This window comes from Copadichromis virginalis, linkage group LG12 (assembly GCF_057382275.1).
Source record: "Copadichromis virginalis isolate Kocher_CV1m ecotype Utaka linkage group LG12, C_Virginalis_male_GT1.1, whole genome shotgun sequence".
Taxonomy (NCBI): domain Eukaryota; kingdom Metazoa; phylum Chordata; class Actinopteri; order Cichliformes; family Cichlidae; genus Copadichromis; species Copadichromis virginalis.
The window spans coordinates 29,601,397-29,660,238 of NC_140629.1; the positions used below are offsets into that span (position 1 = coordinate 29,601,397).

The following is a 58,842-nucleotide window of genomic DNA, read 5'->3' on the forward strand; positions in this document are numbered from 1 at the left end:
GACTTTAAAGGAGGTGTGAACATTAATGACCTAATTAAAACAGGTCCAGCTGTAGTTCCATTTATGACGTACTGCTCTGATTTGGTGACGTCTCATACTTTGTTACGCCAAAATAAACCATAGTTATTAATTATGTGACCCTTAATATCTACAGGGGCGTCACTCTTTAGGTAGGGTTAAAGGTGTTGAGACATTTTTATAGATTTCCATTTGTTTGTCAAATAAAATATGCAATTACAGTAATATAATTTGCGTTGACTATACCGCTGAAACTCCTTACGAGGTCGCAGACTGATTTTTCCAAAATACTGAATGACCATCCAGAGTAGATGGTAAAAAAACAGAGTAATGATGTCACAAAAGAGCCCAGGGTTAGAGATAACTGACGTGCGAAAACTGTAAATCTAAAACCTCATCTCCCTCGTTTAAATTATTGGCTGACTTGCAAAGGGACTTTACCAGGTGGTTGGTAAAATAAGCAGTGTGTTGTTGGCACTCCAGCTGATGTGTCGTGACTATGTAACCTAGCTCTAAGAGCTGGCAGTGATCAAAGTCAGACTTTTAAGCAGCTTCCACGGAGATAGAGGGTAGTTTTGGGGGGGTTGGCCCCTGCTGTAGTAAATTTCTGGCATGCACACGACTCGTGACCTTGTTTTCTGTGTCATATCATGTTCATGCAACCAGCACTTCTCCCATCACATCAGTCTCTCCTTGCACACTCTTGGCCCTGCAGTGAAGATGCATCTGTGTCCTCGTGATTGGTGTACCTTGTTTTTCTCCTCTGGAATTTTTATTGTCACCATTTCTGAATGCAGGAGGAGGACACACCCGTTGGTCACCTTATTAAGAGCCTGTTGTTTATCAAGCAGCTGAGTGAAACCTGCCTTATCGCTTAATGTGAAGATGAACATGGGATGTCTTTGTGCCTCATGGCAGCTTCCTCCAGTTTTTTATTATTGTACTCCTGTCTTATTGTAGGATTTAGTACACATGCACCTCTCGCACAGCTGTGAAAGAAGCAGCCAGTTACAGTAAAAAACAAAATAAAAACATTGTTTCTGGTTTGAATTACATTCACATGGCTCTTAAAAAGGTGACCATAAGGTGCGTAACACAAAGACATCAATCCCTTTCAGTTATTTTGAAGGGGTCATTACCTGGAGACTATACTTCTGTGTATTAAGTGTTCTATCTTTTTAAATGTTTTTTTTTATATACATAGTTTTTATGTTTTTGCAAGCAAATATTTGTAAGAAACGAATCATAACTTTGAATCTTAAATCATGCTGGAAAGCGCACCATTTTCTTGTACTTTTTATTTAAAAAGTAAATACATTTTAACCCTATTTCAAATCTGTGGTTTGGTGGAATCCTGTTTATCTTTTCATATTGTATTTTTTTACTCTAACGTTGTTTTCTGTCCATGTTAACACATTACCAATATAAATCCAAGAACAAGCTGAGAAACTTTAAATAGATGTAAAAACACAAATGTATATTTAATGGAGTAAAGTTTGCTAAACATTCTGGAATATAAATTGTGTAAACTAATTGTAGCAACAAAATGTTTTATTCTTTGTCCCTAAAACTATTTAATAAGATGTTACTGAATGAATTTAGTCTTCTGTCTTTTTTTTTTTTTTTTTTTTTTTTTAAATTGTCACCATTCCTCCTTTTCGCTCACACAGCAGCAACTAAATACATTTAAGCATGTAGACATCGTCAAGACCACCTGCTGAAGTTCAAACTAAGCACCAGAGCGTGATTTTAAGTGACTTTTGATTTGATGTTACATGGTTGTTGATACCCAATAGGCTGATCTAATTATTTCTCAAACTGCTGGATTTTCCCGCACAGTCATCTCTAGGGTTTACAGAGACTGGAATACAAACCAGGCAGCGCTAAAAGTGCTGCAGAGTCTCTCTCCCCCCCCCCCCCAAAAAAAACAAAACAACAACAACAACAGAGGGCACCGCCTGTCAAAATCTAGTTTTAAGTAATCTGATCCTGGACACAATGCACATGGTCACTGACAGACCCTTGTCTCATTTGTCAGTAATGTAGCTACAGAGTATCTCTAGACTGAGATGTCCCATGGGCTACAAAGCTTTCAGTCTTTAACGTCGAAAAGCATAAAATATCAAAATGTACTGAGATTTGAAACATTTTCTTTAAATTGTGTTTCCCACAAAGATGACTGAAACTAAAATGAAAATATTTAATTCATTTTATTGAAGAGGTAACATGTTTGAATATTTGAGTAGCTCTAACCAGAGCTTTGGTCAGCACTATTTTATTTTAACTTTTTTTTTTTTTTTTTTTTTTTAAAAGGTCTTTTCAGTGTAAAGAGTTGAATTGTTTTAAACAACTAGAATCAGTTTTTCCTGTGTCGGTCACAGTTTAATTTGCAGAAGGTGGGAAAGTCGGTTAAGAAAGACTGCAATTATGAATTGAAACAACAAAGGAAAATTACCTTCAATTTTCATTGCTGTAAATTCAAAGGAACAATTTCCAGATTAAATGAGGACAAAAAAAAAACAAACAACTCGAGTTCCAATTCATGAATCGTGACAAGTAATGGGAACAATGGCTTTAGCCAAAATGTACCAATTTTGTAACCAAAAGGAAACAATACTTAACTGACATGTTTTTTGTAGTTTTATCAGTTGCATTAAAACTAAAATCGGGCTGAAACCAGCCATATGGTGTAGAGTGTGTGGAGAGAGGCCAAAGACTGAGTGAACCAGCTATTAAAGATTGGCCACATCCACAGTAAAACACACAGAACAGTCAAGTAAAGGAAGCAACAACGAAAGCAAAACAATATACAAGTCAATAGATGCAAATATGTGAGTGCAGGCAGCTTCCTATAGTTCAGCAGGTGGTTATGTCTATGTTTTATATGTGTACAAAAACAGGACTGTCTTTTATTGAAGAATGGTTGTAATTAGTTTATTCAGTGTTTTAAAGTTTCAGTAATAAGATTTTAAAAATTGCTCATTTTTATCACCAGAGTGAAGGCATGAAGAAAGATTTTTCCCTTTGGCTGTTTTCTCTGACAAAGAGAATCAGTGAAAACATGAAACAGGAAGTATTTCCTCTTAGGTTTGTATGATGATTGGAGTTCTGATTAAATGTTTCAGTGGACCACAAGATTTTCAGATCCTCAAGATGGCTAGAAGTTGAAATGGGTTATGTCCATGTTGTGATGATCGAGGACGCCAGAGGTTACACCAAGTCTACAACAGTACTTTTTTAAGGAAAAAGGGAAAAGAAAACAAAATGTTTAGTCTTCTTATAAAAGGGAGCTAATGTATGGAAGTTTGTTTCTGACACCAAAATTATTTATTTAAAAAATAAATTTGAAGGTATTTTTTTCAAAATGTAAGTTTCTCATTTAAACTTGTAAGTTGAAATTTTGAGATGCATAACTCGAAATTTTGACTTGGACAGTAATAAATAATGAAAAATTTTTTTTAAAGTTTATTGTATTTTGGCAGATCTGATCTTCCATAAGAGCCATAAACTAGCATGAAGTTGCACATGCGTGGACAGAGTTTGACGTGGGACATTGTACTTTTGTGTCGTGCTTCCATTAAATTGGGGTTTCTGTTGAATAATGTCCTTGCCTTCTGCTCTGCTATTGTTGTCCACTTCTCATTCATCTCCTCACGCAGCGCGAACAAAGACACGTCAGCCTCGCCCTCTGATTGGCTCCCTGCCGGGGCCCCGCGACGCTGCTGTGCCGCGAGCTCCGCCACAACAGATGGACCTCTCGCGCTCTCCTCCTACCAGCTTCTGGATGCACTGCTGCACGCGCCCCGCTGATTGTGTCCAACGGCAGGAGAACGAGCGACTTGTCCCAGGAGTTTTAACGGCTAACGCTCAGTTCAGGAGAAACGACTGGAAGACGAAAGAAAAGGACCAAGGAGACCTATGTTAGGTGAGCCGTGAGAAGACTTCCAAAAGTCGGCACGAAGCAGACAGAGGGGTCGGTGTGGCTGAGTAGGCTGATCATGATGATGTGTCTGAGCGGTAGATGTGGCGATACGGGCTGGCTGCAGATGGATTCTTTGGTTGCCTGTATAAAAATGAAGTTTTAGTGTTTCGACAGCATCAAATGCAGGACGATTTGCAGATTTATTTATTTATTAAAAGCGCAGGGGACAGACAGACTAAAAACCTCGAATATGAGGCATTTGTGAGGAAACATCAGGGCACCAAACATGATGCCCTAGCCTAAATCTTGAACAGCAAATGATAGGACTACCCCACTGAGTCTACCAGAGTGTGCATAAAGATGTGTCCTTAAAACGCGTTACATAACAAGAAAATAGGGCCGGATAGACGGAGGCAGTGCCAAAAAAAAAGTGAATATTAATGTGCACTCACTTGCCAGTATATTGTAAACTGCAGTTTAATATATACCAGCAATAAATCCATCCACCATGGTCGTTTCTGGTGTTTTTAAAGTGTTTTGTTGACGTTTGATTTCAACTTTTGGGTGATTAGGTAGGTAAGCGGTAAGCGTAAACCACAATGTAAACATTAAAATTAAATGTTTTCACAAATACTGGACAATATTTAGTTTTGGTAGCTAGTACCAGTCAACTTAAGGTTTCCCTTACTGATTTGTGTTGAGTTATTCTCTAAAATTTTGACCATTACAAATATCAAAATAGTCTTTTCAAGTTCCCATAGCCCTTTCTGACATCTCAAATGCTTTGACTGCCAGTTCATCTGGACGCTTTTTTTTTTTTTTTGACACCATCTTAGGAAAGTTTTAGCCTGGTGTTTACGGCCCTTGCAATAGTCAATGTTTATGTGATCAGTGACAATCAATGACAACACAGCCCCAGTCTTCACCCGAACAATAACTAGATAAATACCCACACACATACACAATAGGCCATTGTTTGACATTTAAAGTTATTTTCTCAGAAATTTGAGATAATAAGTCAAATTTTAAAATAGTAATCCAAAATTATGACATGTGGGCGGTTAAAAAAACAAACTTCTATAACAGATTAGGCTGAAACAGAAAACTAATTTGTTTTCCTTTTAACATCCCATCTTTCCTGCCGCAGTCTCCCTCTGTGCTCCTGCTTTGATATATAATTAAAATCTAGTGCCGCACACACATTTGTTCAGGAATCAGGAGGTGCAGTGATAATTGTGGTGTCACTTTTGAAGACACTTGGAACAACAATGGCAAACCTTAACTTTCTGAACCTCAAGGGGAGCAATTAAATGGACTATTAGTGACAGAGAACAAGAGAAGTGAAGGGGCATCCATGCAGGAACGTGGTGATCAGAGTCCATAGAAAATCAGTAAGAAAACCATAAACCTAAAAAAAAAATTCAGGTAAAACTCTAACATTTCTGCCTTCCCTCTTTGCAATTTTTTCCATAGCCCTCCTCTCTGCCAAAGCAGATCACTTGGGTTGCTGGTTTGGGCCCACAAGTTATATTTTTGATACCCCTGCACTGCATAATATACATTAAATTGAGGCTGTCGAAGCTCTGATATATCCGATGATATTGATGTGCAGAGCTGGTGAGACTGATGTTTAAAGTGGACGTAAAACCAATTTGGTTTAAGTTTTGAACAAAGTGTCAGTGTGTGTTTCAGCTCTGAAAATGTAATTTCATTGTCTCTACTTTTGAAGTTACAAAAGACCAGAGTGCTGGAAAATTACACCAAATTAAAGAGCACCAAATTTATACCGAGCTCTATGTACTTTGAAGAACTGTAACTAGGAAAATATTTGTAGCATGGTTAAACTTTGCATGGCGTCATTATTTCACAAAAAAGTGGGTGTGCTTTGATTGACGGAGATGGGAATTTCTTCCAGATTTAATTGACTTTATGTGAAACAAACCAGCAGCTGATAATCTTTAGCTCTACCATCTGCCGAAAAGGAAGAAAAGCTCCGTCTTTATCTGGAATCTGGGAGCCATATTCGGATTCGAGTCATGCTTCACTGTGTTGTTTTTTTTGTTTTGTTTTTTTGACAAGCCCAGTAAGCCTAACAAGGAGCAGGAGAGACGAACAGACACACACACATACACATACACACACTATTTTTGGCTCAGTGTTGTGAACTAGTTTCGGGAGCTCAGATGTTTTTGGTGTTGCTATGACAATAATGACAATAGCAAGGCAGAGCAGTGGTAACGTGGAGGCTGAAGGCAGGGGAAGAGGACAGGAGCTATTCATCGAGCATTTCAGCCAAAGACATTGACGGAGGAGGTTCAGAGGGAGCAGGGCAAGAGGGCAGAAAACAAGCCGGGGGGAGGATGGAGGAAGTTGTGATCCTGGTTTGTAATAGTGTGTTAGATAGCCTCTAGTCTTTCACAAGGAAACATGAAGCAGCAAACTGTGAACAGAAAGCAGCGGAGAGCAGAGTTACTGTGGTACAAAAATGATGAGACATAAATATATATAGAAAGAGGGGGTAGATGGAGGCTGCGGGTTGACTGAGGTTGTAATGAGGCACGGGGGGATTTCAGACGGTCGATTAGCTCTACATTTGGACACAGAAGAGCACTCCGATCTGAAACAGGACTAGGTCAGCCGTGGGTCAGTCTGGCTAGATTTATATGCTGCTGGTTCTGCTATTGCGGCCACACCATCCTGCAGAGCATTTCAGTGCAGAATTATTAGGCAAGTTGTATTTTTGAGGAATAATTTTATTATTGAACAACAACAATGTTCTCAATGAACCCAAAAAACTCATTAATATCAAAGCTGAATGTTTTTGGAAGTAGTTTTTAGTTTTAGCTATTTTAGGGGGATATCTGTGTGTGCAGGTGACTATTACTGTGCATAATTATTAGGCAACTTAACAAAAAACAAATATATACCCATTTCAATTATTTATTTTTACCAGTGAAACCAATATAACATCTCCACATTCACAAATATACATTTCTGACATTCAAAAACAAAACAAAAACAAATCAGCGACCAATATAGCCACCTTTCTTTGCAAGGACACTCAAAAGCCTGCCATCCATGGATTCTGTCAGTGTTTTGATCTGTTCACCATCAACATTGCGTGCAGCAGCAACCACAGCCTCCCAGACACTGTTCAGAGAGGTGTACTGTTTTCCCTCCTTGTAAATCTCACATTTGATGATGGACCACAGGTTCTCAATGGGGTTCAGATCAGGTGAACAAGGAGGCCATGTCATTAGTTTTTCTTCTTTTATACCCTTTCTTGCCAGCCACGCTGTGGAGTACTTGGACGCGTGTGATGGAGCATTGTCCTGCATGAAAATCATGTTTTTCTTGAAGGATGCAGACTTCTTCCTGTACCACTGCTTGAAGAAGGTGTCTTCCAGAAACTGGCAGTAGGACTGGGAGTTGAGCTTGACTCCATCCTCAACCCGAAAAGGCCCCACAAGCTCATCTTTGATGAGCCCAAACCAGTACTCCACCTCCACCTTGCTGGCGTCTGAGTTGGACTGGAGCTCTCTGCCCTTTACCAATCCAGCCACGGGCCCATCCATCTGGCCCATCAAGACTCACTCTCATTTCATCAGTCCATAAAACCTTAGAAAAACCAGTCTTGAGATATTTCTTGGCCCAGTCTTGACGTTTCAGCTTGTGTGTCTTGCTCAGTGGTGGTCGTCTTTCAGCCTTTCTTACCTTGGCCATGTCTCTGAGTATTGCACACCTTGTGCTTTTGGGCACTCCAGTGATGTTGCAGCTCTGAAATATGGCCAAACTGGTGGCAAGTGGCATCTTGGCAGCTGCATGCTTGACTTTTCTCAGTTCATGGGCAGTTATTTTGCGCCTTGGTTTTTCCACACGCTTCTTGTGACCCTGTTGACTATTTTGAATGAAACGCTTGATTGTTCGATGATCACGCTTCAGAAGCTTTTCAAGTTTGAGACTGCTGCATCCCTCTGCAAGATATCTCACTATTTTTGACTTTTCTGAGCCTGTCAAGTCCTTCTTTTGACCCATTTTGCCAAAGGAAAGGAAGTTGCCTAATAATTATGCACACCTGATATAGGGTGTTGATGTCATTAGACCACACCCCTTCTCATTACAGAGATGCACATCACCTAATATGCTTAATTGGTAGTAGGCTGTCGAGCCTATACAGCTTGGAGTAAGACAACATGCATGAAGAGGATGATGTGGACAAAATACTCATTTGCCTAATAATTCTGCACTCCCTGTACTAACACAAGAATCTCTTGTTATAACAGACAAAAGTGATCAATGGTTTGGAGATGTTTCAATTAAACAGGGTAACTGCATCGAAATCTGGTCTCTGAGCATGTTATGGCCTGCTATTGTAGAGCTGCCTTATTTTGATTTAAAAAAAAAAAATACGTGAGTACTCTGCAGTGGGCTGCTTATGATTATTTAGAGCTTTAGCTTTGCATTTCCATTACAGTCATATGTTTTGATACATTTATGGAGTTCTAAAACTAAAACAATATAAATTGTTCACTTTTTTTTTTTTGGATAACTTGAAATGGAGCGAAAAAGGAAAAAAAAACCTGTTAAACACTTTTAGGCCTCTTTTGAAACTTTGAATCACATTTTTTGTTTGTGCAAATGAAACACATTAAAAGTAGACTAAAGTAATAATAAAGTTTATAAAATATAACAGTCTAATAGTTTTACAATAGTAAAAGTGAATTTGAAGCCCAGCTGCAGATTAGTTTTTGCATCAGTTTAGCCATCGCTATCATAATTCAGCAAAATGAAAAGAGTAAGGTGCCAGGTAAACTAAAAATAAAATGTCTAAAGAATAAGTGTTGTTCATAGTAGAAGTGGGGTCAATTATCTAAAGCGACAGACAGTACCAAGGTGAAGAAGAGAGTGTAGCCAGGGTACAGTGGGTAGAGATGAGTGATTAGAGTGAAAGGGAGGGTTTATAAGATGGTAGTGAGATGTACTATGATTAGTTTGTAGAGAGTGACCCTGAAAAGAGTTGAAGATGCTCTCACTCCCAATGACTGACCAATGCTGTATTAATTTCTAATAATGTATTCATTATAAATGGATACTTCAGAAGGACAGCTTAGGTCGAGACAAAGTTGGAGAGGTAAGGCTGAGATGGATTGGACATGCAGAGGAGGGACAGCGAATACACTGAACAAAGGAAGGTGAATATGGAGCCTGCCAGGCAGAAGGAAAAGACCACAGAGAAAATGGATGCAGTGAAAGAGGACATGTAGAGGGGCAGGTGTGATACAGGAGGATGCTAGAGGCAAGGTGAGATGGAAGCATCTGATCCACTTTGGCAACCACTAAAGAGAGCAGCCAAAAGAAGATCATTTGTATTCATCTAGTTTTTCATTTACAACCCCTGAATTAAATAATATGTTAACTCGTATTAGATGATTGACACTGCTCTAAAATAACAGTGAAAAGAACAAAATGGGTGTCTCACCATGAATGAGCAGTGAGTATGGCTCACATTTTTAATGTTGCCCTCTCAGCAGCGTTAAAAGTGACATGTCTGAGTCAATCTTTTTCTCTGGAGCTTGAAGTCTCATGAAAGAAGGATCAATTTTGTTATCAGATTCCAGTTTAGTTGGCATAAAGTTCACGTTGATCTCAGACAATTATGCCATTGTTTTTGTGTTGTCAGCTGGCCACATGTCCGTCGCAGACCGCTGCCTTTGACCGTGATAATAAAGGCTAATGGCTTCCATTGTGTAGGTCAGTGCTTAGCTTTTGAGCTCTTGACAGGGCTAATATAGGTGATGAAATATTGATAGCCCCTGGCGTTGGGCTGAGCTGATTGGCGTTAAATATTTAATTTGCCCACATTAACTGAGGCTTTTTATTTCAGAGATTGACAGCCCCATCTTATTTTATCAGCACTGCGTGTTGAAGCTGCTTCTGTTTACACTAAACTGTGGAAGTATGTGCCTGATCCAAGAGTTTAAAGATTGATAACAGGGTGAGGCTCGTCCACGTGTGTGTAAGCGGATTATTCATTTGTGCTGCTTGAATTGAGGAAGTTTTAAGCTGTGTCAGGCCCTGTGTCGGCTTCCTGTGTGGCTGATTGAGTAAAGGAGGAAGTGATTTAACGGAAGGGGAGCACTTCCTTTTAACGTCCCCACTCTTCCCTGTCTGTTCACAGTCACGTTCAGAAGAAAAGACCCTCTTGGATCACTGACACCTGAGGATACAAACAGAATCTACCTGCCTATAACTTTGGCTGCCTCTCCTCATAGGCAGTTTCTTCTCTGGTGACTCAACAACAACTCATAGTCTTTACGACGGTAAGATCCATTGTTGTCTTATAATACATTTATATATATATATATGGCTATGTAACAGGAAGGTAGTTTAAACCGAGGCCTTTCAACTAATGTCCAAAATGGTTTTGGGTGTTTCGGCCTGTTTACAGTAAATCAAGTGTATTTAACACTACTGTGGGGAGTATGCTGTAAACAGGGGTTAACTGTAACTAATTAGCAGTAATACTACTTCAATGTTAACACAAAACAAAAAAGTCTACGGCAGGTATGGGTAAAGTACACACCTGGGGCTGGAATCAGCCTGCAGACTACCTCAGGTCACTCACAGTTGCTCTAAAAGGAATATGAAAGGAGGCTATACACACGTTTTTTTAAAATATACATGAATCATACAAATTTAGAGTTTGTTGCAAATAACAGTGGAGCAGTAATAAGCTGTGTCCAGTGAATTGCTTACCCAGTGGAAGGATTCGAACTCCACCGTCTTGTATTGTAGCTGGTAGTCCTTGTCTTCGTAGTCTCAGTTAGCTCACCCACTTGAACCATCTCTCTGCCTCCAGCTCGCCAAGGCACTCCGCAGTAGAACAAGGACTACTGTCAAGGAGTCTCTGGGGACTGCCACAAAAGTGACCTGATCATCTTACGGGTAGAAAAACAAGAGACAGCAAGGGATGCAAAACAAACAGCAGAGGAATAGCAGCTGTAGGTATAGCTGTAATTTCGTAGGTCATCACTGTTGCATAGTGTGGACTTAAATGTTACTTAAATCTAACACAGTGTAGGTGTCTTGAAGAGTGAAGAATAAATTGTGACCTGATGACAGATCTAAGTGTAAAGTCACACAGATATTGAAGCTGTATTGTCAGGTCATCATGAATGTCTAACCATTTTTTTTTTTTTTTTTTTTTTTTTTTTTGCAATCTGCCTTAAACAGGCGATCATTTAAACCAATAGGATTCATTTTCTTCAGAGGCTAAGCTGAGACCTGCAGTAAATGTTGTTTCAGTTCAGTTGTGACTTATTGAAATATGTCAGTGTAGAAAAAAATCACGCGCATTGCATGACAAAGCAGAGGTCTTTCTACATATAGAGGAAAATCCCCAGAAGAAAATGTGTTTTTAAGGTCTATGTCAGCATCATTGATGACCCTGTGCAATCATATTATGTATTTTTTGTTATTATTATTAAGGTCAAGGGTTAAAAAAAACTATCATTCTTCATTGAAAGTTGTTCCAAAATATCCTTTCTGCTTGTCTCAAAAACACAGGGTTTGGTTAGAGAACCAAGAATTCTTATTTTAATTACTTAAAAAAAGATGTTTCTTATAGCATGGGCTTGTTAAGTAACTATCATGAACTTTCATTTTGGGGAATAACTTTTGTGGGCTAGGCCAGAGGTCATCACTGATTTTAGACCTCAAAGAGTTAGGTGGGGTTACATTTACTCAACCATAAAATGTATTTTTGCTCATGAAATTGCTAAAACGGTAGCAAAATGCTCAATTTCGTGTTAAGTAAGGCGATTCATTGCTTCATCTACATGCAAACTAATCTTGGTAAGTGCCTCTGACTCCAAAGGCCTATTTTGAGGAAAAACCCTGCAACAGTTGCATCTTTAACTTTTGGTCTTCATGTTCTGAGGAAAAACAAAAAGAAAAGAAAAGCGTGCTATATGGCAGATGAAGGCACATAATGTGTTTTGCCAGTAGCATGCTCAGAGATGAATGTTTAGGCAGCTGAAATAATTTGCACCAGCAGGTGGTCCATGTGTCCTGCACCTGTCCTTCATCCGGAGGTTTCTATCCTGCCAAACTCACACAGAAACACTCTGTCACTCAGCGAAGAGGGAAGGAAAACTCTGCAGGGTGGTGGCAGAGTGCCATTTAAAACAGCTGCATGTGCAAATGTGCAGCGTTTGTTTATGTGAAAGAGCTCACAGGAAAGAGAAAATACATTGTAAGACGAAGAAGAGAATGAGGAGAGCAGCTGCTCCCCTCATTCGCATAGTATATGTTTTGATTTAGTACAGGGACACAGTGGTGGAGGTTTAACTATCTTAAGGGAAGTAGTTGCCAGGAAAGCAGATATCATCTTCTTGTTATTGTTTACGGTCTGCAGCTCTGCCTCCTCCTCTTCCTGCAGTCACTCTGTCACTTCTGTTCTGTGCTCGCTGCTGGTCATGAGGAGTCATGAGACATTAACTCTGTGTGCCTTCTTTGTGTCTCAGCTCCTCTCATGCTCACTGAGAATGGATGATACACAGTACGGGGTTCAGATCGGAGAGAACAAGTTCGTCAGCAAGTAAGTCTTCCATCCCGCACTGTTTCTCATATAAACATAAGTATGTTTATACAGATTATAAATTCACAGTAAGTGACAACAGGGAAACAAATGAGTAGCCTTTATTCATCTTTGGTATGTTTAAAAAAAAAACCCATTAATTTAAAAAAGATGATGTGAAATAGGGATGTTTGTGGTTTTAAAGGTTTCAGCCTGTTAACTGTTTGCAGTGTTCATTATCTGAAATCTAGGTCTTTATTTATGACAACAAGTATCCCTAATACCTAACAAACTGTGTGATCTTTGGCTTTTGAAGTCTGACCAATCGGTTAATAAAAATGATAAATAATGCACACTGAAAACTATTAACAATTATTTTTCTCCACAACATAAAGTTACAGTTACTCCGCCTACCTGCATATACATTCACTTGTATTGTGAGACTCCTATTTAGGGTTTCAGTATAGAGACATTGAAATATTAAGGGAACAGGACTTCACCTGGTCCTGAAACTGCTTGTCAGTTAATTGTCAAATTACATTTGACTTCTATAAGCATACAAGACACGATATCCTGCCAAGATGACTGAATAATAAACAGCAGTACACAGATCATGTTACCAGTCACTCACAGGGTTAACACAGAGACAGGAAATCACACACTTGCATCTACTGAAACCCCAAACCTCTCAACAGAAAGCCAAATCAACATTTTATTCACACAGCCAAAGATAAATGTCTTTTCCAAAGTTTTTAATGGTGGCTTTATTAAGCTGATGAGAAAACATCAATTGAAACGGAATCTCAGCCTTACCAAGAACAGACATTAAATGCTTCTCTTTAGACATGCTTCTTATCTTACTACACCAAGAAACTGCTACACCCACTTTTCTTCTTCCTTTGTCTGTACATTAAAAAAGAAATGAGAGCTAATGAAAGAAAGGACGGGATCTGAAAATTACACATTAATCTCAATTCTGTGACTTATTTTTAATCTTTTAATCCTGATCTCATCTGGTTCTTATCTGGTGGGAAAGAACTTAAATGTAGTAGTGGCTATCAAGTAATGCTAATGGAGAATAAACCTCTAGGAGAAAACTGTGAGAAGATGAAAAATCAGTGAAAACGGCAACATTGTAATTTAAGGTTTGGGTGGGTCAGAGAATTTTGTCAGATTTGAGATTGGGCAGTTTGTTAATCTCAGGGTTAAACAGGGTTGGAATTAACATTTCAATCTGCCCCTGCATAAAGTACACAATAACACTAATCCAGCAGCAGAGACTGCCCTATCTTTCCCTAAACATATATGAAGTTTTTTTTTTTAATTAGTTCTTTTTATTTTCGGTCTTACTGACATTAACATTAACAGCATAGTAAGGAATACTTTATTTTATCAGGAATGTTGTGGAGGGCCGCACCAGCATTACACAGGAGGTGATCTATTACTACATGGCTATATTACAACCTGCCCCTGCACAGTGGCATAGAATGAGACTTTGTAGAATAGTTTTCTTTTTGTTTGCTCATCTCTCAGCTGCCTTCAACTCACCACCACAGAAACTAAGTGAAATCCAAAATTACCAAAGTGGTGATTAAGTGCCAGAAATATTGTCAGTGCAGTGACCTGTATCCACTGATGTTAGCACCAACTGGTTTTCAGATATATTTGCATCACTCCATTAGTGATGATGTTATGCATTTTTGGGATGAATAAAGATCCCCAAAATTTGATCTAGTGTTGTTAAAAGTGCACGGTGCATGCAGAATTACAGCTGCAGGCACTACGAGGTGGTAAATCAGTGGGAATCTCCTTAAAACTTTGTTTCCTTCCAGTGATTTAACTACTTCTGTCTTCAGGTCAACAGTCCTGTCACATCTTAAAACTTACAACCTCTATTATGAAGGGCAGAATCTGCAGCTGCGGCACAGAGAGGTGAGTAATTGCATCTCTCGGTTTGTGTGTGTATGTACTCACATACAGTGTGAGTGCAGAGTGAGTGAGTGAATGTGTTTAATCTTATTTTATTGTTTTAAATTTCAACAGAAGAACCTGAATGTGTCGAGGCTTCATCCCCGCTTTCACTTTTGCTCTTAATATATTTAATATAATATACCCCACCCATTTCACCCTATATCCCTAAGGAGTAGCAACTGTCCAGTCTGTGTGTATTTACTGTATATGTGTGTTTGTGTGTATTCATCAGTATTCGTGTCTTCCAACAGGAAGAAGAGGAACTGATTGTTGAGGGCTTGCTGAATATCTTTTGGGGCCTCCGGCGACCAATCAGGCTACAGATGCAGGATGACCACGAGCGAATCCGGCCGCCCCCCTCCTCCACGTCTTGGCACTCGGGTTGCAATCTGGACAGTCAAGGGTAAGAGCTCCAGACAGATCCAGTTACACCCCAGTGACCGGAAATGGTGATACAGAGAGGTCAGTGAGGGCAGATATAGATTTTATCTAGTTTGTCCAATGAAAGACAAGCAGGTATTTAATGTTTAAAAGTGTGTAATTAGGGTTTGAGATTTAAATCCATGTAAATGGAGTTTAATTCCTAAATAAGATACAAATTGGCAGCTTTCCATAAGCAAAAGTGAATCTTTTAAACCACACTTCTGGTTTAATTGAGGATCGTACTCCAAGCTATTGCAAATCAGTCCATGTCAATAGGCTCTTAGTGCCATTTTCAGCGCTCCCATTTATCAAAAGAAGCTATTCTTGCTCCGAGGATAGCAGGCCTCACAGGCATAGAGCTGCCATTTGGATGTTAACATGAAAACAACAACAAAAACTCTCATAAGTAGCCAAATTGCTGTGAGATTCTTCAGAAATTTGCTTGATTATGACAGGAAACATTGTCACAACTCCTAACTAAAAGAACAGCTGCACTGGCAAAGAGGAACAGCAGTCACAAGTTGAAACTAACCAACCCAGATATGACAGCAGGTTAAAAATGGCAGCTACTACAGGAAACCTAATAATAAGACTCACCACTACAGTCAGGACAGACCAGCATGTTGATGGCATCACAAACACATATCAAAGTGAAAAAAGAAAAACTGGTGTTCTCAAGAAAATCTCACAAACTGATCGAGATCTCCCTCTAGATTCATACATGGTGTGGAGGGAGTTTTAGTTCAGCTGTGCAGACCTGGACTGCTCTTAAACTTAATGGCTTTACAAGATTCTAGTGGCTGTTAGTCCACACTAAAATCAATATCAGGATAATAGTTTTTTGAGAAACTACAGCTTATGGTCATAAATACATGATGGGAGTTATCATTTGAAGGTGCAGTTTTTATCTGAAAAAATATTTTTAGCTGTATGTTTACAGTTTTGACAGTTTGCAGTTCTTCTCCTTCACCCCATAAATGTACTCTCTCCTGTTCCCTGTTTGAAGTTCTCCCACCACCACAGATGGTCAACAGGCTCAGCAGAGCTCACCCACAGTGGAAGTGACGCCACCTGACAGCCAACCAGAGGACAACGGTGTGACTGAAGAGGAGGCAGAAGGTAAATTTTGGACTTTCGTTTTATACATTTATATTTTAAGACTTCAGTCATTTAGATTTTAAATATTTCAAGCTGTATCTACATGGTTATAAATAACCAATAAAGTAAGAGTAAAATATTAACCCAAAGGTGTAAATTAGTCTAAATTGCCCATAGGTGTGAATGCGGGAGTGAATGTAAGCGCGAATGGTTGTCTGTCTCTGTGTATTAGCTCTGCGACAGACTGGCGACCTGTCCAGGGCGTACCCCGCCTCTTGCCCTATGACAGCTGGGATATGCTCCTGCACCCCCTGTGACTCTGAAAAGGATAAGCGGATGGATGGATAGATAGATTTATCTTATTTTGAACGTGTTTGCTCACACTTCTTTCAGTATTTATAGATTTTTTTGAGCTGTTTCTCAGTTTTTTGCTACCTGTTCTTTTGGTTTTACTCATTTGAACTGTACATTACTCTGATGGCTATAATGAGGATCGAATAAGCAGCCTCAAACATCAGTCATTTACTAAGAATATTTTGTTTTTAAACTGGCTGAATCTTGGCGAAAAAAAGTTGGATCGCATTAAGATGAAATGAAATTAGCTATAAACACATTTTTAATTAAAAATAAAATTTGCACATTAAAGCGAAAGATAAAATTTGTTTACAGTTCTGTGTAAGTGATGTTTATTTCTAAAACTATGGTTTTCTTTCACTATTTTGTGATCTTAGCTTAGGGCTACACTGAATAATAATCAGTAATTTAAGGTGGTTCAACATTTGATTTGACAGAGGACAGTGAGAGCTCCGCTCAGCTCCTCAGGACAAAGAGCGATGCCGGGGTCTTAAGGAGAGGCCAGCGAAGGTCGCCAAGTGACCAGAGGAAAATCCGACGCCATCGATTCTCCATCAACGGACACTTCTACAACCATAAAGTAAAACTTTTAAAAACTTACAGAATAATCAAATAAAATTCATTAGGTTAGTTCATTTATGTGACTTTATGTGATTTGGGAACAGGTTTTAGTTACATTTTTCTTGAGAAAATGTGTTTAAAAGTGAAAAGAGTAAAAGTTTTAGCTTCAACAATTTTAACTGAACCTAAATTAATATTTAAAATATTAATATTTAAAATGTTTTTCCATTTCATCCTCAGACAGCAGTGTTTACGCCTGCTTACGGGTCGGTGACTAACGTTCGCATCAACAGCTGTATGACCACGCCGCAGGTGCTACGAGTTCTCCTTAACAAGTTCAAAATCGAAAACAGCCCAGATGATTTTGCACTCTATCTGGTCCATGCTAGTGGAGGTGAGTTAAGACTTTAGCCGCAGTCCACTAATTTTATTTTATCTGATTTTATCATCTACTTATAGACTTTTAGTTTTATTACTTTTAAAGTTGGAAGTTTTTGCATTATTGCTGGTGGTGCAATCAAATCTGAACTAAAGCTACAACACAGAGCTTCTCTATAAAGCTTCGTAGCTGAAAATGCTACTTCAAGATGAACAGGATCAACCTTTTGAATCTCTATAAAGCTTATAATTTATTTTTATTTTTTTTAGAGGCTATGATATTTGGAAACTCAACACAGAATCGGTGTTGTCATTATTCCATTTCTGTTCACTCACTGGGTTTTCTGAGCTGAAAGAAACACATTGCAGTCAGTAATCAAACAGCAATTAGCAGAAGTGTAACTGAAAAGTAATGATGCTTTCAAAATGATGATGAAGATGTTTGATGAGATTGTAGATTATGTTGCGGTAACAAATGGCAAACTACCCCACATACAACTGAGTGCTCTTGCTGTTTGTTTTTGATTAAGTTCTTGCATCAGACCCAGCTGTAAAGTCTGAATGTCAGTGCTAAATTATTCATGAACTATTGGCTATGTGGATTACAAATATGGATATGTGTCATGTAGCTCAAAGGCGGACATTGAGGACATTGTGTATAAAATGTGTTATTGTTATTAATCCATCACTCCGTGTATGTTCTGGTGTTTCAGAGCGAGTGAAACTGAAGCGGACTGACTATCCTATGTTGCTGAGAATCATGCAGGGACCGTGTGAGCAAGTCTGCAAAATATTCCTCATGGAAGAAGATCTCGGAGAAGAAGTCACATATGATGTAAATCACCATTTTCTTTTTTCATAGCTATAAATGAACATGTGTTAATTATTTTACAGTTACTTTTTCCTTGTAAAACGAATAAAGTATACGCACAAGTATTTGCACTTGTGTTTCCAATATTCAATTATCTTTTGGGATTTGGCCTTAAAATTCTCTTTGCTTCCACAAGGTGGCGCAGTATATCAAGTTTGAGATGCCTGTCCTCCAGAGTTTCATCACCAAGCTAAAGGAAGAGGAGGACAGAGAGGTGCAGAAACTCAGGAGAAGGTATAAGAAATACATTTTTAATCTGTCCTGGCATTCAGTAAACATAATCTTAACATCTTTAACTTTTATGAGCTGCAATAAATATGAAAAGTGGAGGCCTACAAGCTATTTTTAAACTATTTTTTAGCCCACCACCTGCCCCCAGTCTAATGTGGATGTGCACGTGTTTTTATTGGCTCTTTAAAAAATCCTCAGATTTGGTCTTCCTCTGCCTTCATATTTGCAGGTATAACTATATTCGGAATATAATCGAGAAGCAGCTCCAGTGTCTTCCAGAGGGGGCAAAGTGTATGTGATCTGCTTATGGTAGGGCCCCCCACACCAAACTGTCACCACAGCTGCCAAGCCGTGACCAAGAGAATGACCAAGAATCAGCTGACAAGAGCAACAAGTACATGTTTCACCAACTGTCCTCCCTCAGCACATCCCACAATCAGTCAGCCCACAGTTTGCTCTTTCGTGCACGTGTTGAGTGTGACCATCTCTGTGATACTGAGAGTCATGGCAACACACACACTTTTTTTTTCTTTGCTTTTCTTTACCATGAACAGAGCACTCGGACAAACGTCTCCTGTTTGTGTTTTTTAACCTTTTTTTAGTCTGTTAGCCTGCAAGATGAGGCTAAAATGTAACCTGTCTTCTGCCTTCGCTGCAGGAAATATTCAAAATCGTTTTAAAGCACAAATGTCATCTTATAGTGACTATATAGGTTTCTCCAAGCACAAAACACACAAAGTTGGTGGGATACTTTGAAGCTGATGTAAACATTTAGGACCTTTTTCATTTCATTGATGTGAAATCTTTTTATTGCCACTGCAGGCTGTGACTGTGATAATGCAGTTACACACAGTATTTGGCAATTTTACATGTAGGCAGCATGTAAGACTGAGAATCACAGGGAACAACCATCCTGTAAATGTGGAGTGGTCTGACGGTGACAAAAATTAACCTTACATATTTCATTAAATTTAATGCATAAAAAGCCCAAGTGAAAGAGTATGGAGAAGTGATTCCTGCATATCAAACCCCCAAAACTTCAACTGTTTATGTTTGGTGGCACCGGTCTTTGTCCTGCTTACTGAGTTTTAAATGAGATCTGGTGACATTGAAGCCAAACTCTCAGCATGAAGTTAGATCCAGAAGTTCCCCAAAATAACAGACTATTCCTTGGAATAATGCAACTTTTTGAGCTACTTGTTTTGTTCCTACACACACTCTTATGCTAAAGGTTTGCCTGACGTTAACCAGATTGCACAAAATCTTCATGTTTTGTTTTCATTTTGATTTAGTTTTTTTTTTTTTTTGTTTTTTTGACATCTACATCCAGCAGAGACAAGAAGCACAAAACGATAATCCCACAAGACTGTGAATTTTACGGAGAATGTTTTTAAACGTACGAACGAGCATTTCTAAGCAGTGCGGTTTGCCTCCACATGTACAGCACTTTGTCTCCTTCCGCCTGACAGTTCAGTATTTCTGACACGCAGTGGACGACGCCCCGAAGATTGTGTGAGAGCATGCATGTTGTGTTTTTAGTGACTAAGACTTGCCTGCTTTTGTATTGTGTCTTTTACAAAGTAAAGAAGAAATTTTAGCCTTTAAAGTGTTAACTCTTGCCACTACTTTGTGGAAGTTTTCGTACAATGTTTGTTATTTAATAAAAAATTTGTCTGGGGAAAATGAACTTGTAGTTCTCATCTGTTTTTGTTGCAGTCACTGTTACCTAACGATGCTGAATTCGTTTGCAGTGGCAGAAGCTTCGGGAGAGCTCGCTGAATGTTCTGGTTTGTTTACTCGGAGAGTTAAATAATTCAGATAAAATTAGAAACGCAAATGTTAAGCCTGCGCTCTCAGGTATTTATGCGTGATGTCGGCAGCACCAGCAGCTTACTGCACAGTCAGCCAATGAGGTGATTGAGATTGTCTGACGGATAACAGGCTGGCCCTGAAACATACTTTCCCACAGACAAGAAAAGGAGTCTGAGCTGCGAACATCACTTTTGGCTTCAGCTTCCCAAAGAGGAATACCATCCAAATCTCCGCCACACAAAAAAATCTTAATTTCGCAGGTAAGACTTTTTTTATTTCTATTTTTTTCTCTTTTTTCTTCATGTTACTAATTTATATTAAAATGTGGGATGTTTATTGTATGAGGCTCAGTGAGTTACAGCCTTTTGTTCTTATTTCTGGGATATTTAAAAAAAATATTTGCACAGATCAGAGCTTATATCTAGAAAGTGTAGCTGTAATCTGAGAGTCACTGGATTATTCTCAAACTAACTGACCCAGTGTAATTATAGCTCGAGTTACCTTGTAAGAGGACACAGATTAGACAGTGTACACCGTCTGTTGACAGAGCCAATGATGTCATGGTCATATAATCAGTGGTGGGACATGTATTTCATTTCTTTGTAAAAGAATTAGTAGTACTATACAAAGTAATGTAATATAAAAGTTGCATACAGCGTACAAAGACTGTGGTATTTGTCAAATCCTAATTCTCAAGCAACACATGGTAGTACTAATTACAATTAATATGAATGCATCTCAAGGTACAAACAAGGATTATAATAAATAAAAAGTCAACTCTAAGTTCTCTTTTAATCATGGATACTTAATAATAATATATAAAACCAACCTGGATTTATAGACTGAATGGTTGATAAAAGAGAATTTAAGTGGAGCGGATTAAACTTTGCTTTAAATTGGATTTAAAGTTTGAAAAACAGACGTAGTTATGATTCAGTGATAGCGATCCTTATTAGTGGATTGGTGTTATCGATGCTCTAATATGTGAGCTATCCTTCAGTGACGCAGTTGGTCAAGGTGAAACTGCTGTAGGCGTTTTAAATACTGGAGAGTATTTCTTAAAACTCTATAACATACTTATTAAAATTATCTATTTAAATCCTCATCCAGAGAAGACTTAATTAAAATAAAGCTGGTGAATAAAAGTAAAAAGTGCAATATTTCTTTTTAAAATGTGTCAGAGTGCATGTGCAAAGTAGCATTAAAAAACCCACTCAATGTAGTCATGCATACATCAAAAGTGTACAGATTTGAGTAAATGTTTTGATGCAAGCGTATTTCTGCCACAGAAAAACAGAAATTGCCACCCAATTTTATCTCAATATTTCAACATGATTCAATATTTCAAGTTGAGTTATTAAAATTTTGAGATACTTTTTAGTGGCACAAACAAGTCACTAACTCTAATGTTAGTCCTCATGTTCACCTCATTACTGAAATTATTACTAGATACAGGACCTGCTTAGACTTCACAGTACTTAAAAATACACTTGTCCTACCACACTGTATATAAAGTACAATCTTCACTAATATTTTGTTAGTACAGATTATAGCAGTGACATACTTAATGCAATATGTTTTTACTAGGTTTTTGTTTTTTTGGAGTTTACATAATTTAATGTTGGATATTTTATAATAATACATCAATAATATTGTATTTATGGTGCATAGCCTACACCTAAACCTCATATATAAATGTAGCCTGGATGTTTGCTAATACATTATTTTTATGGCCTGTGTCATCTTTCTCTAATTCTTTTTACATGGTTATCTTATGTCTTAGCCTGTCCATAATTTAGGATTAGGTCAAAAATAGTCAGATTTCAGAATTAAGAAAATATGAATTTCATCCCAACAAAAACGAGCTAATCCATAGATTTAGAAACAGACCCCATCTACAGGATCCTAACTGAGGTGCATTAGAAAATATGAGTCTGATCTGATCCCTTGTCTGCTTCAGCACTCATGCCACAGTGCTTGTGTAAGATTTGTTTCTCAAAGCTGGATTAAGAGCAGTGATCTGTGCTGTTCCTAATTCATCAGCAGTGTAACAATACCACACAGCAGGACTAAAGCTGCACTGAGAACATCTCATCAGTGTGTTTGTGTGAGTTCAAGAACCTTTCCATTTTATATAATGTATAAAGTATAGTTTTAAAAAAAATAAATTTAAGTACTCACCATTCAAGTAGTAATAATGCAAATAAATATTTTCTCTTTAAATGATTTAAACGAAATCCTTGGTTGGTACTTGTTGGGTAATTATTTTACTATGTATAGTCTAAAACAGCAACAGCAGAAACAAAAATTTGATTTTCCTGTTTATAATAGCAAAATGAATACATAATTTTTTAAATCCCAATGACAGAACAAAGCTGAGCAAAAAAATTAACAACACAACTGAAAGATGATGTAACATGTAATAGAAGTAAAAGCAAGTCTATAAAAATGTAAAAGTGATTACTAATGAAGTTCATTAACCTCATTAACCAATTCAGTCCTAATAAAGTTTCTATAATCTTATTTTGACAGGATGAAAATCACGTTGGAAATGCACAAACTTTCCACAGTGGCCCTCTGTGTGCTGCTCCTGGCCACACTGTTACCCGGCTCCAAGGCCCGCCGTGGACGTGGAGGTGGTGGGTTCAGCCGAGGAGGAGGAGGCTACAGCCGGGGGTGGGGAGGTCAGCCCTACAGACCACCGCCTGTCCAGAGCAGTGGCCCCAGTGCCGGGAAAGTAGCTGGGGCAGCTGCTGCAGGAGCAATAGGAGGATCCATGCTCGGCTCTGCCTTGAGCCGTCCTGGGTATGGGTATGGGTATGGCGGAGGATTCGGAGGATATGGTGGATATGGAGGGTATGGAGGAGGTTATGGATACCCACGATACGGAGGTGGTTACGGCTATGGCCCCCGCCCTGGCTATGAGCCAGAGGGCTCTGGTGATGTAGAGTACTACACCGGAGCATCCAGTGGCCCAATCTACAACAGCATCATTGTTGTCATTGGCTCCCTAATGTCCCTGCTCATGGGCCACTGGGTGGCATTCATGTAGCGCTGGAGACGAAGCTGAGATTTACAAACACACCAGAAAAAACCCTCCTTTCAAAAATAACCCATCCTACTGTAAAGGGGACATTTTTAAAGTCATAGTTCACCTGAAATTTGAGTTTTCAGAAATAAAAACCTGTTGCCAATTTGTTTTATGGACACTTCAGTGACCCTGTGTGAGGACAATAAGAGGAGTTTGACTTATCAATGTGACACCATTACGCTGAATATGAAAACACGCGGTCAAAAATCATTATTAAAGTCACGAAATGTAATCTGATTTGATGTGATGTTGCTATCCTGTATATGCTGTATATTGTGTATAGGTTATATTTTTTAGTATTGCTTTCGTTGACATATTTGCATAATTAAATGTTTTATGATCATTTGTAGATTTTTATTAAAGAATGTTCTTTAATATTTAAAACTGTTATGAATGTAAAATAAATGTGTGATATAGCTTCGTGTTGACATTCATTCTCCATGCTAACCACATCATTTTAGATTATTTTAGATTATTATTAAGCCTTAGGAACCTTTGTAATCCTTTTCAGACTGACGTCACTGACTTTGTTTCTCATTTGTTCTTGGGTTTCTTTAGATTGTGATATGAAGCATTGTGTTATGAGGGCAATAATCGGGGCTAAGTGTGGCTAGTGAAACTGAACTGAGCTTTCCAAAAAAAAAAGTGGTTAATCAAAGTTAATTTATAATCTAACAAGGAGAGGCAATTACTTTTTCACACGGTTTCAGGTCGTTTGAACAGCTTTTTTCTTCCTAATAAAAGAAATCATCATTTACAAACTGCATTTTGCATTTACTCAGGTTTCTTTGTCTAATATAAAAATTGATTTGATTATCTGAAACATTTAAGTGTAAAAATCAAAATAGTGCACTTATTTAAGTTATGTCTGGTATTTTGTGTACCAACACACTGGACCTACAGTTATAAAATGAATAAAAGGTCAACGTGCAGACGGCCAGCTTTAATTTGAAATGCTTAACAAGAATATTGCATTAACCTTTATGGAGCCGCAGCCATTTTTATACACGATGCCCTATTTTCAGGGGTTCATATTTAATTTGAGCTGATAAGTGTTTGCTAGTTCTTAATTATTTCTATAATGAAGCAGGTTAAAGGTCTGACAAGAGAGTTAAATGTGGCATTTAAATCTGAGGTACAAGTAAAATAGACCATTCTTTACAAAGCAAGTCTATCAGAGAGACCGGGACCATTAGGGGGGGCCAAATCACACAGTTTGATACATTTGTTAGGGATCGTTGAATGTCTGGAAATCTACAGACTAATACGGAGCTGAATGATCACATGATCCTTTAAATGGGAAAGAGAACCCCATCACAACATCTAGCTTAGTGTAGCATATTCCCCAAGAGAAAATTATGTCATTACCCAACACAATAATGGTGTGGAGGAGGCCTGGACGGGCTCATGATCCCAGATTTGGAGGTGCTGGATGGATACAATAACATAAAAAATACATAATCCAATGCTGACTCTACCGTTTTCATAACACTAATGCTACGAGACATTGTCATTTGCCAGCTCCGAAGCAATGAAATATCCACAAGTACAAGTTAGTAAAGCTATTTCATTTATTTAACATGACGAGGAAAAAGTGCAAGCCTTTAGGATTAATGAAAACATTCACATTCTCCCATAAGAAACAACCCTTTAGCTCGTTTTGTTTTACAGTTACAGGAAAAGGCTTTGTAACTATTTATTTTAATTTCTCCTGTAATCACAAGTCAGCCATCTGTGCCGTCAATGTTTGCTTTATATGAAGCATAAAGTATAAAATAAAGTATAAAATCTCACAGCAGAAGTCAGCACAAAATAAAGAAAGGATTACAGGTTCCTTTCCACCAAGTTATTTTTCATCTTGTCATCTTTCATCTTATTCATGAACACATTCTCTATAATGTCAAATGAACATCTCAGTGCAGCAGCACAGGTACATTGCTGTTAAGTAGCATCAGCATAGCACTTGTAACTACTGCTAAAAGTCTTTGAAAGCCCATCTCCAATCCTTCTACCCCTCCTGTACTCCCGTCTTTCGGCCCTTCCTGTCTCATGTACTTCATGGAGTAAGCCATGTACAACTCCAAGCATCTCCTGGTTTTCACCTGCTCGATCAGTGCCGGGTAGCCGATCTCCACAATGCTGACTGTGTCATCTTCTTCGGGCTGATTTGGAGGGCCTGGACTTGCAGGGGTGGGGGTCGAGGGGTTTTCTGTGGCAGTGTCGTTGCTCTGTGATGTCATGAGAGTAGACGTGTTGGTTTTGGTTGTAGCTGTGGCAGTTGTACCTGGTTTGATTTGGGGCTTTTGAGTTTTCACCGGCAAAATGTCAGACCTCTTCATACAGGCATCCATGTAGTCTTCATAACTCTGAACGGGTTGAGTAATTACGGCATCTCTTCCTTTGTCGCTGCTGTATTCAGTAGTATTGGTATTGGTATTAGTATTTTTGTTAGTATTTCTATTAGTGTGGATTTTAGACCCATGGTTCCTGTGCATGTAGTGTTTGTAATAATACTCCTCTTGAGGGCTGCGGACAGTAAAGTGAGGATTGTGGAACTGTCCTAACCCATAGCCCAGGGCCGTTCCTGCCACTGCACCTCCAGCTGCAGCTACTACTGCACTGCGAGCAAACCCTCTGGAATTCTCAGAAGGACGATTACCTCCATAACCTCCTCCATACCGTCCATAACCTCCTCCATAGCCTCCATAACCTCCTCCATACCCTCCATACGGAGAACTTTGTCCCGGATACTGGTTAGGGTTGCCTGCTGCACCTGGTTGCCTGGGATAATTGCCTTGCTGCCCGGGACTGCCCTGATTGTTTTGTTTTGGATGGCCACCCTGAGGGGTGGAGTCTTTTTTGGGTTTGTATCCTGTATTGGTGCCCGAAGAGACTTTTTTGCTGCCCGAACTTTTTCCTCTCCCTCCCTTTCCCCTGGTCAGCGAGAAAGGGGTATTAAGCAAGATAAGTGACAAACTAAGCATGGACAATGAATAGAGCTTCATCTTCACTCTGTGGAGACAAATATGAGATAATATTTAGAGCATATCACTTTTAATTTTGTACTTATGTAGTGTTAATGTCACTTTATTATTTTAGTTTTAGTGCTAGAGAGCTGTTAGCAGCAGAAACCTAAAATCATACATGTGTTCTTCTTTTGGCTGCTCTCTTTAGGGGAAGATCGTCTCCCTCCATCTTACCCTATCTCTAGCATCGTCCTGTGTCACACCACCCCCTGCATGTCTTCCTTCCCTAAATTCACCAAATTCAATCTTCTCTGTGGTCTTATTCTATTCCTCCTTTTTGAAATCTCCATATTCAGCACCTTTGCTCATGTGTACTATGCCTCCTCTGCACATGTGCAAACCATCTCAGCATTTTTTTTTTTAATTTGTAATTGTGTTGGAGGAAACTAGGAAGGCTAGAGCAGAGACGCTGACAGCTGCAATCAGTCATGTATGCACTGGATTTTGTTTTGCACGGTAGAAAATTCACTTTCTTAGGTGCATTTTTGTCTGATTGTTTCATCAATCTCTGTGTTTCCAGATTGTATTTTTGGTGCTTAATTGCCACTTTTGAGATATTAGATTTGCAAGAAGGCAAATGAGCAGTTTAGACATGTGGAAACACAACAGGGTTTCATTTTTTTAGGCTTTCAGTAACAAAAGGAAAACTGGAAATTCTCCTGAGAGTCTGCCAATGTCAGTGCTGATAGCTTTATGATGCAGAACCTGAACCTTGGAGGCTGTAATTAGTGACATCTCCACAGTGCTGTGTAATGTCAGTGTTGAGTACTCCTCAAGCTCTTTATTGAGTTGCAAATCCCATCACAGAAATATGATACTAGAAGTGATGCTGAGGCAGTGTGATCATGTAACAATGCAGGGTGTAGTTCAAACTGTTGTTATTTTCTCATCTGTTTTGCTTGTTTTAATTGAAAGAACTGTAATGAAAGCTGGTTTTTAAAACAAGTTGATACGAGCACATATTTATCACCTTGATCTTCGAAATTAAATACAAGTATGAAAATGAGACAGGCAGGTGGATAATCAAACAGATATTATATTGGAGGGTAAGTAATGTTTATTAAAATGATGAGGAACTGTAGATGATGAAGGTAGTTTATATCCCTTATCTTAATTTTGTTTTCAACTATCAGAATTTTAAAATATCTTGCTTCCAGGACATAAATATGTACAATGCACTGAAAAAGTATTTACCCCCTCCTGGTTTTTAGGTTTTCACATATTTGTCACACGTACATGTTTCAAATCATCCAAAAAAGTTTGACATTAGACAAAAATAACCTAAGTAGTTATTAAGGGGGTAAAACATCTTTGGCTCACTGTCCTGCTGCATCACCCAAATGAACTTGAGCTTCAGGGCATGAACTGATGGGTGGACACTCTCCTTCGGGATTTTCTGGTAGAGAGCAGAATTCAAAGTTTCATCAACTACAGCAAGTCATCCAAGTCAAGAAGCAAAACACCCCCAGACCATCACTACCACCACCATGCTAGACTGTTGGCACGATGGTCTTTTTGTGAAATGTTAGTTTATGCCTGCAGTTCTTTAGATGTGGTTATCCAGTCTTGTGAGCTCCTGGATGAGTCGTTGATGTGCTCTTGGAGTCATTTTGATACACTGGTTCATTGTAACCCTTTCCAGACTCATAGATGTCAATGACTTTGTTTCTCAGTCGCTTCTTTAGATCATGGTGTGTTGCTTTTTGAGATCTTTTAACCTGCTTCATTTTGTCAGATACCATCGATTTAAGTATCACATTAATTTTAAAATCTTATTGCTTACTTTTAAAATCATAAATAATATCGCGCCTAGTTATCTTATTGATCTTCTCAGCCTGTATATTCCTAGGAGAGCACTGAGATCATCAGGACAATTGCTCTTGGTGCAACCTAGGTCACTGCAAAGAGCAGAGGTGACCGTGCTTTCGCTCTGTTTGCACCTAACCTCTGGAACAATCTCCCACAAGCTATTCGTGCATCTGACTCGATCCAGAATCTCGATTGAAAACTTATCTATTTGGTTTAGCCTTCCTGGCTATCTAGAGTAGGATTCTTGTAAGTACCCTTTTCTTCTGTTTTGTTGAACAAGGTTTTGTATTGATTTTGCTTTTGAAGTTTTATTTCGATATCTGCTTATCTTGTATGCTTGGTTAATCAATGCTTTCCACCTGCTATTTGCATTTGTATTTTGCTACTGCTTTTAGTGGATTTTGTGAAGCACTTTGGTGTACCTCTGGTTTTAAATGTGCAATACAAATAAAGTCGTATTGTATTGTAAGTTATTTCTGGATTCAGCAGGTGGGCAGTAATCAGGCCTGGGTGTGGCTAATGAAATTGAACTCAGCTTCCAAAAAATTTGATTGACCAAAGTCGAATCATGATTAAACAAGGGGGTTTGATAAGCTTTTTAAATGAAATCATCATTTAAAAACAATACTTTATATTTACGCCGGTAATCTTTGTCTACTATAAAAATGTGTTTGTTAATCTGAAACATTAAAGTGTGACAAATATACAAACAAACAAGAAAATTAAGAAATAACTCTCATAGGAGTTATATACAATTATATATGAGCTAACGGGTTTATATTAGCATGTTCACATTTTAAATGACAATAAAATATATTACTACTAAAAATTATTTTAACTGTCTGTCCAGTTGTTTGTAATGTGTTACTACAAAATTGAATACTATTCAGTCTGTTGTCAGACATGACGTGGAAAAACCACAAATCCTTGTCTGAGAAGGTGTGGCTTTAGAAAATATATAAAGAAAAATAAAGAAAATTCCATTAGACAGGCGCCTTAGTGGCGCTCCAAAATGGATTTCCGCTGTGTATCAGCCTGGGACGCATGATGCTAATTGATCAGTATCTGAAATAATGGAATGAGCCATCGTTTTTGCAAAACCACACAGGGAAGGCAAAAAAAAAAAAAAAAAAATAGAAAGTAAGAAAGAAGAAGGAAAAAAAGGGCTGTGGACAAACTGGAGAAGGAGGGTTTATTTAACTATTTATCTGAGCATTTTTGGATACCGAAAATCTTCCCCGCCTCACACACAAATAGCTGCTTTTGTGTACTTTAAAAAAACCCAACAACTGTTGTTTAAATTATCTTGTCAGATCTTGTTATAGGTCGTGTTTAACAGTTCGGCTGCTGTGACACAGCAATTAAAATTAAGCCTGATTTAATTAACTTTTATTTATTCTGGTGTTGTGCCAAAAAGCGATTGTATTTAAATAGTTTTAAATGACTTGTTTGCCTTTAATCTGTGAAATGTACGTCAAGCATATCTGTCGTGAATGATCTCAAGCTATTTTATGCCATTTCTACCATGAGTTAAAAGATTAAATTGGTTTTTGGCAAAGCGACCTTTATATGTTCTTTATTTATGAATGTCAAACACTCACTGTTCTTCAAGAGGCCAGCTGGCTTTGTAACAAATATAACATAATAGCTATATAAAAATATTTTAAGTGGCTAAAAAGGAGTGGATTGATTATAAATTATATATTAAAGACTTGCAATAAAGGTATTTTCTTTATTTTACACATAACCTCCTCGGTATGGTAAGCATTTTATTTGTCTCAGGCTAATACAGCGACTAGTGATAACTAATCGATGATTTTTGCTTTAAATACTTGTAAAAACTTTTTTAACTGTATGCGATGCCTTTCCCTGTAACTTGTTGTTAAAGAGCTGCCGCGATATGGGAGGCAATAACAAGTTGCCCGGTGGATGGTTTGTTCCTTGAAACAATTAAAACATATGTTACATGTTGTTAGAATTTATTTATAACTGCATATTAATGCAGGGAATTCATATTAAAAGGGGAAAACTTCACTGGAATACGCCCTGCAATAACCACTGCCTGATACTCGGTTAGATAAAGACTGTTTACTCCAGGTGACGTGAACTGCGCACAGATCACAGGTAGAAACATTAATTGCTCTACTTTACCTACAGCCTCACCTGTGTGGTGACCGTGAGTCAGATGAGTTCCTTCCTCCCTGTTTGTCTTCGATAATGTCCCCGCGGCGCTCGTACCTCTCCGGTTATGGTTTCAACTGTTTCATTTCTGTCTGACATATGGCCGCACGAGAGATGTGGGTCGCTTAGAAACAGATGATGGGGGCAGGGCTGGGGTGGAGTCGATTCTCGGCATCCACCGGGGAAAAGGAAATGGAAAAATAATCAAATAAGGGCCCACAGCCAATCAGCAGCGAGAGTTCAGTGCGTGTACTTACTAATGGTTCAACTTTTAAGTGTCTGCTTTACTGAACGTTTTACCATATATCGTACATTTGGCTCATACTGAAAGAATAAATGATTCCATTTTCAATTCAACTTTATTCATATAGCACCAAATCACAACAACAGTGACCTTAATACTGTATGGTAGAGGCCCTACAATAATACAGAGAAAATCCCAACAATCAGATGACCCAAGGGTAAGCACTTGGGACGGAAAAACTCCCTTCTGCTTGTCCAGTTTCCTATTTTTATTTTATGTTTTTTTAAGAAAAAGCTATTTTGCAGCTAATAGCTCTTTGGGAGCAGCTTGTTAGTGCAGTTATTCTATTATACCTGTCAAAAAGGAACAAAGTGCCCAAATATAACATTAAAACTGGTTCGTTGTTGTTTGTGAAAGTATGCACTCGATGTCTTTTTATGCTTGAATCATTCATAGAGCAGTGATAACTGGCTTTACAAACAAAAACATTTCTCTGAAAATGGTCAGGTATAAGGACTGGATTGAAAATGAGTGAAAAGGTCTGGCTGCATGTGTCGTAATTACCAAATGAGTGGACTGAAACAGCTGGACCCAGAAACACTCTGCAGTTTTAAAAGATGTGTTTACACTTGGGAGGTAACAGGAAAAATGGCAGCAGGTAAGAGTTTCTGACTACAGGAGCATGGCAGGGGAGCTCTATTCGAGAGGAAGAGATTTAGATTCTGCCAAAGGTGATTGTTCTATAATTAATTTTAAGTTCTGAAGGAAATTGAGTTGAAAGCCTGCTCGCTTATCGACAGACTGCAGAGGGATCAGTGGCTAGCCAGAGGAAACTGGGAGAAACCCATGGAGAGTACTCCTTTGGTAGCAGGAAGCCAGGTTGTAGTAACGGGTTTGAGTGGCGGTGCACTTGAACTCAGGAAAGTCTACAACAACGCAGGAATGGCAGTGCGGAAACGTCAGCCATCCTTTCACCAGAGCAGACACTGGAAACAGACAAGAGAGGAAACAGGGTTTAAACAGGCCACAAAGCATGAAGAACATTGTTCAGTTTCTTTTCTGTTTACTCTAATTAAAAAACTGTCTTTATGGGATTTATAAAAAAGTTCCACTTTCCAATTTCCACTTGACCTAAAGAAATGTTTGATATGTAAATTATTTTGTATATGAACAGTTATCTTTGCTTATCTCTGTCCTGACCATCTCTTGTGTTTATTTGTAATGTAGACTGTAAAAAGAGGCGTACTGATATGATGGAGTAAAGTGTTTGCTTTCACCACTCGCGGTTAAAAAGCTCTCAGCTGGTCACTGGAGGATGTTTGTGTGGCAAAAACAGGGAGTGTCTCCTTTAGGGGGGGGAGGTCTTGGTCTTTGTTTGAGTAATAGGCTGTAATTGGTGCCACGCCGCCCCTTCAGCTGTGCTTCAGGTTTCTGATAGTTAGAATGACTCAGGACTGTTGTTTTATTTAAGCTAACATTATCATCCTGCTGCAACCAGGTTTCTGTAAGGCAGACTAAATCGATCTGTTGATCAATTATTAAGTCATGTACTAACAGAGACTTGGAAGAAAGAGAAAGTTGTTGTTTTTTTGTCTGTTTGGGAGCTGACACAGTCAGGGGATGGGGTTTGGGTGGATAACAGGAGGAGAGAAGCTGCAGAGAGGCGTGTAAGACTGCAACTCTGCTTCCTGGTCACATTTTGTGGGGTTAATACGTTGGCCTGATTTCTAGAAATGAGAGCTGCTCCATTCAAAGTGGGATGGATGCCGTCTCTCCTAACAAGACCAGGTTTCCTCCAGAAAGTTTCACAATTATCTATGAAGCCCACGTCGTTTTTTGGACACCACTCAGACAGACAGCAATTTAAAGATATCATCTGGCTAAACTTGACACCCCTGGTCTGATTGGGCAGGGGAATTCAATATGGTTAGTGACCTCCGATTGACATAATCGGGTGTCATTATTGCCGGCATGAATTATAATTTTAATGAATTTACGTTTACCCTTAGCCAGCAGTTTTAAATTCCCCTCAATTCGCCAAATATCCCTTCATTACGAAAGCTGGCTTTTTTAAGAAGAAGGAACATTTGAGGTCAGACTAACATCTGTAGGAGCTGAAAGCATCTTCTGACGTTAAAAATCTCCTGGATTTACGAGCGGAGATGTTATCAAAACGAGTGCGTAATCTGCACTTTACGTGGATGACTCAAAGCTGATATCGCGGTGCTAAAACTTAGCACTGCAACACTGTTTTCATGAAACAGAGCAGAAATTAACTGAAATGAACTTCCTTTTCTCAGCAGTGCGTACACAGAGAGCAACTTCTCTCTGCTCAGTCTGTAAAAAAGAAAATCTTTAGTGTGTTAGATTAATCCCTCAATGTTGCAGTGTGCTATTCAAACTAAGAAGCGGTGCACTCTACATCCACATGACACAGTAACATGGTAACTGGAAAGCTGTTTTCAAAGAGAAGCACTTGTGGGAAACCTGAGCTCACATTGGATTTTTGAGCCATTATATCACATTTCTTTTACTGAAGTGTGTCTTTGTATAGAAATTACAGTGCATTTTTAGTAGCTCATTCTGCAATTGTGGATAATTTCCTTCAGTAAATCTGTCCTATAACGTGTCAGATAAAATACAAATTATTTTCTTATGTTTTGCTCTTGTGGTCCAGTGCAGCCTGTTTCCTCCTGTGTTGCATTTCTGTGACTGCAGTCAAAATTCTCTCCATCGATCACTTATCCCAGCTGACCTGAAGTAAAAATTCATGATAAAGGCTGTGGATTCATTTGAATCAAACAGAAGAGGAGAGGAAAAGGGTGCAACTTCAATCACACGAGGTTACTGTTTATTGCAGGGGTGTCAAACATAAGGCCAGAATTAGCCCAGTAAAGACTCCAATCTGGCCATTGCATGGCTTTGGAATTTTTTTACTTTAAACATATTTGACTCCATCATATATGTAATAGATCAGAATGGATCATCTTTAGGGCTGATACCAATCAGGTTTCTTCAGTAAATACAATGAGAGTCCATCTGCAGCTCACACTAGTGTTTTCAGATTCATCCTGCTTGCTTCATCATTCATGCTGACATGCTTACAAACTTTAACTTATTTACAATCTTAGTTAAAGCATACTCTACTCAGCTAGTTCAGCTCAGGCTGATGTCATTCATGCACAACGTATGACCCAAAATGAATCATAAGATGAAAACTTTTACATTTGTTTATTATAATTTACTCCAGACTCACTGAGATTTTTCTCAAAACCAAACATCTAGACTTTGATTACAATTCTTCTGGTGTCTGCAAATATCTACAAAAAACAGTGATTATAAAGGTCTGCTATGTTGCCCCCTGGTGGGCTGTGAAAGTGTTGCATATGGGTTGTGAGTGTTTCATCGCACACTCATTTGGTCAGATATAAAAACCAAATGAGCAACACATCACACAAGTTTCTCTGTGTAAAGAAGGCTTTAGTGCAGCTGTGTTTGCAGTATCACTATAATGCTGGTGATGACAGAGAAAAGCCCTCGCAGGTCTGTCTGCAGTCTTTGCGCTCCACTGCTGCTTTCAAGTTTGGTCTTTTTCTTCAAGTTTCTTTCAGCATTGACGATGTAAAGTTCGATGCACCTCTTGAGCTTAACCTGTGTGATCAGTGCTGGGTAACCAATCTCCACAATGCTCACTGTGTCGTCATCATCAGTTTGGAGGAGCTGTGAAGCTGCAGGTGCAGGATTGTCTTCATACTTATTCGGAGGGTGAGGAGTTGAAGGGGAATCTGTTGAGGAGTTTTTCGTTGCGGTGCTGTTACTTGTGGCGCTGCTGGCAGTGCCAAGAGCAGCAGTAATTGATGCAATGGTGGAGTTCACAGTAGCAGCTGTGGGGGGTTTAGATGTAGTCACAGCTGGTTTGAGGTTTGGTTTTCGATTCTTTACAGGGACAAGATCTGCTCTATTCATGCAGGACTTTATGAAACTATCAAATGTTACGTCAACTTGTATGTATTCGTAATCCCTGCTGAAGTCATTTGTATCAGTAGATCTAATACCATACTTCCTGTAAATGTAGTAGTTGTAGTAATACTCCTCCTGGGGGCTGTGGAAGTGAAAGTGAGGACGGGGGAACCTTCCTAACCCGTAGCCCAGGGCCATTCCTGTCAGAGCTCCTCCAGCTGCCGCCAATGCTGCTCTGCGACCAAAACCTTTGGATTTATCAGAGGGAACAAAGCCCTGTGCCTTTGCATAGTTTGAGAAGGGAGAGCCGCCACCAGCACCATAACCCCCATACCCAAAGCTGCTGGCATAGTGAGGACTCAGGATTTTGTTGTTTGGGTTGTGGTTTATGTATCCGCCTGGATAACCCCCGTAACTGCCATAACTGCCCCAGTATGGGTAGCCCGGTCCTGGGTAAGCACCAGCTTGATGTCCTGGGTACCCTGGGTAGAATCCTTGATTAGGATACCCACTTTGGTAAGGGTATCCTCCTGGTCTGCCTGGTTGTTGAGGGTAACCTCCTTGGTTGGGGTTACCTCCTTGGTAAGGGTATCCTCCTGGTCTGCCTGGTTGTTGAGGGTTACCTCCTTGGTAAGGGTATCCTCCTGGTCTGCTTGGTTGTTGAGGGTAGCCTCCTTGGTTGGGGTTACCTCCTTGGTAAGGGTAACCTCCTGGTCTGCTTGGTTGTTGAGGGTAGCCTCCTGTGTTGGGGTAACCTCCTGGTCTGCCTGGTTGTTGGGGGTAGCCTCCTTGGTTGGGGTTACCTCCTTGGTAAGGGTAACCTCCTGGTCTGCCTGGTTGTTGGGGGTAGCCTCCTTGGTTGAACTGTGTGGACTGTTGGGTCTTAGACTTAGTGTCCTGATTAGGTTTTGTTTTTGAAGGCTTCTTAAAAGCATTCATTATCTGAGGAAACTTTCCTCTTTTGGAAGCCAGTGAAGGTTTAATGTGAATGACGAGAAGAGGTAGACACAAGATGGCTATAAGTGTTGGCTTCATCTTTGTACCACTGCAGAGTAAAGTCAGAGAAGAAAGCAAACAGGAAGACAATAGTAATATTATAATTTATCCTCTGTAGGCTACGAGGTTTCATTTTTCACACCTGGAGTCTTCCTCCTTTTCTTTGTGTGCAGTCTATTTTTGACTAAACCCCCCATAGAGTTGAGTGACATAATATTGTAAATCTATGTGCACAGCCCTGCCTTTAACAGCACTGATCCGTACTTGCGCAGTGCTGTCTTATGATTATTTAATATAAATGGAAAAACTCACTGAAACCTTAAAATGCATGACCCTAACTGTGAAGTTAGAAAAACCTCTGAATAATCTTTGAAATGCATGTAACTGTATCAGTGCATTGCATCAATTACAACCGTCATATGCGTTTGCACGACACATTCTTGCCCTACTGTTATCAACACGAAGCTGTAGGTCCGTTAAAGCTGGCGAGCTTAAAATAGAGCAGTCTTTCAGCAGCCAGCCATATTTATAGCTGTTTTTAAAACGCAAAACACTTGCTTGAATCGCTCCCCGCCACCAAAAGGAAAACAAAGAAGTGCACAAAACTTATCTATCACCTGATGTCCACGTAAAGTCTCTCACCAGGTCGAGCCTGTAATCACGAACACGTTGCCTCTGTTTGCTCTTAGGTTAAGACAAATTCACCACAAAGCACACAAACACATACTGACCTGTGCTTCCAGCGAGTCCACGGCAGCACTGCTTGTGTATGAGATAAACTTCAAATGTCAGCCCCTCCTGTCCCCATGGCGACAAAAAATTCAACCCCCTTCCCGTCACCATCTCCCAAAATACACCACAGACATTCACACACTCACTCTGTCATTCATTGTCAATCTCGACCCAGAGAAAACACATTCATTTAAACCTTCGACTCAAGCTCAAACTAGAGACAACAACTTTTCTGACTCTTTTAAAAATGTCTTTGATATCCTTCACAGCGCAGGTGAGCAGCTCACACTGGTGTCATCCATCCACAGATGTTGGCATTAGATGAAAGGTTTAAGATTTTTTTTAAAAATTATAATTTACTGAAAATCGGGATGTTTCTCAAAACCATAAATCTAGATTTCCTTTGACTACGAGATCTTCAAATTTCTAAACCAGGGGTTAGACGTGTGGGGTGCTGCCCCCTGGTGGGCCGTGAGGGTGTTGCGGGGGGAGAAGAGTAGTGTCTCTTGGCTTGTGACATTCTTAAGTTTGGGAATGAGTGATCTAAACTCATTTTCACAGAAGTCCATATTAAAAAAATCCAAAAACAGTTTCAGATGAAGGGCCAAATGACTGATACACCATGCTGCTGTTGCACTCTCTTCTTTTTCCTTTTCTGTGTTTCTCCATATGATGAAGGCCTCAGAGCAGCTCTGTTTGGATGTTGCTGCCCAGCAGCATCAGTGTAATGCGGGTGACTATAGACAAAACCCTTGGACGACACCTCTATAGTCTCTACTTCTGATTTTAAGCTCCAGCTTTTTCTTTAAGAGCTTTTCGACATCAATTGCATTAAGCTCTCTGCACTTCCTGAGCTTCATCTGATCTGTTCTTGTCACCGTGTGTAGTTCACTTTAGCGTCAGGTCTAACAGGCACAAGATCTGTTCGATTATTCATGCAGAACTTCATGAAACTGTCAAATGTCTCAGCAGGTTCATTGTCTCTCACGACAGGCTTCAGGAAATTATATAAATATTGAAAGCCTCAACTTTACTCCTCCAAACATACCTCTTCTCATTGTGATTAAAAAACAAAACAAACCCTCAATACTCTGATCTTGTATGACCATAAAATTCTTCTTCAGGAGGTATTTGGCTCCTCCATGTGGGCAGCTGCTCCCATGATGAGTGTATGTCAACTTCAGACTACACCTGTACACATCTGTAAGTGGTTTTATGTTTGATCCTAATTTGCAACCAAGTCTATTTACAGGCCATTTATCAGCAAGAATATTAAATCAGTAGAACTTTACTTTGATCAGAAACACAAACTAAAGTGATTTAATGTCTCCTTGATTAGGTTACAGGACAAAATCCTGAATATGGAGTAACATTTAATGTTTGAACAAATCAAGTTTAAAGTTTTGAGTAACTAAAGTTTCGAATTAAGAGCTCGAGTAACTAGCTGGCACTCATCCACAACACACTGAAAGCATTAAAAGCTATGAACTAATGAGACTAATGACTGTAACGGCTCTGAAGTGGGCAGAGAAAAAGAGAAAGTTGACACCCTTTATCTCTAACTGGGTCTGAGTTTGTCAAACCTGCGAACACAAAGAAAGCCTGGATATGCTGAACTGGCATTGCAGTACACCCATCATGACCTCTGACCCCAGAGTCAGGTGTGACTACAGGGTTCTTTAGAAAGCACTGATCCGTTACTGATGACACAATGTTGCAAAAACAGTTCACATCCATTAAAAACTGAAGCACAAAAGAGAGAAAGTTTTGAGTCTTTTTATTGATCTCCTTCAGCGCAGGATGTAGAGATGATTGAAAAGGTGTCTGCTTTTCCCATCAGTAACAACACTGGTGATTATAATTCGAGGAATCATTTGGATCAAACGGGAAAGGGGCCAAACAGGAGACATTAGTCTATAAAGAAAAAGGTGCAACTGGGCGCTTCAAACACAGAGGTGACTGAAAAACCAAAGTAATATATTCTGATGACAAACAATCACCCTCTAACCATAGGCACATGTGTAAAACCAGTGAAACAAGTCTTAACCAGCAATGATTGGAGTTAAAATGTCCTTTCAGTTATGTCATCCACTTCCAGGAGGTGCCTACGGATAAACAGCAACGAGTGGGGTAAAAAGAAAAAGAAAAAAGAAATAAAACACCACACAAGTTGCTTCTCCATTAAATGTTTACAGGGAGTTTGAAGCATCTCACACACAAAGCTGGAGAAACCTTCCAACTTTGATGACAGTAAATATGGGGGCATAACGATGTTAGACATTTGGGCAAATCAGCCACGATACCAAAAAATAATCATCTCATGTGTGGCTTCAGGCTTACAGCTTCTCCACGCGAGCGGACATCAAGCATTTTCCGTTTAAAGACTCTTTAGCATCATAGTGTTAAAACATAATACACTTGAAATAGCTTGTCCTTTCAGTGGCTGTACCAGTGAGCTCGCACTTAATGACGAACCCCTCTTCACTTAACAGCAGCACGTCATCATCACCCCCCCACCCACCCCAATCTAAACCTGCTGTTTCACCATAAGATCAACTCAATCTCTGACATTTTAATACCTTTTATATTTTATGTAGGCAGCATCTTTCTGGTGCCTACAGCTGACTTTAACAAAGGTGGGGCAGCTACTGTGGGGAAAAAAAGAAAAGAAAAAAGAAAAGGGTTGACTTCTCTCTCAGCTGGCACAGGAGTTAAAAACACCTGCAAATAAAACCTGGTATGCGCATAACAAACTGTACAAAGCTGCTGCTGCTTCAGTTACAGAACACAAAAACAAAAATGAGCATATTTACAAATGTACAAAGGGAGAAACCATCGTCATCACAAACAGTTCACCAGGAAATGACTTCAGGTCACAGAATCAGCAGCCATCAGCTGACTGCCAGGGCGGTAGCACGTTGGGAGAGTGTCAGAGATCGGGGTGCGCAAAGCTGAGGTGAAGCCGCCGAACCTGCAGTGAGGAAGATGAGGAGCGGGCAGGACTCCTGGGTGAGATGCTGGTTCAAAAACAGAATAAGGGGTTTTAGCCCCGTCCATTCCTCCCCTCGCTCCAGGCTCTCCTGCTCATCTTCACACGCCGTTCGCACTGATCTTGCTCTTCTGGGTTCCTTCTATTGCCGCTTTGGCCTGTGGAAAAGATTGGAAGAGTGTTTAAACATTATCATCTCCTACTGAACATGTATCAAGACAAAACAAATTTCTTCTTAACGCTGTTAATAAGTCTGCAGTGACCCAAGAAATACAATGGACACAGTGACGTTGTTGCCTGGGTCAAACGAGTTGCAGCATGGTGCCCAGACACTGAGAAAACACGGCAAACACATTGAAGAATATGCAATTCTGAAGAATTTACGGCCATGAGCTGTCGGTAGATAAAGAAGCCCATACACCTAGACCTGTGGCTTGACTTGGCCTTTTACACACTAGCCGTGAATGTATTAACAATCCATAAAGAGCGGAAGATGTTTGCAGGAAAGAGGTAAAAAGATGTCTGCTTCTTTGTGTATTTGGAGCCCATGATTTGTGTGATCTTCCAAATGTAGAAAAAAATATTTTTAAAACATCTGCACAAAAAAAAATCCCAATAATACACCCAAATAACAGTGCATTTCTTTAACTTCAGTGTCTAAAATGTCAAAACTTAAGGCACAAATCCAATCTCCCCTTAGGTATGTTCTTATGGTTTCCCCACACTAATGCTATTTTTAGACTGCCTCAGGATGTTACAGTAAACCTTCCTGTTGGCCGTCTCACTCTGGGGGGCAGGGTGAGCAAATGGTGCTCTGCACAACTGAAAGTTGAGAGAAAAAGCTCATCACCTGACATCACTCACACCTTGCACAAACTGCAGCACAGTACAATCTCTCTGGAGCTTAAAGAACACCTCGAATCAGCAGCCAGGAGTGAATAGTTCACCACTAATCAGCTCTGAAAGCGCTCAGTTAGGCCCAGACTTTGCAAAGGCATCATTAACATGTTTCACTGATTTATCATGACGGATAAAAATGATTTCACGTCTTTAAAACATAAATAAACAAAGGAGAAATCAAACGACCAGGACTCATGGCAGTCATTAACATTTGAAATTAGACTCGTTTGAAAGATGCTAAAAATAAGATGAAAAAAAATCCGTACAAGGAATCTTAAAATGTCTTTACACATCTTGGGAGGACTGACTTTAAAAGATAAATGTGACTGTGTGACAGTCACAGGTCGTTTTCAGATATTTTTAACCCTCACGGATTAATTTATTATTCTGTGTCTATGTTTTATTCTGCTTTCAGTGATTACCTAAAAGATTTATCATAAGAGCACGTCAATCGCATGTTCAGGTCAGTGTGACAGACGAATGAGACCAAAGTGGGAAGAAATTACTGGAAACCATTCAGGTTTCTGTGGACACTCACCTGAAGGACTTCAGCAGGAGTCAGAGGTTTGTCTGACACGGCTGGAGCTTTGTCTCTCACTTCCTCTGCCTAAAAGTCGATAGAGGAGAAGAAAAATATGATAAATATATCATTAGAGAATAATAATGGATACAACTGACTGGCTTTATGTCCTGTGTTGGGAGGTATAAATGACGATTAGTAATTTATTTTGTCCCTTATATCTCAGAAAATATCCATGCACTCAAGTATGCCTAAAAATGGGCAGCAGAGCTCCTCCAGCATGAAAATAAAGTTTTGGTCTTGAGGAGGAAATCTCTGCAGACCTGCAGCTTTGGCCCAATTTCCTGTGTCATAAATACAGTTCATCTGATCTCGTGCTCATGTGTGTTGTTGGGGTTCAGTGTTTGGTTTTGTTAGGCGTGCACTGACCGGTCTGTCTTTGATGATGAGTGCAGGGTCTGCCAACCTGTCGCTGCTGACTGGGACTGTATTTGCTACTGGGTTTTCCTCTGGAGTAACACCAACCTTCTGCAGACCAACCAACAAATATGAGGTGAGAAGAACACATCTAAAATCATAAACTGCTCTGGTTTAATTTGATTATCATTCTCTTTCTCAGATGTGCTCTATTTCACATTCAAAACCTGTTTTTATATTTCCAGCTTTTTACTTTCTACTCTGTTCTTTTGGTTGTATTTAAAACAGTTTTTATTTCCATCATGATTAGCAAAGACGATCCTGTTTTTTTTTTTTTTTTTAAACAGCTGGAGTGTTAAGCGTTGTGCAGCTTTCTCTGGCCGACTGATAGGTCAGTGAATTAAGTTGTAGGATTTTAAATTGTCTGCAAAGGACGAACCTCGATCTTAGGAACAGGCGGGATGACGTGGGGTTTGGGTTTGAGGTCTGTCAGGTACATGGCTCTGGAGAGCAGCAGCAGCGATGGAGGAACGTTCTCATTCAGGTGCAGGTCCAGCCACTAGATGAGAGAAAAACATTTATGAAACGAGATTACTGGAAAGGTATAAAAGGTTTGCTTTTGATTAAAAGGTTTTTTCTAATTAGCTCTGATATTTGGATCAGACGTCGACCTGATCCTGACTTTAAGAACTGGATGGAAAAATCGGTGGTGGTGAGATTGTCTCATTAATTTAGATCTGTGTTGTTGTAAACACCAATAACTTTTTTATTTATTTTATTCTGTTATTTCCTCATTTTCCTTTATTATTTTTCCAATTAAAACCCATTCAGTGCATTTATATTCTTGGATGCCTGTATTTGTAAGGATTTATTTTGCAAAGTTGGCAAACCTGCTAATATTAAATGGTAAATGGTAAATGGCCTGTATTTATATAGCGCTTTACTAGTCCCTAAGGACCCCAAAGCGCTTTACATATCCAGTCATCCACCCATTCACGCACACATTCACACACTGGTGATGGCAAGCTACATTGTAGCCACAGCCACCCTGGGGCGCACTGACAGAGGCGAGGCTGCCGGACACTGGCGCCACCGGGCCCTCTGACCACCACCAGTAGGCAACGGGTGAAGTGTCTTGCCCAAGGACACAACAACCGAGACTGTCCAAGCCGGGGCTCGAACCGGCAACCTTCCGATTACAAGGCGAACTCCCAACTCTTGAGCCACGATCGATATTAGTCTCAACAGGCTGAAAAGCAGATCCAATAACTGGACCAATAGCTTGCCATCATGTCCTACAGTACTCCTCATTTTTCTCCAAGATGAACTTGTCTTCAAGAGCAAATCTGAACCATTTTGCTCCAGCTGACCTCAAACAGCGGTGTCTGTGGGCGACTCCCAACTGAACGCTTAAAGAAAACACGTTAAAAACCGGCTGCTCACCTGCTGCATCTGCTCACGAAGCTGATCTGTAGTAAGACCGAGAGACCTCATCCCACGAATGCGGCACGCTGCCTGCAACTCTGACACACTCATGGCCGCCACACCCTCGGCTGCAATCATCTGTGAAGGGATGAAAGAGGAAGTGAAAAACTGAAGCATGAGAAAAGTTACTCTTTAGCTTGATCAACGTATGTCTAGCAGCTGTGTACATATGCAGCACAGTAAAAAGAGGATATATTTGGTGTTTCAGAACTTTCTACCTTAAAAGGAAACATTGTAGTAAAACTGATCTGAAACAAGTCAAGTCAGAGACATTTATTACAGATTTACTTCTTGTTAAAGATGTACTATTTTTATGTGCAGTAACATCAGACACTAAGTAAAGCAGGAAAGAAGAGAAAGGGATAATCTGATCATAACTGGCAGATGATTAAACCCAGCCTGTGATGTCACCTGAGATGATTAATGGTTGTTTAGTTTTACAGCCTTTGTGTATCTCTCCTAGTCACAGCTGTAAACTTGTGGTAACGAGCTTTCAGTCTCACCTCATCGTCCGACTTGATGGCTCTGAGTTTCATCATCAGCTGAAAGCGCAGCAAGTTGTTGGTGCCAATAGGCTGCAGCTCCAACAGTTTGCACAGAGCCACCAGCTGGGGGCGCTCCAGGTGCTCCAGCGTCAGCTCGTCCTCAAACAGCTTGGAGAAGCGGACAATGTCCTTCGTTTGGGGTTGCTCTCCTGTGCCCCGAACCTGAAATGGAAAGTTACGGACGCATTACTATAGTAAAGCTTCTTCAGTCATCCCTCAAACACGTGACAGCGGATCAGTAACAACGTTAGAGCAACGAGTTTGCTGTCATTCACCTCCTGAACGTATTTGGAGAAGCGCTGCGCCTCATCGTCCGACTTTGCTTTATTCCTTCGAGCCATCTCAGCGATCGTCTCCTGCAGAAACTTAGCCAGCTCCAGCTTCGCAGCCAGACCTTTCTTCTGCTTCTCCTCCTGCAGGATGACAACAATTGTTTAAAAATGCAAGGCAACAAGCAAAGAGAGGCTAAAGAAACTATGTCCTTAAAGTTTAGAGAGGAAAACATTTTGGGGAAGAGATCAGAGTGATGCGACAAGATCATCTGAGAAGGGGGGGAAAACAAAACAAAACACAGTCTCTGATTGATTATGTTTAGCTGCATTTAACACCCATTATATATATTATACGGAAACCATAGAGCTTTTTATGGGAAACTAATTTATGCTTCAGTATAGGTATCAGGAAGAATGTTTAGGATAAGAAGCTTTTACAGCTCAATAAAAAGGAAGCCCACATTTTCCCTTTGACAGCATTTTGCTTACTGCAAATAATAAAATGTATATCACAGTAAGTTGAGTTTACATTTGGCTTGGACTTTCCCTGACATTGCTTTTAACGCTGTTTTACTCTTTTCTTTAATTGTTATTATTGTTAACTAAGTTTCAGAGAGCAGACACCTCCAAGCTGCCTAGCAGCATGACAACATATCTCTGAATCATTCAGCTGTGCTCCAGAACAACCACGCAGGATCAGAGATAACAGGGCGCACACAACAGAAACTTTCAGTGCGTGAGGGAAGACGGCGTTTAACACATCAGAAATGATGATGCAGTTTAAGAAAGACCGATATCAGAACAGGTCATAGGAATAGTTACAGTTGTTGACAGATGCACCTACTTAACACATAAAAAGTTAAAAGGTTGTCTGCTGACAACATGTTAAAAAACAAAACATTTAGAGTTTACATTGTGCTTATAAATGCCAGACACGTGTCTCAGAGTAAACTATCAAGATTAGATCAAGTAAGCAGCCTGCTGGAGTCACGTCTGAAAGGTTATATAATCCCAATGAACCCTATTATAAGTTCACTCAGGCAGCAGAGTGTGTGTATGGGTATGTGTGTGTGTGCATGCCTTTTTGGTCTCCGTCTCAAAGGTGGAGGGCAACATCTCTGGGAACAGTTTGAGGAAGACGGGAAGAAGGAACTCCATGAAGGGGACGATGATAAACACCATGAAGGGCACCAGACGGAAGAGGTCAGCACAGGTCCTCATCAGCTGCAACAAACAGAAACAGTGCAAGACAACAGTATTTATGCTGTGGTGCTGCTGACTGTGGGTCCTTCCACAGCAGAGGTAGAAGAGGGACAGCCATGGACGAGGGGTCCTATAAAAGCACAGATCAAAGTTTACAGTTTAACTGTCAGGGATGCACCAATATGATATTTGTCTGACAGCGACCGAGGGTACGTCCAGAGGTACACTTTAACCATAACAGTGAAGAAATGCTGGCCAATCAAAAGCCCACAAATGATAATACAGCACACAGTCTGAAATCAAAAGTAAAAGGAGATAAAGGTACACACCTTTGACATCGTTTCTGTGTAAACACAGAAAATGAATATTAAAATGCATTTCAAGATGCACAGAGGTTTAACAAAATACCTGCATACGTGTGGACGTAGCCCATGCATCTGTGATAAGGTGCAAATTTATGGGTGCTATCTACTTTCTCTTCCATGCTCAACTGTGGCTGGTGATGCAGCAGAACTAGTTCACGAGTTGCTATGCCAGGAAGAATAAGGACCGCCAGCTGCAGTTCAAGATGGAGGACATGTGTGACCATGGCTGTTTCCCAGCTTCACCAACAATAACTGTACCTGAAGCGCTACACATGTCATCAGGAAAAGTAAACCAACTGACAGTTTCTGTCAAATATTGATGTAGACTTGCTGGCACTGTGAGGACATAAACGGCCCTCAGCTTGTCAGTCAAACTGGCTATTTCCATTATCATACATACATATACACACACACATACACACACACACACACACACACACCGGTCAGCGATTCTCTGCGCGATCAACCTCTCATATGTTTAAGCTTGCTGCGGGAGATTTCACTTGTCATGTTTGCATAGTAAGCTAACGATTGATAAGACGATGTCAGAGGAATTGGTGCGCAAATTATCATCACTCACCAATCAGTGCTGTCGCTCTCTATACACAGTTCGCGCGATTGCAAAGTGAAAGCAAAAAACAAGCGCAAATTAAAACGTGATTTCAATATGTCACATATTGACAGTGGCTCATCGACGCCAATGACATAATTACCCAGCTACATTTCCGAAAGAATGCAAAAGCATTGACATATTGTAGCGGGTCAGGGCTGTTCGGGGTTCTGTTTGTAGTTATGTTTTGTGTACGTTGCCATGGTGACGGGTGACGCCCTCTCGCTGCGACAGTGTGTCCTTCCGGGGTCAGAGGGCGCCCTGTGTGTTGTTGTTGCTGTGCTGTTGCCGCGCTGAGCAGTTAGCTAGCGGCAGTGTTCTTCTGCAGATGTCAATAAACGGCTGTGCTCCCTGGCTAGCTCACGGGAAGCAAGACCAAACGATACCTCCGTCTCCTCCTTGTCTGAGCTCGCCACATTGGTGTCAGAAGTGGGATAGCTCACCCTCGCTGTAATGGAGAGAGACATTCAGAGGCTGGAGCAAGCTGTCGAGGAGAACATTCCCCGCTTGGGAAACTGGCGATTGAAGAGAGAGGGTGTGAGTGGCCATGCAAGTCCCCCGACGGGTCCCGATAGCGCGAGCGCACCGCGGCGGCGGCCCGTCGCGACACATGCTAGGGCAATGCTTCATGGGTTACCTCTGTCGACCCACACGCCGAGCCCCCAACCGTAGCAGTCATGCCTACCACGCCAGTTAAGGCACCTGGATATTTGCAGGACTTTGTGTGGGGTAATGGGGTCGTCGGGGACGACTGACCCCTTAGGTGGGGGCTATGTATCGGGTCAGGGCTGTTCGGGGTTCTGTTTGTACAGTTATGTTTTGTTTATGTTGCCATAGTGACGGGTGACGCCCTCTCGCTGCTGCGGTGTGTCCTTCCGGGGTCAGAGGGCGCCCTATGTGTTGTTGTTGTTGCTGTGCTGTTGCCGCGCTGAGCAGTTAGCTAGCAGCAGTGTTCTTCTGCAGATGTCAATAAACGGCTGTGCTCCCTGGCTAGCTCACGGGAAGCAATACCAAACGACACCTCCGTCTCCTCCTTGTCTGAGCTCGCGACAATATATTTTTCCTTCCTACAAAGCCCGACTGGAAAAATCGCTAGCCCCGGGACGTCGGGCTAGCGATTTTGCAAGCCCTGTATCTGATTGAGGAATCACTCATCTGTGGGAAAGAGTTTATTACAGAGAAATGGCTCTTTCCAAAATAAAAGCTATACTATACGCTTCTTCTGGGCTATATTCTCAGCAGCATATTGTAGCGGGTCAGGGCTGTGTTTGTACAGTTATGGTTTTTTTTATGTTGCCATAGTGACGCCCTCTCGCTGCGACAGTGTGTCCTTCCGGGGTCAGAGGGCGCCCTGTGTGTTGTTGTGCAGTTGCCGCGCTGAGCAGTTAGCTAGCGGCAGTGTTAATAAATGGCTGTGCTCCCTGGCTAGCTCACGGGAAGCAATACCAAATGACACCTTCGTCTCCTCCTTGTCTGAGCTCGCCACATTGGTGTCAGAAGTGTGATGATGGTGGCACCCCATGTTCTGACCCGAGTGACTTTTCCCCCGCCGGTCGTGACCGGCCAGTGCGCCAAAAGAAGGCACCTGGACATTTGCAGGACTTTGTGTGGGGTAATGGGGTCGTCGGGGACGACTGACCCCTTAGGTGGGGGCTATGTAGCGGGTCAGGGCTGTTTGGGGTTCTGTTTGTACAGTTATGTTTTGTTTATGTTGCCATAGTGACGGGTGACGCCCTCTCGCTGCGGCGGTGTGTCCTTCCGGGGTCAGAGGGCGCCCTGTGTGTTGTTGTTGCTGTGCGGTTGCCGCGCTGAGCAGTTAGCTAGCGGCAGTGTTCTTCTGCAGATGTCAATAAACGGCTGTGCTCCCTGGCTAGCTCACGGGAAGCAATACCAAACGACACCTCCGTCTCCTCCTTGTCTGAGCTCGCCACATTGGTGTCAGAAGTGTGATGATGGTGGCACCCCATGTTCTGACCCGAGTGACTTTTCCCCCGCCGGTCGTGACCGGCCAGTGCGCCAAAAGAAGGCACCTGGACATTTGCAGGACTTTGTGTGGGGTAATGGGGTCGTCGGGGACGACTGACCCCTTAGGTGGGGGCTATGTAGCGGGTCAGGGCTGTTTGGGGTTCTGTTTGTACAGTTATGTTTTGTTTATGTTGCCATAGTGACGGGTGACGCCCTCTCGCTGCGGCGGTGTGTCCTTCCGGGGTCAGAGGGCGCCCTGTGTGTTGTTGTTGCTGTGCGGTTGCCGCGCTGAGCAGTTAGCTAGCGGCAGTGTTCTTCTGCAGATGTCAATAAACGGCTGTGCTCCCTGGCTAGCTCACGGGAAGCAATACCAAACGACACCTCCGTCTCCTCCTTGTCTGAGCTCGCCACATTGGTGTCAGAAGTGTGATGATGGTGGCACCCCATGTTCTGACCCGAGTGACTTTTCCCCCGCCGGTCGTGACCGGCCAGTGCGCCAAAAGAAGGCACCTGGACATTTGCAGGACTTTGTGTGGGGTAATGGGGTCGTCGGGGACGACTGACCCCTTAGGTGGGGGCTATGTAGCGGGTCAGGGCTGTTTGGGGTTCTGTTTGTACAGTTATGTTTTGTTTATGTTGCCATAGTGACGGGTGACGCCCTCTCGCTGCGGCGGTGTGTCCTTCCGGGGTCAGAGGGCGCCCTGTGTGTTGTTGCTGTGCGGTTGCCGCGCTGAGCAGTTAGCTAGCGGCAGTGTTCTTCTGCAGATGTCAATAAACGGCTGTGCTCCCTGGCTAGCTCACGGGAAGCAAGACCAAACGACACCTCTGTCTCAACCTTGTCTGAGCTCGCCACAATATTAAATATATCAGGTCCCCATAAGGAGAATCATGTGCTAACGGCTGTCTAAATGAGTCGGGTAAAGTTTGTAGCATGCATGCTTGTTGTTTTTGTCTGCTTCCACTTGTCTTTGCACTAGGATGACGTTGGTGTAAATGTGCAGTCATATTCGTTGTGTTCCCACTAGTGCTGTCAGCGTTAATCTCGTTGAAATGACGTTAACGCCACAACACGGCAAATCTCCGTTAACGAGCTACCCCTGATCGCCCCTTGCGTGGGGCGTTAACGAGCTAACTGCGCTAACACACTAGTTCCCACCCATGTGATTGAGCATTGCGTGGCACATCCAACATACTGTTTTACTTTAGTCCATGATGCGCTTACCTTCAGGGTCATACGTCACATGAAAACCAAAATAATTCCAAACGCCAGATCTGAATGAGGGTGGGGGAGGTTCAATTTGCCATGTTGCAAGGAGAGCTTAACTTCTGTCTCGCTAGCTTGCCCTGCGCTCTTCCTTCTGACGATGCTGTCTGTGTGTGTGTGTGTGTGTGTGTGTGTGTGTGTGTGTGTGTGTATATATATATATATATATATATATATATATATATATATATATATATATATATATATGAATGAGAGAGAGAGAGAGAGACAGAGATACATAGATTGATAGATTCCTGTATAATATATGTGATCACAACTGTACCTTCTTGGTTGCTAAAATAGTTTGGTCATTAGAGATATAATAACATGACAAGCTGTGAAATCACACGAGTTGTGTATATATTTAGACATTCGGCAGGCGTATAAAACCTCTGTAGTGCTGCTGTTAGGTGAAAACAACCATTAAAAGAAAAAAAAAATATACACTTATTCAGCCTCATAGCTGTAGCACACTAAATGGCTTCAGCTTTAGGAGTAAATAGGCGTGTACAGGTTCTTGATAAAATACAGACCGTGATATTTCTCTGAATCCCAAAACACCAACTACACTGGGGATTAGTGTTTAAACAGTCAATCCTTAACGCACAGCAGGTCAGGCAGTCAGAGACAGGACATATTTAATGGCAGGATTTCATGCCACAGATTATATTTAACGTCATTCAGGATTTTCAGAGTCACTGAACAAAGACTGTAAAACCTCACATCCATCGTCCTCAGCTCCTTCTGACACAAAGCCAGTGAGCTGGGTGTGAAATGAATCTCAGTAACAGGACAGAAAGGGTGGTGGTGGAAGGGGATTGGATGACTCAAGCTGAGTGTTTGAAAATGAGTAGAAACCAGACAAACTACTGCTGCACCCAGACTGCAGCCTATTACAGCACATCACAGCAGGATAAACACAACAGCCTGCAAATTATGCAGGACAGAGCTGTGGAAAGATGGCTTCAAAGCTGTGAGATGGAAACTAAACGTAAGCATTTTCAAAAAACAAAAACTAAACTCACGCTACAATCCTGAAAACCCTAAAGACTAAAATTAGTCAGACTAATCCAACATTTAAGCTCCCTTACCCTTCTCCTCTCCCTGCGTGTGAGCACTTGTCCATGCAGCAGCCTCCACACCATCCTGCCAGCAATCTTGGTGTCGATACCGAGTAACCGGAAGCCGTTGTAGTAATGCTTCAACTCATCCACGAACCTCTGATACAGAGACTTCTTCACGAGTGCCTTGTCCTTAACCGGAGCAACGGTGGCTGCAGCGGCTGTTGGTGCTGGAGGGGCAGCAGATGGAGGTTGGGACTGAGGCGCAGCAGCTGGAGAGTCCTTTTTATCTCCTGAAGAAGCATCGTGAGCAGCAGCAGGTGGTGGTAGTGGTGAAGTCTTAGTGTCCTCCTGCTTTATGTCCTGGAGCCAAACACCTGAGCTGTGTAGGGAGCGAGTGAGGAGGACAGAGCTGTGGCTACGACCAAGGGGGTGGCCACGGAAACAGTGATGGTGACCATAGCGGGAGGACCTGAGTGGGAACGAAGGCGAGACGTGGCAAGGAGGGACTACGTGGAGATAGGCTTTGGAAGACAAGGAGGAGCAGCTGTGCCTCTTGGATAACAAATATGATCCCCTGTTGACAGAGAAAAAACAAAAACTGCTTAGACAATACTTTCCTTAAATGTATGTTTTAGTGACGGATGAGACCATCAATAACACAACGTTATGTTACTGAATACAAACACAGAATAGCTTCTGGTTCAGATTGCTGTAAATGAACTCCTCTGGATTTAAATCAGAGGGGGGGGGGGGGGGAGTCAAATATACAGCTAGCAATCCAGAAGTGGACTCAAATTGTCCAACCGGGCCGACCGGATAGCTTTACAATATGTGAATGTTTCAAATTTCAATAAGAGGCTCATTTTATTTGAACTGTGGTGTGGGCACTGACTGCACTACCACACAGGAGATAAAGTTTAGGTCTAAAATCATCTGTCTGTGAAGCTTTAAAACCTCAAAAAGCTCCACTGTGACATTTAAACGATGTTTGTTAAGTTAGTGGGTGATGAATTAAACGTAGATGTTTTCTGAGTGGAACTTTTACTCATAAAAACCAGAAAAAAAATATTTCTGAAAAATAAGGAATTTGTGCAAACATCCCCCACAAAATGACCCATTTTTACTGCTCTTAGACTGGACTCTTATTTTGAAAGTGGGACTGTCGTTAACCAGTAAGGTCAAGCTAATTTTGTGGAAACCTCTGACGTCATTCAGCCATGTCAGACAGACTCTCTATTATTAATTATCCTAAATCTAGTATGTCTGGTTTGAACTAGCAGGATAGTGAAGTCACAACATACAACAAGGTACCCTGGTGAAAACTTGAAAAAAGCTAATGTTTAGAAGAAAAAAAAAAAGTCTATTAACCAATTCTATATACCGTAATTGTCGGGCTATAAGCCGCTACTTTTTGCACAAGCTTTGAACCCTGCGGCTTTTAGTCAGGTGCGGCTTTTCTATGGATTTTCCATGATTTTTGTGATATCGTAAGACGATTTGTTTTGTTTGTTCCGCTGTTGTACGGCACTACGTTGCCTGGCGGAAGGATCGGGGTTCAAGAGTGGTATGTTAGTCACATGTCCGTCCGCCAGGCAACGTAGTGCCGTACGAAGTAGCGCGAAAAACAAACTTCAAAGTAGCGCTACGCATTCAGCGGGAGGCGTGGATGACGAGCGGCGATAAACTTGCGAAAAGCAAGTTATGCCCAACTCCACCGGTGGATTCTGACAGCGTGGAAAAGATCCACGATCACCAACGGATTTTGAAGGGCTGGACTGCTGCATGATGGAGAGGAGGACACCGCCACGGCCCTTCTGAGGGTGTTCGACTCTGACACTGACAACGAGGATTTCTTTGGTTTTGAAAGTGACAACGAAGGAGAGAAGCGGAGAGTGGATGACGAAGCCATCCTGAGCCTGTTCGTTTCCGACATTGGAGAAGAGGACTTTGGTGGTTTTAGTGCGCAGGAAGAAGAGAAAGATGGTGGTGAATGACTGACTTTTCTTCTTGTTAAAGCCGTGTCACTGCACCTGAGCCTAAAAGGTAGTCCGAATCTATTTTTCTGGTGTGCTGTAGGTTACTGTTATGTACTACATGTGCAAATATGTACCCATAACTTGTTTTTCAAAATATTAATAAAAGGGGTGTGTCTCCAAACAGCCATCTCTTTCCTGACAATTCCCTTTGTGCATATTCTCTTACATATGATGAGTCAACATTGAAACACCTGCGGCTTTTAGTCAGGTGCGGCTAATGTATGTACAAAACAGGATTTTCCCCTGATTTTAGCTTGTGCGGCTAATATTCAGGTGCGCTTTGTAGTCCGGGAAATACGGTACTAAGGGGGACGAGGGGAAGTGATCTCAAACTTTACCTTTTATACGACATATCGTTTATCAGCTATAAAGCTGTCATTAAACAGCAATTACACCCATAATAACAGCCGAACAGAAACTACTTCCAGCTCGCAGAATTGTACACATATCTGCGTTCACATTCACTCTAAAAATATTTGGATGAATCACCACATCACTCGTTCAGCTCCTTCTAGGAAACCTTCATCTGTTTCTGAAAATTTCTTATTGTTTTAGCAACGCTTTCAGAGGGATACTGAATCTTCCGGCAGTCCCTGGAATCCAATGAACCCCCGCAATGAAACACCACTTCCTCCTCCAAACACCATCATTGCTACTATACACACATGAATGCAGAGGCCTTTTCTCACTTCTGTAGGCTTTTGTGTAAGTGTCAAGCACTGTTTGAGGTCACAGTTTACCTCCATATACCTCCAGAAAGAGCCTCTGCTAGCAAATACATATTAATGCAGTTTAAGAATGGACTCTTCACAGTTTGGGGAGCAAACATAAGGTCACAGTTTGCCCCCAGGACACTCCCCCGACCTCAAACAGTGCCTGCTACTAAATGTACATTAGGCACTGCCTGAGGGTAACCACCCTCTGAGAAGCTGTCCTGATGACTACACACCTTCAAGTGCTTTTCAGTTAACAATGGGAACTGTAACCAACTGCATACTTATCTAAGGACCCTTAAAACTCTTGTCTAAGACCTAAACTTATTCAGAGTTCTTGCAGTCCAGACACGAAATCAGTTTATTCTTCCAACAGTTCTCAGAATTATGGAAAAAGTTCATCTGACGCTAATATTAGATGAGGATGTTATCCCCCCCTCTGGTATGTACGCACATGAAACAGTGGCAACCCATCTTCTTATATTTATTTATTTATTTATTTATTTTTTAAATGCACACTGTTTACCTGCAGGATGCACAAAAAGTTTACAAACAAACTGACCTGCCCTTTCTGTTCTTGGATCAAGAATGGGTTATATAGTTAACTATATAACTGTATGACTACACTCTCCTGCAACACAGCAGAATGCAACAGAGAGCTGATACTGACTATCAGTGACACGTGAAGTTATTTTGGTGACACTGACGTTTACACTGAAACAGCACATATGCATTTTTGTTGTTTTTCCACAGTAGCTACACATTCAGACCAGAGGACAACTACTTTAGATTAGCCTGAGTTTAGAGTTTTCTGTCTACTTTAATGATGGTCCTGTTGGTGTCTCAAATTCAAATTTTTATTTGTCACGTACAGTCATACACAGTACGATATGTAGTGAAATGCTTGGACAACTGCTCGTGACCTAAAGAAAACAAAAAAGGAAAAGGCTATGAATAAGAAAGGAAATAAATATGAAAAATTAAAAAGGGTAAATTTAACTAGGAAGGAATAAAATATAAATTAAGGTTAAAAATGAAATAACTGTACAACACAAATTAGAATGAAGGGTAAATTTAACTGGGAAGAATAAGATAAAGATAAATATATAAATTAAAGTTGAAAATAAAATAACTGTACAACAAAATACACAATATAGAACTATATAAGAATGTATGAAGAAATCTAAATATAAATAAATATATACACAATAACAGCAGCTGTACAAGTATTAACCGGAAATGAAGAATATAGTGACCAGTGTTGTGCAAAACCAAAGTCCAGAAAGTCCAGTGTGTGTGTAAGAACTGTATGTGTGGGTCAGTACTGTGTGGTGGTGTGATTGAGAGACCGTATCGCCTGCGGGAAGAAGCTCCTCCTCAGTCTCTCTGTGTTGGTCTTCAGGGAGTGGAATCGCTTTCCTGACCTCAACAGAGAGAACAGTCTGTTGTTGGGATGGCTGAGGTCCTTCACGATCTTCCTGGCCTTGGTCCAGCACCGCCTGCTGTAGATTGAGTGCAGGTCAGGGAGCTCGGAGCGGATGGTGCGCTCAGCTGACCGCACAACCCTCTGTAGAGCTCGTCTGTCCTGCATGGTGCTGTTCCCGAACCAGGTTAAGATGTTTCCCGCCAGGATGCTCTCTATGGTGCACGAGTAAAAGTTCCTGAGCACCTTGGAGGGCAGTTGGAAGTCTCTCAAGCATCTGAGGTGGTAGAGACGCTGTCGGGCCTTTTTCACCACGGTGTTGATGTGACAGGACCATGACAGGTCCTGCGTGATGTGAACTCCGAGGTATTTGAAGCTGTCCACTCTCTCCACTGGGCACTCGTTGATGACGGGGGTCTGGTAGTTCCTCTCCTGCTTAGTGCTGAAGTCCACTATCAGCTCCTTTGTCTTACTGACGTTTAGAAGGAGGTTGTTCCTCTGGCACCAGTTCTCCAGATTCCTAATCTCCTTCAGGTAGGCCGTCTCGTTGTTATCAGAGATCAGGCCCACCACGACGGTGTCGTCAGCAAACTTGATGATGGTGGTGGAGCTGGTAGTGGCCACACAGTCATATGTGTACAAAGAGTACAGCAGGGGGCTCAGAACACACCCCTGGGGGGCTCCAGTGCTGAGAGTGGTGGAGGCTGAGACAATGTGTGTGTTCTTTACTTTTCCACTAAACCTTAAAAAGTGAAGCATATATTTCCTTCACTATATAAAAAAATGTGTTTCCTTATAAACATGTGTGTCCTTGTGTATTTTTGGCCCTTAAGTAATTTTTTCTGTTGTGGGGTTTCTTTCCCTTACTTTTCGCTTTTGTTTTCCTCATACTTCTTTTTCCTCCTGTAGTTTTTAAAGATTGTCCTCAGGTTTCTGAGTTTGCTCCCTTGTAAGTTAATTTGATTAATTTGAGCGTTTTCTCAAGCAAGTGTAAATATTATCCAGGCTTAAATGTGTTGTTTTAACTCGGTATCAGCATCGATCCTTGTCCAGCACTGGCTCGTGCTCTTTTGTTTACCTGTAGCAGAGCCCAACAACACGCCCCGACTCACAGTTTGCTCCAGCTTACACACAATAAGCGAAAGTATTCGAGCAAAAGTAAAAATAAAACTGTTAGGTACTAAAAGTAAAAGAAACCGTGTCCAACTGACTTACCTTGATCTTGTAACTGCGAGGAGCACCTGGTGACTAAAGACTGCCATTGTAGGGGCAGATTACAGTACTCTGTTAAACGGAGAAACAGCGAGGTTAGAGTTCACTCTTATGGGAACAGAAGTGAGACAGAAAACTACTGTAGTGCTAAAACTAACATTAAGACGACGAGACAGCAAATGAGCCCGATATTATGTAACAACAGTTTTAACGTGACTACTCATCTGAGAGGTACCACAGACTTAACTCTACCAGTTTCCCTAAAAAAATAATCTAACCTAACAGAAGACCTTAAGAACTGAACCCAAACCTTACTCCGCCTCTTTTTAAAGGCAGTAATAAAAGGACGTAACTTGATACCAAAACCAGGAGGGGTAAATTCCCAGGGTAAATTTCCGCCAGAGAAACACAGCCCTACGCTAGGCTAGCCGCTTAGCTAAAGTGAGCTAACCGGCTAACATAGTCGGTTAGCTGCGTTAGCTTAGCCGGCCGGTGCTAACTAAATGGCAGCCCACCAACCTCCAGCGTCGATGACCGAGCTATGGCTGCCGTAGCGGACAGGGCGATGTAAGGTTTCTCGGTAGGACGACAATAATATCCATCCACGGCACTCAATCCATGTAGAAGGGAACGATGAAAGTAACGGCCGGTGTAATGATAAACCCATTTACGGTGGGTTTCTCCGTCGAAAGTGCCCTCAGACGCGACAGGCTTGAGCTTCTTTACTGACAGTGTTTGTGTGTTTGTGCAGCCGTCACAGGCAGCTGCACTGAAATGTCACACCGGACATGCGTAAAGGCTGTGTGAGAAGTGTCAAAGATCGTCTATGCTAGCAAAGATGGCTCACTGTGTGGGCGAAAAAAAAAAGCTTCTGCTCAGTGAAAGAGGGTGTTACCCTTCTTGTATTTATTCATTTTCAGTTTTATGATTTATGGATGCTAGATGACATCTAAAAAAGCACATATAAATCAATGAAATGAAACAATCTTTACTTTCATATTGATGCTGTCAAACGATTTCATAGTGAATGTGTTGTAATCAGTGTAACTAATCTGCAAGACAGTGGTGAGGTGCGCAGTAAGAGTAGCAGATGAATTCAAGGTGGGGCTGGGATTATATCAGGGATCTGCCCTGGGCCCCTTCTTGTGATGTCTCTGTAGACTATAATGTTTGCAGACAACAGTGTAACCTGTACTGAGAGTAGGTGCGAGAGAGCCCGGATAGGTGGAGGTCTTCTCTGGAGAGAAGATGAATGAAAGTCAGTAGAAGCAAGAAAGAATATATGCGTGTGAATGAGAAAGAGGCAGGTGTAGCAATGAAGCAGGAAGGAGAAGAAGGACCAAACGTGGAAAAGAGTCAAGCATCCAACATCTCCAGGATTAGTTGAACTGACATGTCTTCAGGATATAAGAGGATACATTTAAAATGTATCTTCATTAGACAAATACATCAATATATCCCGTCTTTTAGACATACAACGAAACTAAACTAGGAAAGCGAGCCAGTACTGCTCATTAAATTTGTTTTGTTTTTGTTGCAATTTTAAGGTCTTGTTAATTCAGAAAAACTCGACTTTTGTTTGTCAACTGATAGCAATTTGCCCTCTCACATCAAATCAACTCTGGATTGATTCTCCTTCATTGGTATGCTAGTGTTTAAACCTGCAGTAAGCCACCAAACGAGCTGTCCCTCAAGCTTTAAAGTTAACTAATGCATGATGGAGTCATGCACAGGCCTACTCACATGATTACTCTGAAACAACTTTTAGTTGCAGTGGTCATTTCTTTCGCTTACACTGGTCACTCAGACAGAGACACCTTGTTGCCACAGTGTCAAGTATTGATCAGTATTCCTTGATATTTACGTCAGACTGTTCGACTGTTTGCCTTTTATTGTGTGTTTTACTTGTTATCCATTGGGCTATTTATATTTCTTGCACAGTATGAAGCATCCACAATTCCAATGTATATGTACAACAAAATAATAAAAAGTAATTCTTTTGTATTCGATTCATGCTAAAATAAAGCCACTGCTAATCAGATGCCTTCTAGATGGAATTACATGGTGGACCAAAATGAGACCGTACCTTTCTGTTTTATAGAGCGCATGTGTTTTACACTCACTGTTGTACTGCTCTCCTGACCTCTTCGCTACATATTGATGATGTTTTAAATCACATATTTCAACTTTGGAATCATCTGATGAGGCTTCAGCGACCAAAAGATAGATCAGATGCATCCCATAGGTCCTGTGTGAAGTCGCTCAGATACTGCTTATCTGCTGTAGATAGTTTTGTTTGTTTGATTTGTTGTTATGCCTACTTATTTTGTCCTACACTTGTGCAGTTTCCTCTGGGTTTTTTTTTTTTTTTTTTTCGGGGGGGGGGTTACATTTTTTTAATGTAATAGCTATTTTGAAATCATGTTGATTCAAAAATATCTGTTAAACTGTGTTATATTTTACATTTTTAATACATTCAGCTAAAGAAATGGGGGGTAAATGTGTTTTTGCATCAAGCTGCTACTAACAAAGGGCCTGAAGATATATTTTAAAATTAGTTCTTTGTTAAATTTTCTGTTATGTTTCGACACAACACTGGTTTATCATTTGTATTTGGTGCCTGTTTTATGCTTTAATGATTCACAGGTCAGTGTTAAATGGTTCAGTAAATAAAACAAAAAAAGCAGCAATTGATCAGTTTTCAGGCACCTTCAGTTCCCTCACAGTTTAACCTCTATTTCTTAAACTATTGTGTCGATTCTGGGAAATACGCATCAAAAGAGAAGGTCAGAAGCCAGACTGTTTTTCTAATTTACTGGTTCTATAACTTCTTCTGCCATGCTCTACTTCACACCTGACATACCATTATTTTATCTTTTATGTTTATTATTAATAAAAAATGACAAAGACCAGGTTGAAATTTTAGTTACACGGACATCGGTGGAAGTAGCACACTGGTTTTTAATTGAGCCACAGTCTGAAAATTGCTGCTCCAACTGACAGAGATTTCTCATACACAAAAGTTTGGCGTTTTCTAAGGAAGCATTTGCATGGTAGAAACCGGAGACAGAGCACAATCTGGCAGACAAACAGTGACCAGATCAATACACAAGATAATGTTCAACGATAAGAAAGCTGCAATTCACACATATTGTCTTTGCAAAAGCCTTTAGAGATTTGACAGATTATTCACAAATCAATAAAAAGGGGAAAAAACAGATATTTTAGTAGCAGCTGTTGTGTTAAACATTAAATCTTGTGTTTTTACATCTTTTTTTTTACATTATTATTTAATATTCATTATTATGCATGATGGATGTTATGCTTATACCGAACTTTAAATTACTTACAGTATAAAGCATGTAAAAGTCAAACTGCTCTATAATATAGAGCACTCCCTCCAAAAAGCACAGTGTACTTACAATGTAAGATGGGAAAATATTGTTTTTGCCTATATTTAAGTATTTGTGGGTAAATAATGACAATAATAAATTACATTGTAATTTCAAATAAAATACATTAAAATTCCATTTAATTACAGGACTGTATTATAAAGTATTATCCATGTGTTTGGACTCCCCTGTATTTGGGGAGAACATCCAT

At 40.7% G+C, this 58,842-nt stretch overlaps 6 protein-coding genes across 18 annotated transcripts in view; 3 read left to right on the plus strand and 3 right to left on the minus strand.

Annotated features, from left to right (window-relative positions):
- Window positions 1–1,615, plus strand: part of slc23a2 (solute carrier family 23 member 2) — a 37,903-nt gene extending 36,288 nt beyond the window's left edge. For all 7 annotated transcript variants that reach the window (XM_085475902.1, XM_085475904.1, XM_085475908.1 and 4 more), the window contains one exon: window positions 1–1,615. This exon is cut by the window's left edge and continues 2,483 nt beyond it. The gene's annotated coding sequence lies outside the window, so the exon portion shown is untranslated.
- Window positions 1,616–3,574: 1,959 nt separating this feature from the next.
- On the plus strand, window positions 3,575–20,092 carry rassf2b (Ras association domain family member 2b). 2 transcript variants are annotated; one of them, XM_085475910.1, is made up of 12 exons: window positions 3,575–3,943; window positions 10,119–10,260; window positions 10,800–10,941; window positions 12,466–12,539; window positions 14,375–14,450; window positions 14,741–14,892; window positions 15,919–16,031; window positions 16,802–16,944; window positions 17,166–17,319; window positions 18,017–18,138; window positions 18,311–18,408; window positions 18,635–20,092. In XM_085475910.1, the coding sequence occupies exons 4-12, from the start codon at window positions 12,487–12,489 to the stop codon at window positions 18,702–18,704; spliced, it is 981 nt and encodes a 326-aa protein (XP_085332036.1). In that variant the 5' UTR covers window positions 3,575–3,943; window positions 10,119–10,260; window positions 10,800–10,941; window positions 12,466–12,486; the 3' UTR covers window positions 18,705–20,092. The 2 variants fall into 2 exon arrangements, with proteins under 2 accessions (XP_085332036.1, XP_085332035.1); XM_085475909.1 differs by lacking the exon at window positions 10,800–10,941 and having other exon boundaries at window positions 3,577–3,943.
- Window positions 20,093–22,422: 2,330 nt separating this feature from the next.
- On the plus strand, window positions 22,423–23,725 carry prnpa (prion protein a (Kanno blood group)). Its single transcript, XM_085474186.1, has one exon. It carries the CDS (start codon window positions 22,751–22,753, stop codon window positions 23,267–23,269), a length of 519 nt encoding a protein of 172 aa, XP_085330312.1. The 5' UTR covers window positions 22,423–22,750; the 3' UTR covers window positions 23,270–23,725.
- Window positions 23,726–24,865: 1,140 nt separating this feature from the next.
- prnpb (prion protein b) lies at window positions 24,866–36,311 on the minus strand. The gene is made up of 3 exons (XM_085475916.1): window positions 36,256–36,311; window positions 30,307–31,554; window positions 24,866–26,320 (listed from the first exon to the last, which is right to left on the minus strand). The coding sequence occupies exon 3, from the start codon at window positions 26,311–26,313 to the stop codon at window positions 25,222–25,224; it is 1,092 nt and encodes a 363-aa protein (XP_085332042.1). The 5' UTR covers window positions 26,314–26,320; window positions 30,307–31,554; window positions 36,256–36,311; the 3' UTR covers window positions 24,866–25,221.
- On the minus strand, window positions 33,785–36,635 carry LOC146697260 (uncharacterized). 4 transcript variants are annotated; one of them, XM_085475911.1, is made up of 2 exons: window positions 36,252–36,635; window positions 33,785–35,573 (listed from the first exon to the last, which is right to left on the minus strand). In XM_085475911.1, exons 1-2 carry the CDS (start codon window positions 36,365–36,367, stop codon window positions 34,049–34,051), a joined length of 1,641 nt encoding a protein of 546 aa, XP_085332037.1. In that variant the 5' UTR covers window positions 36,368–36,635; the 3' UTR covers window positions 33,785–34,048. The 4 variants fall into 4 exon arrangements, with proteins under 4 accessions (XP_085332037.1, XP_085332038.1, XP_085332040.1 ...); XM_085475912.1 differs by having other exon boundaries at window positions 36,256–36,320; XM_085475914.1 differs by lacking the exon at window positions 36,252–36,635 and adding an exon at window positions 36,167–36,243.
- A 1,759-nt stretch (window positions 36,636–38,394) lies between these two features.
- letm2 (leucine zipper-EF-hand containing transmembrane protein 2) lies at window positions 38,395–56,051 on the minus strand. 3 transcript variants are annotated; one of them, XM_085475917.1, is made up of 11 exons: window positions 55,759–56,051; window positions 55,243–55,311; window positions 49,883–50,429; window positions 44,465–44,608; window positions 43,388–43,525; window positions 43,071–43,274; window positions 42,526–42,645; window positions 41,522–41,641; window positions 41,095–41,193; window positions 40,684–40,752; window positions 38,395–39,403 (listed from the first exon to the last, which is right to left on the minus strand). In XM_085475917.1, the coding sequence occupies exons 2-11, from the start codon at window positions 55,287–55,289 to the stop codon at window positions 39,347–39,349; spliced, it is 1,545 nt and encodes a 514-aa protein (XP_085332043.1). In that variant the 5' UTR covers window positions 55,290–55,311; window positions 55,759–56,051; the 3' UTR covers window positions 38,395–39,346. The 3 variants fall into 3 exon arrangements, with proteins under 3 accessions (XP_085332043.1, XP_085332045.1, XP_085332044.1); XM_085475919.1 differs by lacking the exon at window positions 55,759–56,051 and adding an exon at window positions 55,593–55,698; XM_085475918.1 differs by lacking the exon at window positions 55,759–56,051 and adding an exon at window positions 55,550–55,698.
- Window positions 56,052–58,842: the final 2,791 nt, after the last annotated feature.

Coding starts and splice junctions, on each gene's coding strand:
- rassf2b (XM_085475910.1), top strand. CDS start 12,487: ATGGATGATACACAGTACGGGGTTCAGATCGGAGAGAACAAGTTCGTC. Junction 12,540..14,374: donor GAGAACAAGTTCGTCAGCAA/GTAAGTCTTCCA, acceptor TTCTGTCTTCAG/GTCAACAGTCCTGTCACATC. Junction 18,409..18,634: donor GTGCAGAAACTCAGGAGAAG/GTATAAGAAATA, acceptor TCATATTTGCAG/GTATAACTATATTCGGAATA.
- prnpa (XM_085474186.1), top strand. CDS start 22,751: ATGAAAATCACGTTGGAAATGCACAAACTTTCCACAGTGGCCCTCTGT.
- prnpb (XM_085475916.1), bottom strand. CDS start 26,313: ATGAAGCTCTATTCATTGTCCATGCTTAGTTTGTCACTTATCTTGCTT.
- LOC146697260 (XM_085475911.1), bottom strand. CDS start 36,367: ATGGTGACGGGAAGGGGGTTGAATTTTTTGTCGCCATGGGGACAGGAG. Junction 35,574..36,251: donor CTCGCTGGAAGCACAGGTCA/GTATGTGTTTGT, acceptor TTTACTCTGCAG/TGGTACAAAGATGAAGCCAA.
- letm2 (XM_085475917.1), bottom strand. CDS start 55,289: ATGGCAGTCTTTAGTCACCAGGTGCTCCTCGCAGTTACAAGATCAAG. Junction 44,609..49,882: donor CACGCAGGGAGAGGAGAAGG/GTAAGGGAGCTT, acceptor TGTTTGTTGCAG/CTGATGAGGACCTGTGCTGA. Junction 40,753..41,094: donor TCATCATCAAAGACAGACCG/GTCAGTGCACGC, acceptor ATCGACTTTTAG/GCAGAGGAAGTGAGAGACAA.